General features: G+C 37.9%; 2 protein-coding genes, 1 long non-coding RNA gene and 2 pseudogenes across 3 annotated transcripts; 2 read left to right on the top strand and 3 right to left on the bottom strand.

The window, feature by feature from the left end:
- LOC142548327 (calcium-transporting ATPase 4, plasma membrane-type-like) overlaps positions 1–2,795 on the bottom strand; it is a 4,795-nt pseudogene extending 2,000 nt beyond the window's left edge.
- A 9,197-nt stretch (positions 2,796–11,992) lies between these two features.
- On the bottom strand, positions 11,993–41,330 carry LOC142548392 (calcium-transporting ATPase 1, plasma membrane-type-like). The gene is made up of 3 exons (XM_075656683.1): positions 41,035–41,330; positions 12,754–12,808; positions 11,993–12,652 (listed from the first exon to the last, which is right to left on the bottom strand). Exons 1-3 carry the CDS (start codon positions 41,209–41,211, stop codon positions 12,531–12,533), a joined length of 354 nt encoding a protein of 117 aa, XP_075512798.1. The 5' UTR covers positions 41,212–41,330; the 3' UTR covers positions 11,993–12,530.
- Positions 41,331–51,305: 9,975 nt separating this feature from the next.
- Positions 51,306–56,540, top strand: LOC142548325 (zeatin O-glucosyltransferase-like; annotated as a pseudogene).
- Positions 56,541–57,482: 942 nt separating this feature from the next.
- Positions 57,483–62,525, bottom strand: LOC142548391 (transcription initiation factor IIB-2-like). The gene is made up of 7 exons (XM_075656682.1): positions 62,084–62,525; positions 61,333–61,357; positions 59,370–59,499; positions 59,159–59,292; positions 58,920–59,008; positions 58,144–58,220; positions 57,483–57,789 (listed from the first exon to the last, which is right to left on the bottom strand). Exons 1-7 carry the CDS (start codon positions 62,428–62,430, stop codon positions 57,650–57,652), a joined length of 942 nt encoding a protein of 313 aa, XP_075512797.1. The 5' UTR covers positions 62,431–62,525; the 3' UTR covers positions 57,483–57,649.
- Positions 62,526–62,815: 290 nt separating this feature from the next.
- On the top strand, positions 62,816–64,741 carry LOC142547948 (uncharacterized). Its single transcript, XR_012820820.1, has 3 exons — positions 62,816–63,100; positions 63,816–64,526; positions 64,604–64,741. It is a non-coding gene; the product is annotated as an uncharacterized LOC142547948 (long non-coding RNA).
- The last annotated feature ends 7,348 nt before the right edge of the window (positions 64,742–72,089 follow it).

Raw genomic sequence — 72,089 nt, 5'->3', positions numbered from 1 at the left:
AAACAAAAAAGGGTGGGTGGTGGGTCGCTGCAAGTTAAAAAAAGTACCTGAGACACGCAGATACAAAATTGATCATGAGGGCAACAATATTAACAGTCAACTGGAATTGCACAAATTTCTGTATGTTGATGTACACGGATCGTCCCCATTTTGCAACGTTTACAATTGTAGCAAAATTATCATCCAATACAATCACATCTGTGCTTTCTTTTGCAACCTGTATATATTGTTATAAGATGCATCAGGAATTATTTTTGATTGAAAATACAAGCCAATCAAAAGAATTTTGTTCCAGTCCAACACTTCAATTCTTTGAAAGAAAGTAACATTTGAAGGCTGCAGATTGAAAATTTCATACACAAGTATTTTGTACACATAGAGACCATATGGACCCACCTCTGTTCCAGAAATGCCCATAGCAAGTCCAATGTCAGCCTCATGCAAAGCAGGGGCGTCATTTGTCCCGTCACCAGTAACTGCAACAACCTCTTTAAGAATGCTTCTGGAAGTTCTTACCAGAACATGCTTGTCCGTAGGTGATGACCGAGCCATTACCTATGTCAAGATCATAATAATTTAGGCAGCTTTGTGAGTTTCCACATTGTTCCAAAGGATTAAATATATGCATAAACATTGTACACCTTAAGTTTGGTATAGTCAGGCGCATCTCATCTGAAGTCTTGTTGCGAAAATCTGGTCCTTCAACAGAATCATCACCATCGGTGAGTATTCCACACTCTTTGGCAATTGCTTTAGCTGTATTAATATTATCTTAGGTAACCATGCGTACAGCAATTCCAGCTGCAAAACAAGTTCTCACTGCTTCTTTTACACCGGGCCGAACTGGATCCTTAATTCCCACTACTGCAATCAACGTATAGCCACAATCAGGGATCCTACTTGCCGTCGAGCCATCATCAATGTCCTTGAATGCTATGCAAAGTGTACGCAAAGCTTCACAAGAGAAATCATTGATGGCATTCCTAATATTGTTCATTTGTTCTGATGACAAAGGAACAGTTTCTCCATCTGCATTAATTCCATTGTCACACATTTTTAGAACAATTTCAGATGCACCTTTACAAAATGGTCAGACCTTGCCATCTGGAAGACCCACAAGCACGGACATCATTTTCTTCTCTGAATTAAAAGGTTCAACCTTCAACAATTGGCACAGCCGATGTTGCTCATCAAAATCACCACCCAAAAGCAATCCATATTCTAGTATTGCTGTTTCTGTTGGTGTACCTATAATGGAACTCTTCACATCTTTATTCTTGACCATCTCAGAACCTGTATTGTTGAATATTGCTTGCAAGAGAAAATTTAATACATTTTCTGATACATCTGAATCAAGTGCGTCCCTGCCTCCACTGTGGTCTACCACTTTTGCTCTTCCACAAATCCATATTTTACTCACAACCATATGGTTTGTGGTCAATGTACCTGTTTTGTCGGTGCAAAAGCAAGTAGCAGAACCCATAGTCTCACATGCAGATAAAAGCCTCACTAGAGCTTTGTCATTCATTAACTTCTTCATGGCAAACGCAAGACTTAGTATCACTGCCAGGGGTAATCCCTCTGGAACGGCAACAACAATTATAGTAACAGCAGTGGCAAAGTAATTCAAAAGCTGCAGAGCATCACGGGAAGACCATTTTGTAAATTCGTGGTTTAGTTTTTTTTTACCAAAAATCTGACAGTCAGAACTGTGAAAGTTAAAAGAGCAAATACCAGTCCGATTTTACCGATAATTGTAGCGACGCCATTTAGCTTCATGAAGTGGGGTCTCGTCTTCGCCCCCCTCACTTAGTGTTTCCATCAACTTTCCCCATTCGGTTCTCATACCAACAGTAGTCACCAACATCTTACCCGACCATTCTTGTACTTTTGATCCTGCCAAAAGAAAAGGTCTCTTTTCATGTATATTTATAGGCACGCTTTCCCCGGTCAAGCTTGATTGATCAATCAACAAGTTGTGTCCTGATATAAATATCCCATCTGCAAGAACCAGGTCTCCAATAGAAAGATGAACAATATCTCCAACAACCAAGTCGTATACGGAGATTTTTTGTCAAAATCCTTCTCTAATGACCTGGATAAAAATCTTCTTCTTTTCTTTGTCTAACTCCTTGAACTGTAATGATTGCTTGTAGTCACTGATTGCAGTAACAGTGACCACCAAGCATATGCTAAGTAAAATTCCAAAGCCATCATACATGCCTTTGGGCAACCTTCAGTGGCAACTCCCACTCCAATACAGACAACAACACAAACTATAAGGATGATAAGAGTTAAATCCTGTAGAGCCTCTCACACAAACATCAAAAAACTTTTAGAGGGCTTCTCGGTGTATCGATTGGGACCATAAACGTTTTTTCTAATATCAACATCATTCGAGTTGACTCCTTTATCCAGAGTAACCTTAAATCTCGAAGGAAAATATTATTTTCGAATCTAATTGATATATTTCTTGACTTAAATTATTTCCTTAACAACTTGGTTTCCTTGTTGCAGTAAATATTTAATATGATTTTGCCTTTCTTAGATAATGAGATAATCATTTAAATATATTCGGAGATATGATATTTGTGATAATAAGTTGAAGTAGGTTACCTTATGGAATGAAACTCCACATCTATAAATAAGAGACCAAGCCATCATTGAGTGGCTCCTTCCTCTCTCTCGGTCAATATTCACTCACGGGTGCACGTTCAGGAATTCAGAGAAAACCTTTTTTCAAGAGACGTGCTATGAAGAGTGTGATAGAGTGTTGCTGTGAATATTGAGAACATCTACGGACAACATCTGGGAATAAGTTGCCCGAAGATTGCTTCTCGTGGATCTACTGTTTGACAACACGTTTTTGGCTTTCTTGTTTTAGTTTTATTCTAGTTGTTTGTTTTTAGAAAGCATTTGTTTTCTCAACTTGTTGAGTAAATTGATTTTAGTGAGAATCACCAGTGATTGGTTTTTGTAAACGATTATTTTTCTAGTGATTAATTTTTGCCATAAGGCACCGCACAAGTATAAATACTCGTGCAAATTTAATCTCATCCATCTATTTATTTAAAGTCAATTTGTGTTCCAAAATATGATATTCCGCTGCATGTTGTCCGAGATGTTGTAACATCTGGCACAACATTTAATTCTGATAAAACACAAATTCACTATTTTTATTGATGTTCAGTATATTTACCCATAATTGTCAAACAAAATAATTCTTACAAGTGGTATCAGAGGCCTACTCTTGATATACTAAGTGGTGATTCTGTTTTTTTTTTGTTTTGTTTGACAGAAAATAAATCAAATGGACACATCACTTGCAAGCGCAGCACTTCGACCACCAGTCCTAGACGGTACCAATTACAGCCTATGGAAGGTCAAAATTAGATACTACATAAAATCCATAGATGAACGGGCATGACAGCGTGTCATCAATGGATGGACTTCACCAAGCATGATAGACCGAGATGGTGACAGCTTGCCAAAACCTGAAACTGAATGGACTACTGATGCAGTGCAAAGTTCGAACTACAATTCAAAGGCTTTGAATGCTATCTTTACGTCTGTTGACGTGAATATGTTCAGTTTGATCACAAACTGTACTTCTGCTAAAAGTGCATGGGATATCCTCCAAAGGCACTGTGAAGGTTCTGAAAGTGTGCGACGAACCAGATTGAGGATGCTCACTTCCAAATTTGAGATGATGAGGAAGGAAGAATCCGAAAATATACTAGACTATGATCGTCGCCTACGAGAAATGGCTAATGAGGCGTTCAGCCTTGGAGACCCTATCTCAAATGAACGTTTAGTTAGCAAGGTTCTTCGCTCCCTGCCCGAAAGGTTCAACATAAAAATCTGCGCAATAGATGAGGCTAAGGACACTTCTCAGATGCCTTTGGAAGATCTTATTAGTTCACTTCGTACCTTCGAAATGAACTTGGACATGCAAAAGAAGGACAAGGGGAAGACAATTGCATTACAAAACTCGAATGACTCATACAATGAACTCCTTCTAATTTCCCAAGAAGTCAATGATTCTGATCTTTGCGAAGACTCTATCTCCTTTATCACAAAGAAATTCAGTGATTACTTGAAAATCCGAGACAAGAAGAAGGATGCAAAACCATCGAAATCTCCAAGTCTCCCACTCCTTGAAAGACCACAAAGATTTCATGCCAAGCAACAATTTCAACCAAGGAATGATGGCAATGGACAATCTAATGCAAGGAAGTATGATTCGGTGCAGTGTAGAGAGTGCCAAGGTTTCGGTCACTATGCCAATGAATGTGCCAACAGATTACGCAAGATCAAAGGATACAATGTTTCCTTAAGCGATGAAGAATCTGATGAGGAGGAGAAATCCAATGATGAAGATAACCACACCTCCTTGAATGCACTGTTGACAGAAAGACACTGCCTGCAGGTGAATCCTTTAGGTGTTGCCCTAGGTGTTGCCACACCTGGACGCAACATCTGCAAAAAATCAATCTGTTTGAAATCTATAGCTTCTGGAAATTCAAGTGGAGATGATGAATTAGAAGATGATGAAGAAATCACTCTTGAGAGTGTTCAAAAACTTTATGAAGAGCTATTTGAAGATTGGACCAAAAAAACAAGTTGAACTCAAGTCTTATGAAGGAGAACATTGATCTAAAAGCCGTAGTTGTCAAGCTTGAGGTAATTTTGAGTAAAAAGGATTTGGAACTTGGTAAGACCAAAGAAGAACTTCAAAAGGCAACCGAAACCTTGTACAAATTTAATTCAAGCACATCCAAGCTTGATTTCATACTTTTGATGAGAAGAGATGACAAAAAGGGCTTAGGTTTCAAAGACAGCGTATTTGAGATTGGTGAATCTTCAAAATCTACGGTGTTTGTGAAAGAAAAAACTGAAACATGCACACCATCACAAACTACATCTTCAACCAAAAGCTCTCCACCGAAAAGACAACCTGCTGCATCTATTCCTAGGAAAAGAAAACGAAGGTACGTATGCCATTACTGCTTTAAGCTTGGTCATATCAGGCCCTACTGTTTTAAACTCAGGGATGATCGCATGAATCAAAAGTCAAGTCGGATGTTGCCCCGAATGTTGCCCAACACTTCCCGCAACACCTCCCACCATCGACCTACAGTAAGACAAATTTGGGTACCAAAGGTAAAAACTCACTGTAATGTTGTCTATACTTCGTTGAAAACAAACACTGCAGGTCATTGGTACTTTGATAGTGGAAGCTCACGCCACATGACAGGTTCAAGAGAACATCTCATTGATTATGTTGAACAAAATTGTGGGAGAGTAACCTATGGAGGGGGAGCTAAAGGAAAGATTGTGGGAAAGGGCACATTGAATGTTGAAGGACTACCCAAGCTCCACAATGTGCTTCATGTTGAAGGATTAAATTCAAATTTGATAAGCATAAGTCAATTGTGTGATGATAATTTGCTTGTTAAGTTTGATAAACATACTTGTGAAGTTTTTGATGAAACTAATTTGTGCATTATGACAGGTACAAGGTCTTCGGATAATTGCTATCAAATAAGTGAAGAATCTTCATGCAAACATGTGCAAATCACCGAACTTGACCTTTGGCATCAAAAACTCGGACATGCAAATTTCAAAACCCTGAAGAACTTGAGTAAGTACGATGCAGTAAGAGGTATGCCTAATCTTTCATCTGGAATACCATACGTATGTGGAGACTGTCAAAAAGGAAAACAGACTCGCGTGTCGCACCCAGTGTTGCCAACATCTGGGACAACATGCTGTCTGGAATTGCTACACATGGACCTTATGGGTCCTATGGAAGTGGAAAGCTTTGGAGGTAAGAGGTATTCTTTTGTTTGTGTTGATGATTTCTCACGATACTCATGGGTAAGTTTCATTAGGGAGAAATCGGACACTTTTGATGTGTTTAAACAATTAGTCACAAGAATCACAAACTTCCATAATTTAAAGGTGAGAAGGATCAGAACTGATCATGGTAAGGAATTTGAAAACTCATTATTCTCATCATTTTGTGACAAGAAGGGGATTTCACATGAATTTTCAGCACCAAAAACACCACAACGAAATGGCATTGCCGAACAAAAGAACATGACTTTGCAAGAAATGGCAAGGGTGATGCTAGCTTCAAAGAATATCTCGAAGCGTTTTTGGGCAGAAGCCCTTAATACAGCATGCCATATTTCGAATAGGGTCTATTTGAGAAGTGGTTCAACCATGACTTCTTATGAGATCATCATGGGAAAGAAGCCTAATCTTAAATATTTTCATGTTTTTGGCTGTGTTTGTTACACTTTGAATGACAGGGATCAACTTGCAAAGTTTGATTCAAAGAGTGATAAGTGTTTGTTTTTGGGTTATGCCACTAGTAGTCGAGCTTATCGCATGTTTAATTTAAGAACTAGGACTATTGTGGAATCCATTAATGTTGTTTTTGATGATTGCGCAGATCTCAAAAAGAAAACTTCTGAAGATGACGTTGAAGACCTTCTGGACAATCCAATTTCACTGGAAAATGCAGATGTTGCCCCAGATGTTGCAACATCTAGCACAACACATGAAACTGAGGTCACTGAATCTGAAGAAAAGCATAGTGATGATGAGGCAGTAGATGATGGACTGTGTATTCCAAACAAAATCCAAAAGAACCATCCATCATCTCAAATCATCGGAGGAATGTGTGAGGATATCCAAACCAGGAAGAAAGATAAAGTTGACTACCGAAAAATGGTTGGACTAGTGTGCATGAGTACCATATACTCACAGGTTAGATTTTCATGCTTTGTATCCCAAATTGAACCTAAAAATGTCGACGAAGCTTTAAAATATGAGTTTTGGATCAACGCTATGCATGATGAACTTGAAGAGTTTGTTCGAAATGATGTTTGGGATTTAGTTCCCCCTCCTGACCATGGCAATATAATTGGAACAAAGTGGGTTTTTAAAAATAAAACTGATGAGTCAGGAAACATTATTCGAAACAAAGCAAGGTTGGTTGCTCAAGGGTACATACAGGTTGAAGGGGTTGATTTCGATGAGACCTTTGCTCCTGTTTCCCGCATTGAGTCAATCCGAATTTTGCTAGCCATTGCATGCTACATGAAAATAAAACTTTTTCAAATGGATGTCAAAAGTGCCTTTTTGAATGGTTTCTTGAGTGAGGAAGTACATGTTAGACAGCCTAAAGGATTTGAAGATCCACACAATCTGAATCATGTGTACAAGTTGAAAAAGGCTCTCTATGGCTTGAAGCAAGCACCACGTGCTTGGTATGGCAGACTGACTGATTACCTACTTGACATTGGATTTAAACGAGGTGAGGTAGATAAAACGCTCTTTATTCAAAAATCCAAAGGTGAGATTCTTATATGTCAAATCTATGTCGATGATATCATTTTTGGCTCCTCATCCCAAAAGCATGCTAATGACTTTGTTGAATGCATGTCTACTACATTTGAAATGAGCATGGTTGGTGAATTACACTTCTTTCTTGGTATGCAAATCAAACAAATGCATGATGACATCTTCTTGTGCCAAAGTAAGTATGCTAAGAATCTAGTTAAGAAATTTGCAAATGAAAACACCAAGCACACGAAGACACCTATGGGCTCAAATGAAAAATTATCTAAAGATGTTGCGGCCGAAGATGTTGACAACACTCTTTACCACAGCATCATAGGAAGCCTTCTGTACTTGACTGCTAGCCACCTAGACTTAATGTTTAGTATTTGCCTGTGGGCTAGATACCAATCTAATCCTAAGATTTCTCACTTAAGAGCCGTAAAACGTATCTTACGATACATAGCCGGAACCATTGACTTAGGATTATGGTATACACACGAAACCAACTCAAATCTAGTAGGGTTCTCAGACGCTGATTGGGCTGGGGATTTAGACGATAGAAAAAGTACATCGGGTGGCTGTTTTTATCTTGGAAATAACTTGATCTCATGGCACAGTAGAAAACAGAATTGTGTATCACTTTCAACCGCTGAATCCGAATATGTAGCAGCTGGAAGTGGTTGCACTCAACTTTTGTGGATGAACCAAATGATAACAGACTATGGACTTAAGAGTGAACCCTTAGTGATGTACCGTGACAATTCTAGTGCAATAAACATTTCAAAAAACCCAGTACAACACTCTCGAACCAAACACATTGACATTCGTCATCATTTTATTCGAGATCTAGTGGAGAAAGGATTGATTCGGATGTAATTTGTTGATACAAATAACCAATTGGCCGATATATTCACAAAAGCATTAGACTTCGAGAGGTTCTCCAACCTTAGGAAATCTCTCAGCATGTGTTCTGTCTGATCATACGTGGATGTTGTCTCAGATGTTATAACATCTCAGACAACATCTAACATGCATGTGCATTTATAGGATTTAGACATACTGCATTTTCATGCATTCTGTGATATGATGTGTTGGAATGATGTTGCTTAATCTTCTGTTACACTTACAATTCCTTACTCTATCTTAATTGACACACTTGGATATGGTTAAAAATCCGATTAAATCACAAAGTAGTTGAAAGATGATCGTGTACTCTATGACATTGTCCCATACGAAAAGTGACTTGAAAAGATTGAGTAAAAAGTAAAATCAATCATGAATATGCTCTGCATCAGAAGAAAAGATGGAAAAAGCTACCTAAAAGAGTCCCATGAAGACTGTACTTTTAGTGTGGGAGCTACCTCTTCTGAATTCAATACAGAAAGGAAAATAGAAGAAAATGGAAAAAGCTACCTAGAGGAGTCCAAAAGAAGACCGTTCTTCTAGTGTGTGAGCTACCACTTCTATGGTTAGAAAAAAAATAAATAAATCTCCAAATGTGCAGAAAAATCAAAATTATTTTCTGGAATTGGACATGTTGTCAGAAGATGATGCCAACATTTGTGACAACACCTTATCTGTAAACATATCTTATACTTGTTTCATGTTTCTATTTCTGTTACACTTTGTTATTAGGCATAAATAGGTCATGCATAAACATATCATCGTGAATATAGATGTGTCAAATGGCCATGAGTATTTTAACAAAGTAAAATCCGGTGAAAATTTAGACTTTGCGACAATCTTTAATTTATGTGTGCATTGATGTCCAGTGGGGCTAAAGGTCGATGTGGAGTTATTTCTGGATATTTTTGAACAGTTATTTTGTTGAATTGCCTCAGTAATTTGTTTTTAAACTCCTAAACAAAGCCGTTAGTTTCTTACCGTTGGAGAAATTCTGTGGAGTGAATTATATTTACCGTTTGGGTTCATTTGATTGTTTGATTTTGTTACCTGTTGCACTGATTATTCATACTTATCTCATATACTTACACCGCCTAATCCATCATTATCTGCTTAATTATCTCTCGAATCTTCGTACCATCTTCGCACAATTTCCTTCTGCAAAACTTTTCCCCCAAAAATTTTCGATTCTTCTCTTTGCGTGAAACTTATCTCGTAAAAATGGCAGGAAAGGGCTTTGATCCACACGATATCCGAAGCGAAATGGGCCATACAGAGGATGTTTTCTCATCTCCCTCAACACCTGCTACAATCACCTTCTGTCCAGAACCTGCAGATCATTCATGCTGCTCTTATGCCAGAGCCTCTGGAAGTTATTGCTCCCGGCGAACCTGGGAATGCTTTTGATGTCGATAATCCACCGATAATCCAGGTGTTTGATCCTCCGCGCCAGCAAGTGCGTCGCTCCAAAAGACAGGCAGGGTATAACCCTGATTTGACCACCTCCAAACGATTTCGTCGAAAGGGTGAAGGGACGAGCCGACCTTCACTTGCTGACCTTGAGCACACCTCAGGTGATGACTCTGCTGATGAAGATTTTGAACTTGTGGCCCGTAAGAAGAGGATTCCTCCGTCCTCAGCCAGCAGTGCTTCCTCCGGTGACTCCACTCCTTCTGCTATGGACGCCTCGCCTCCTCCTCCACCAATGTCCTCACCACCTCGTGATGAGGAAATTACGTTGGCCCAATTTTTGGCAAACCTCAAAGGCCAACAAGCTGCTCGATCATCTGGCCCACATGTTTCTGAAGACTCCAGTGCCTCCGCTCATACTGTACCAGTAGATTCTCCTGCTCCTACGGTTGTTGCTTCAGATGACGAGACCTCCTCGGACAACATCGACCTCGATGATTACGATGTGTCCAGAAGTTTCAACAACATGTTTTATACCGAGGAGGCGTTTTCAAACTGGTTTCTTTACGCAAACCGGGATCTTATTGAAGAACGAAATGCTGATATGGAGGCCTTCTCTCGCAACAATCTAATCGAGTTCCTCCAATCCCGTGGATTGCTATCTACTGTCTCTTCTGCGCGTCCCTATTGTCGTAAGGTGGTTCTTGAATTTTACGCGAACCTTTCATCCAGTGTCAGAGATCCACGATCACCTAAATTTGGACTAGTCTTTGTACGGAACAAGGTGTACAACATTGAGCCACAGATCATCAATGAGTATTGTGGCACACCGTTTATTGCTGTAGGTCCTCCACCGGACCTTAATGATGTGATTTCCACCCTGACTGGTGGACTAATTCGCCAGTTCCCTGCCCATTCCCGAAAAGATCTCGGCTGCCACTCTTACATCTCTCTACTCCGTACTTCACAAGATCGCTATTCACAACTAGACTCCAACCACCAACACCACGGTGGTCACTAAGTCTCAGGCACTTACTCTTTTTGCCATTGGAACCTCCAGCCTGAACTTTGGGCGTCTGGTATTTTATACTATCATGCAATATGCACATGGCGGCATGAAGTCATCCAAGCTTCCATTTTCATCTCTCATTTATGGTATTTTGGAGTCACAAGGATTCATTAAAGACATCACCGAACATTTCACACATGCTGGTGAGTTACTGAAGATTGCCTCTGCTCTCCTCAAAGGAAATAGAAAGATTGACCTTCCCTGGATCAATTCTACCACAGTACCTCCCACTTCTGAGCCTCCTACAAAGTCACCCGCTCATCGACCAACAGCTGGTTATGTCAAGATTGCTGTTGCTGGAGTTCAGGCTCACCTGGATCATGCTCTTAAAAAGATCACCCAGGCTAAGGCAGACTTGGCATATTATGAGAATCTGGCTGCTGACCTCTGACTTATCTTGGAGTTAGGTACCTTTCCCGGCCAAAAAGGGGGAGATGATCATTATCAAACCGCCGCTGGCCCATCTGGGTCCAAGGATTATGACAGTGATGATGATTGGATCTGATGAGGATGATTGGTTGATTGGTTCTGGTTCTAGTCGTTTTAAGTGTTTAGCCATTTTAGAGAATGTGGTTGTTTTTTTAAGGTGGTTGTTCTGTTTTACTAATGGTTCTGACTCTGCGTTGTTGAAATGGTGCTGATGTTATGTTAAGTGTTGCCAACATCTCTAACAACATTCTTTACATCTTTAGTGTGTTCAGGGGAAGAGGAATTCTTGAAATCAGGGGGAGCTGATTTAAACTAAAACTGAGAGGAATGCTTTAAACTCAGGGGAAGTTAATTTGAGCCAATCCAGGATAAATGGGTTTGATCTCATTTTGTCCAAGAAAGGCAAAAAGAGGGAGATTGAAGGGAAATATTATTTTCGAATCTAATTGATATATTTCTTGACTTAAATTATTTCCTTATTAACTTGGTTTCCTTGTTGCCTCGACTAAGTAAATATTTAATATGATTTTGCCTTTCTTAGATAATGAGATAATCATTTAAATATATTCGGAGATATGGTATTTGTGATAATAAGTTGATGAGATATGGTAGTAGTATTTAAAAAGAGTTTATTCCTAACAAAACTCTTATATTTCTTTGTGAAGTAGGTTACCTTATGGAATGAAACTCCACATCTATAAATAAGAGACCAAGCCATCATTGAGTGGCTCCTTCCTCTCTCTCGGTCAATACTCACTCACGAGTGCACGTTCAGGAATTCAGAGAAAACCTTTTTTCAAGAGACGTGCTGTGAAGAGTGTGATAGAGTGTTGTTGTGAATGTTGAGAACATCTACGGACAACATCTGGGAATAAGTTGCCCAAAGATTGCTTCTCGTGGATCTACTGTTTGGCAACACGTTTTTTGCTTTCTTGTTTTAGTTTTATTCTGGTTGTTTGTTTTTAGAAAGCATTTGTTTTCTCAACTTGTTGAGGAAATTGATTTTAGTGAGAATCACTAGTGATTGATTTTTGTAAACGATTATTTTTCTAGTGATTAATTTTTGCCATAAGGCACCGCACAAGTATTTATACTTGTGCAAATTTAATCTCATCCATTTATTTATTTAAAGTCAATTTGTGTTCCAAAATATGATATTCCGCTGCATGTTGTCCGAGATGTTGTAACATCTGGCACAACATTTAATTCTGATAAAACACAAATTCACTATTTTTATTACTGTTCATATATTTACCCATAATTGTCAAACAAAATAATTCTTACAAATCTATTTGCGAGTCCTTCTACTCCTTTAAGTTTTCTTAAGGTCTTGATATCATAGGAAGCAACAATAGTTGCAATCTTATCACCCAGCAAGCATATCTTCTTCTGTTAGTCCATTTTGAATTTCTACCCCTGTATCTTGTTCTGGGGACTCACTTGAGTTTTTACCATCTTCTGCTATAAATCTTTTACCAAGTACACTTCCTGCACAAGGAAAGGATAAGTGATGGTGACAAAACAAGACCGTGAATCAAAAGAAACTTTTGCGAGCTATATTTGAGATGAAGAATCTAGTAGAATTATACCGTCAATAAACCTGAGGGCCGCACTATAAACCACAAAACAAACCCGTATATTGTCCTGACAATGAATTAAGGAAAATGAGCACTATTTGACACAAAATTATTTGGGCTCAAGTATTGGGAGCTTTAGTACTGTTTGAGAACTGCAGACAATACTACAAAATAATGGTCCTGACAATGAATCATTTTGGAATAAATATTGACAACCATAATTCTACCTTTCCTCAACAGTTTTCACATGTAAAAAAAGGGGTAGCCATCGAACAGTGAAGACCAAAAAAACCCTTGGAACAAGCATGGATTATCTTTTTATGAACCATACATCATTCGGAAACAAATATTGCCAACCACAAGTCTACGTTTTTCAACACACGTAAAAATCAGCACTTTGAGCTTACAAATGGCACAATCAGCAATTTAAGAAGAGTAACAAACAAGATATCCTGAAAAATTCGTCTCATTAACCTTTCATCTAAATCCAAATGGCAATACAGGTCGTCTGCCATATAAAAATTGTTGCACAATATATCGAACGATAAAATACAGAAACTTTCGTAAAAACCAGTGAACTAAATGGTGAAGAAAACACAGTAGAGCAAAGCTTAAAGTAAACCAAACCGAGGCCTGTACGAAGTACAATGTCCTTAAAATAGATTTGTCCCCTCCTGTATATGCTTCCAGGATCGTCTTGGACGTCTGTTTCCCAGGATACAACGGAACAACCAGCGGTGATTTAGCACGAGGCACTACAACGGCGAACTGAAAACGTACCTTCACTTTATCACCGAAATTTAACGGAGGCCAAATGGAAAGCTAATGATATGAAATGCAAGAGAAAGTTTGAAAGAGATAAGATTTTCATATATATGAAAGAGGAAAAGAACACACTATTTATAAGCCCCAAAATGCACACCAAGAGTTATGCAAAATTAATTAACACAATTAATCTTCCATTAAATCAATAATATGTAGAGCCAAAAGTCTTCAATTAACTCAAGAATGTGGAAAGTCAAAAGACATTTCTATAATTATGAGCCACAATTAACTCAAGAATGTGGAGAGCCAAAAGACATTCCCACATTCATAAGACATAATTTTTAATCAAATTGGAAATTTGATTCAAATTTCCAACAATCTCCCATATGAATGAAATTTGATACAAATCTTGGTGACAAAGTTCTATAGTTGAATCCTATATAGGACAGATAGGTGTTACCCTTTGAACATTCCCATATGAAAATATTTGCTTTACTAGCTGACCAGTAGACATGATGTCCTTGAACTGTTCTGCTGTTTATGTAAATTAAGATATACTTCACACAAGACTCTCCCTTATACTATTCAGCTCTCATGATTGTGTTCGTTTTGGCCATGAACACACGTCTGGTTCTGCAAGAGGGTCTAGAATTGAGCCTTACAATTCCTTCGAAGCGGCCCCACTTTTCTCTCAAATAGGTGATTCTATATTCTTCTCATCAGAATAATTAAAAATCATAAGCTTATCCTCAATATTCACTGTTTTATAATAGGAATGAGCTAGAGATAACCCCCACAGTGATATACCAAATCAGTGCGATTAGGTTGTCCCATTGAACCTAATTCTTGGGATCTCCAGTCAGAGTAGGTTGGGTTTTCCTTCACACCAATTTATTCTATAGGTTTGAGCCCCATTCCCCTTGACATTTTCGCAACTAACTCTCTGTTTAATCCCTTGGTTAGTGGATCCGCTGTATTATCCTTTGACTTTATATAGTCAACAGTGATAACTCCAGTTGAGAGTAGTTATCTAATGATATTGTGTCTACGACGTATATGCATAGACTTACCCTTATACATTTTATTTTGTACCCTTCCAATCGCAGATTGGCTATCACAATGTATGCACATAGCTGGCACTGGTTTTTCCCATCCTGAAACATCTTATAAGAAGTGACACAGCCATTCAGCCTCTTCAGCACACTTGTCAAGAGCTATAAACTCAGATTCCATCGTGGATCTTGCTATTACAGTTTGTTTAGAAGATTTCTACGCAATTGCTGCACCTCTTAAAGTGAATACAAATCCACTTGTAGATTTTGAGTCTTTCATATCAGATATCCAATTTGCATCACTGTATCCTTCAATAACAGCAGGATATCTGATATAGTGCAGTCCATGTTCACGAGTGTACCTTAAGTATCTTAGCAATCTGATAATTGCTTTTCAGTGTTCAACTCCTGGATTACTCGTGAATCTACTCAATTTGCTTACTGCATAAGCTATGTCTGGTCTTGTAAAACTCATTAAGTACATCAGACTTCCAATGACTCGAGAGTATTCTAATTGAGACATACTCTCATATCGATTCTTTGATAGATGCTAACTGGTATCTATCGAGGTTTTAGCCAATGCAGAGTCATCATTACTGAATTTCTCAAGTATTTTGTTAACATAATGTGACTGACTTAGAATTAGCCCTTCTGATGTTCTATGAATTTTAATTCCAAGGATTACATCGGCAAAGCCAAATCTTTCATGTCAAATCTTGAGTTCAATGACTTCTTGGCGGATTTGATCATCTTATCATTACCAATAATAAGTATGTCATCTACGTATAGACATAAAATGACATATCCATTTTCAGTGTTTTTTATGTATACACATTTGTCACATTCACTGAATTTAATTCCATTTTCCATCATGGCTTTATCAAAATTTTCGTGTCATTGCTTTGGTGCTTGTTTTAAAATTTTCTCGTCTAAATCTCCATTTAGAAAAACTGTCTTTACTCTATTTAGTGTACTTCAAGATTTCGGAAGGCGGCAATTGCGAGTATCACACAAATAGAGGTTATTCTCGATACAATAGAATATATGTCAAAGTAATCAAGCCCTCCACGATGATGGTAAACTTTGATTACCAATCTGACTTTATACTTATTTATGGTTCCATCTGATTTCATTTTCCTTTTGAAAAGCCATTTACAGCCTACTGGTTTGCTTCCCGGAGGAAGATTTACTAATTTCCACGTATGATTTTGTAAAATGGATTCCATCCGGAATTGATAGCCTCTTTCCATAAAGGTCCCTCAAATGAACTCGTTGCTTCCTTGAAGCTTTGAGGTTCACTTTACATCATGAAATCCGGACCAAAGGATTGCTCAATCTTAGTTCTCTTGCTACGTCTAGGTTCAATATCTTGGTTAAGCTCTTGTTCTTTTTCAATTGTCTCATATAATCTTTTGGATGAACTTGGTTCTTCCTTAGATTTGTATGAAAACATGTGTTCAAAGAACGAAGCATTTCTTGATTCCATTATCTTATTCTTATGAATATCAGATATTTGAGATTCATGTACAAGAAAACGATACGCGCCACTGTTTTGAGCATATCCAATGAAAATGCAATCAACAGTTTTTGGTCCTATCTTTACTTTCTTTGGAGTGGATACTGCTACCTTGGCAAGACATCCCCACACTTGCAAGTATTGGTAGGAATGACTTCTACCTTTCCATAATTCATATGGACTTTATCTTGCTTCTTTCGGGGCACCTTATTTAAAAGGTAATTTGTTGTTAGAACAACTTCCCCCCACATGTTCTGTGGTAAACCATAACTTAATAACAACACATTCATCATCTCTTTCAAGGTGCAATTCTTTCTCTCTGCAATGCCATTTTGCTGAGGAGAATAAGGTGCCATTCTTTCGTGTTTGATACCATGTTGATCACAAAACTCAGTAAATGATGATTCATATTCATCTACACGATCACTTCTTAACACCTTAATTTTCTTGCTAAGTTGATTTTCAACTTCACTTTTATAGTGGATAACTTTTTCAATTGCTTTATCTTTACTTTTAAGAAGATACACATAACAAAACTTTGTGCTATCTTCAACAAAAGTAATGAAATATTTATTTCTACAACGTGTTTGCACACCTCTTAAATCACATATATCACTGTGAATTAGATCAAGTGGTTCACTATTTCTTTTTGTTGGAAGGAGAAAAATTTCTTCTTTTCGAGATTTGGCCATGCTTGACAACATTTGCCTTAACAACAGTTGGAGAAAACAATCGTCTTTTAGAATTCTTGTTGTCTTCCTCAATATGAAGTCGAACAATGAGCTCTTCAACCTTCATATCCTTTCGCTTGTGTTTTAAATAGTTTTCGAAATCCTTTCAAGCTGGTGGTAGCTTCTCAACAATAGCAGCCACTTGGAAAGATTCGCTCAAAGCCATCCCCTCACTGTGAATCTCGTGAAAAATCACTTGGTGATGCAACCCGGGCGAAAAGGGGACGAGTCGGGTCGGGTATTCTGCCAGATTTGCTATCAAGATGTTGAAAGGAATACGAGCTGGACGTTTAAACTGAACTTCTTTCCTCCCTGAGTGATTTGAAAGATCTGTGAACAAGAAAAGAACCGCGTGAATGGGCGCCGGAGGGGTGTCCGGCGTGACCACTCCGATGCTTAAGTCAGTGAGGAGCTCAAGCCAGAAAACCAATGTAACCAAATGATGGTTGTGAGATTGGTGTGGGAGAGGGGTAGTAAATGCACCATAAATGAGGGCATTCAATGTGTGAATTAATATCTGAATAGAGAATAAATGCAAGTAAAGAACCTGGTATTTATAGTAGAGGATGCAATCATGACCTCGTTTTTTTTGTTAAGCATTAATTATAGTAGGGCGGCTGATTATACCCTATTGTTCTGACATGTCAAATCTCATACTAATCACATCCAGCCCACCTGATTTTGTCAACCATTTATATTAATGTCAGAGATAGGTCGGCTGTACACACCCTAATATGTCGGCGCAATTAAATGCGGTGCTCGTATCGAAGTGGTCTGGGTAAACTGCTTCTCGGGATTTCTTACGAAGGACTGGGCATACAACGTCCCGGGGAGATTATGTTCCGGGTGCTCCTATGGCCCGGCCTCTTGACTGCCATATCCATACACTCTCCCTGTCACGTCACACTCTCCACGTCCCGAGCGGTTCGAGATCTGGGCTTCGGGATATCTTACCATCTTACTGACCTGAATTATGCGTAACCCGGGAAAAAACCATCCTCCTGAGCCGGGCACTTTCCATGGACAGGATCCATGGCCCAGGATGTCTTGGGCACTATCCATGACCTGTGACATCCCGGGGTATCATCACTTCCTCCTTAAATAGTCGGGCTAGAGTCATACTCGCTGTCCCGATCAGTCTGATGTGCCCGGTTACGAGCAACATGTTGCTATCTGATTTTCCCGAGACGATAAGGATGACATCACCCTATCGATGCTGACGTAAGCCCTAGCATTAAAGTCTGTAAGAAACTTTTCGTATTCCGAGAAGATAAATCATCATGACGCCTCGAGCTCCGCGCTTGTCTTTTCATATATCCCGCGCGATTTCCCATGTCAACCCTATCCGTCCGATTCGTTTAGATCAATGGTGCAGATTGACCCTTACCCTTATATATAGTAGCTAACTTGTTTTTGAAAAATCATTTGCAAATTCGAACTTGTAGCGAAGCTCTGCCGAATTCTTCTCTTGAGCTTTTCCGTTGTGTGAATCTTACTCCGGCGATTTTTTCGTTCATCAGCTACCAGCAATCATTTTTTTCGCTTTTCTTCCTAGTAAGTTTCTTCTCCCTTATTTTCTACTTCCCTAGTCATGTCAAACTCCACTTCATCCACATCTGGTAAGAATGTCAGGGGTCGGTCGGAGGATAATTCCCCGACCCCTTCTGCAACTTCTGTCCACGTCCCGATAGGTATCCCTATTACCTGTTCCGAGTTCTCACAAAACCAAAAGCTTCTTCTTCCCGTCGTGCCAGCACCCAAGGTAAGGGGAAGGATAAAGTTTCAGGGCCCTTGTGGTTCTCAACAGTAACCTCCACTCTTCGTCCCGGGGCGTCTGCTGAGATCAGGTCTCTAGGATCAATCCCTTCTTTATACAAAATCAAAATACCCGGGCCAAGTGACCACCCGGACACCCCACCCTCAGGCTATCACACTTTTTTTGTTGAACAACTTAAAAGTGGGCTTCGATTCCTCATCCACCATTTCTTTGAAGGGGTTGCTCGATTCTTCTATCTCCCTATTAATCATCTTCACCCTAACGCCTTTAGGCTTATGGCGGCCACTTTCGTTTTGTTCCGCATGAAAGCCATTCCCATCAACTCTTCTATTTTTCATTATTTTTACTCCTGCCGGTTTAATGACGGGGTCTTTTCTTTTATTGCCCGGATGCATTACCGGTTCTTGATTGACATCCCTTCTTCTTCGAAGGGGTGGAAAACAAAATTTTTCTTTTTACAACTCCCAACTCTCCCGACCTGTTCAACAGGCTTTCTGTCCATGATGCCCCCTCAACCTGAACTTCCTTCCGACTTCAAACTCCTCCCTAATTTCACCCATGCCTGGGATGCTTTGGAAGAGCAGCCCTTCCTATCCTCGGTGTTGATCGGGGGAGATAATTTGGTTCACTATGGTATCGGGTCCCGACCTGATGATCTTGTAGACCAGGTTATAAATGCGTTTGGTCAGGCTGAGTCACAGACTGGTAACTTACTATCTTTAGATCTTTCATTTTTTGTGTGTTAATTTTCTAACTGTCAAATCTTTGATGCAGCCGAAAAGGAAATGATTAAAGCCAGTCTTCTCGAGGCAACTGCCCGAAAGAAGAAAGAGCAAAAGAAAGCCTGGGCGGATAAAAGAGCTCGAGAGGCTCAAGAACAAGAGGAGTGAAGAGCCCGGGTAGAGGCTGAGGCCCGGGAAGATGAGGAACGCCGGGTCGAGGCAGAGGCTAAGGCTCGGGAGGAGACGGCCCTTACCCGGGAGGATACCACTTCCCTGCATGCTGAGGAGGACTCGGCACCTCTCAATCATCGAAAGAGGAAGGCTACGATAGAGCCGGTTATCGAGGTGGTGGTTGTGGAGGATGAGACTGAGGAGATTGTCCGGCCTCCTCCTCTTGGTGGGTCATCTTCTGGTCCGCAGGGCGAGAGATCTTGGGTCCTTCCCAATATCTTTGGGGATGACGTCAGCTCGGATCTAGTCAAGATGATCCGGGGTCTTTTACGCCCGGATGAGGTGGGGCATCTCCAAGGACTCCATCCGAACGAGATGTTGTGTGAAGGAGTAGCCCGGTCCTTCTCTGTAAGTTCTTCTGTTTACTTTTATCGTTTAATCATGTACCCATTTTACTTACCTCTTTCATATTTTCAGGGCTTGCAAATGCTCATGTCGGCCTTTGAGCGGGTGGCTCAGGCTGCCAAAAGGGCCAATACACAGGCCACCGCTGCCCAGGAAACACATGCCAAACTCCAAGAGGAGGTAAGTCGGCTGAACGAGCTCCACGATCATGTCCTAGCCCGGGAGAGGGCTAGCTGGAAACAACAGGTGGACTTGGCTCAGGCCGAGATGATTAAGGCCCGGGCAGAGGGGCATGCGGCCAAGGAAGAGGCAGAATCTTCTCGGGTCCGGGCTGAGTAAGCAATTGTGGCCTTGGAGCAGGTGAAGACCTCCCAGGAAGAAGATCGGGCAAAATTCTTGAAGTCCCGAGAATTCAAGAAAATGGTGGCTGACAAGGCCTTTCCTTATTTTGACTTGGGCTTCAACAAATGCCTGGAGCAATTTCAGGAGGCAGGGCTTGTTCCTCCCGACCAAGAGGACTTCCCTGACTTGGTTAAAGCTGCAGCTTCTCTCTCGGAAGAATAAGAGGAGGAGAAGCAAGATAAACAAGAGGGGGCACAAAATCCCGAGTAGACTAGGACCCTTCCATCCTGTATTTTTTATTTTTATTTATTTTTCATTCCCGGGCTTCCGGGCACCTTGTAAATATTTTTCCGGTATTAATGAAGTATGTTCTGTTAACTTTTCTTGCATTTGAAAACTGCCTTAAGATATTTACACGTATTGCGGGTGACTCGAACTCTTTGATATTCTCGTGAATTTTAACCCACCTTCACCAAGTACATTCATAATCGGGGCATAAGCCCTTGTAGATGATTTTGATAAATAATCAAGGTGCAGGTCCTTTGGCCAGGGTACATGTCCCTGGACTTAAGAGATTACCGGGGTGCGGGTCCCCATGCCAGGGTACGGGCCCCTGGACTTAAGAGACAACCGGGGTGCGGATCCCCGGGCCAGGGTACGGGTCTCTGAACTTAAGAGATTACCGAGGTGCGGAACCCCGGGCCAGGGTACGGGTCCCTGGACTTAAGAGACAACCGGGATACGGATCCCTGGGCCAGGGTACGGGTCCCTGGATTTAAGAGACAACCGGGATGGGGATCCCCGGCCAGGGTACGGGTCTCTGGAATTAAGAGATAACCGGGATGCGGGTCCCCGGGCCAGGGTACGGGCCCCTGGACTTAAGAGAAAACCAGGGTACGGATCCTTGAGCTAGGGTACGGGTCCCTGGACTTAAGAGATTACCGGGGTGCGGTTCCCCGGGTCAGGGTACGGGCCCCTGGACTTAAGAGATAACCGGGGTGCAGGTCCCCGGGCCAGGGTACGGGCCCCTGGACTTAAGAGACAACGGGGTGCGGATCCCCGAGCCAGGGTACGGGTCCCTGGACTTAAGAGATTACCGGGGTGCGGGTCCCCGGGCCAGGGTACGGGTCCCCGGGCCAGGGTACGGGTCCCTGGACTTAAGAGACAACCGGGGTGCGGATCCCCGGGCCAGGGTACGGGTCCCTGGACTTTATAGACACTTCCTTGAATAATTTCTTTATTTGATGTAGAAACAATAGATACAAAAGCTTTTTTAAACATAATATTTCTTCAAATGAAAAGCATTCCAGGGTCTTTTAAGAGTGTGTCCCTGAGAATCTTCGAGATAATAAGCTGCCCCCGAGCTGACTCTTCGAACTATTCTGAAGGGTCCTTCCCACCGTGCTTCTAATTTCCCAACATCACCCATTGGTTTGGCCTTTTTCATTACCAGGTCCCCAACCTGAAAATCTCGTGATCGAGCATGCTTGTTATAGGATTTCATTACCCGGCTGCGATAAGCTTCCATTTGAATGGCTGCCCGATCTCTCATTTCTTCAACTAGATCAAGTTCAATGGCCTGGGACTGATCATTGTTGCTCGGATAAGATTCTATCCGAGTAGAGGATTGCCCAATCTCCACAGGTAGGACTGCTTCTGAACCATAGACTAGGCTGTAGGGAGTTTCCCGAGTAGATGTTCGTGGTGTAGTTCGATATGCCCATAATACACTTGGTAATTCCTCCATCCAATCTTTACATTTCCCGTGAAGTCGGGCCTTCAATGCTTGTACAATGATTCTATTGGTCACTTCAGTTTGGCCATTGTCTTGGGGGTAGGCCACTGAGGTGAAGGATTGAACGATCTTCATTTCTTGACGTCATGAGGTGATTTTCTTTCCCTGGAATTGCCTCCCATTATCTGAAATCAATTTTCTTGGGATGCCAAATCTGCAAACAATATTTTTCCAGAGAAATTTCATCACCTCTTCCTCAGTTATTTTGGCCAAAGGCTCCGCTTCTACCCATTTGGAAAAGTAATCCACAGCCACAAGAAGGAATTTTTTCTGGGCCCGGGCTATGGGGAAGGGCCCCACGATATCTAGCCCCCATTGATCAAAAGGACATGATGTTGAGATTGGTTGCATGTTAGCAGCTGGGTGATGATGAAAATTAGAATTGTGTTGGCAACCCTTGCATTTTTGAACCACTCGGGCAGCATCTTGATTCATTTGGGGCCACCAAAATCCGGCCAAAATAGCTTTCCGACACATGGCAGTCCCACCGAGGTGTTCACCACAACACCCCTCGTGTATTTCTCGGAGGACATACTCTACCTCATTCTCTGATAAGCATTTAAGCAAAGGGCCTTGATATGATCGCCTGTATAAAACATCACGCAAAAAGACGAACCTGTGTGCTTGTTTTTTGATTTTTGCAGCCCGGGCCCGATCTTCTGGGAGCTTGCCATGGACTATATATTCAATGAGAGGGGTCATCCACGAACTCTATCGAGTCATCAACGGAGAGCACTAACCGGGTAAAACAGAGAACTTCCCGGGTGCTTATATCTGACATGGAAGCAGCCAGTTTGGCTAAGGTATCAGCTTCTGCATTTTCCTCCCTGGGAATTTGCTCAATGCTCCAGTCGGTTAGAGACGCTGCCCGGGACGTGATGAGCCCCAGATACTTAAGCATTTTTTCATTCTTGGCCTCATATGCTCCCTTGATTTGCTGGGTGACCAACTGAGAGTCAGAATAAATAATGACCCGGGAAGCACCGACTTCCCGGGCAGCCTGCAACCCTGCCAGGACGACTTCATACTCCGCTTCATTATTGGTGACCCTGGAGTCGATCCTCAGAGCCAGCTTGATCTTCTGTCCTGATGGGGCAATCAGGACCACCCCAACTCCACATCCTGAGATTCGATGCACCATCAACAAAGACTCTCCATACCTCTTCTTCTCCCGGTTGAATCATTTCTATTAAGAAGTCTGTTAATGCTTGGGCTTTAATAGCAACTCGAGGTTTATATTCAATGTCATACTCCCCGAGCTCTATAGTCCATTTAACCATTCTTCCCGAGACTTCGACGTGTGTCATGATCCTCCCGAGTGGAGAATTGGTGAGGACCACAATGGGATGTGAGAGAAAATAAGGCCTCAGCTTCCGGGCAGTCATCACCAGGGCCAGTGCTATTTTTTCCACTTCACTGTATTTTAATTCCGCTCCTCGAAGGGCATGACTGACATAGTATACTGGCTTCTGGTCGGCTCCTTCTTCCCTGACAAGCACAGAACTAACGGCGAACTCAGTGGCGGATAAATAGATCCATAATTTTTCCCCGGACTCGGGTTTTGCAAGAATAGGCAACTCAGCCAGATGCTTCTTCAAGTCTTGAAAAGCTTGCTCGCATTTGTCATCCCAGCCAAATTTTTGCGCTTATCTTAGAACTTAGAAGAATGGATAACTTTGATGAGCAGATCGAGAGATGAAGCGTGACAGGGTCGCGATCCTCTCGGTTAATTTTTGCACATCCCGGACAGATTGAGGGGAAGGCATGTCCATTATTAATTTGATTTTTTCGGGGTTGACTTCGATTCCCCGATCAGTTACCAAGAAACCCAAGAATTTTCCACTCTTGACCCCGAATACACATTTGGCCGGGTTGAGCTTTATTCGATACTGTTTCAAAGTAGTGAAGGTTTCGGCCAGATCATTAATGAAGTAAGAGACTTCCCGGGTCTTGATCAAGATATCGTCTACATATACTTCAATATTCCGACCTATCTGCTTTTGGAAGACATGACTCATCAAGCGTTGGTACGTGGCCCCGGCATTCTTCAATCCAAAGGGCATAACAACGTAGCAGAAGGTGCCCCCGGAAGTGATAAAACTGGCTTTATCTTGATCTTCAAGAGGGATTTGGCGGTACCCCTGATAAGCATCCAGAAAGCTTAATAATTCGCATCCGGAGGTTGAATCCACCAGCTGATCAATCCGGGGGAGTGGATAACAGTCTTTGGGGCAGGATTTATTCAGGTCCCTGAAATCTACACACATTCTCCATTTTCCAGTAGCTTTAGGAACAAGGACCACATTTGAGAGCCACGTAGGGAATTGGACTTCTCGAATGTGGCCGGCCTGCAACAGCTCTCCCACCTGCTCTTCAATGACTTTATCTTTTTCAGGGCCGAAGTGCCTCTTCTTTTGTTTTACAGGCCGGGGTCCCGGGTGAATATTTAATTTATGTTCAGCCACTTGGGGCGAGATCCCGGCTAGATCCTGTTGGGACCATGCGAAAACATTAATGCTAGATTTCAAACAGTTCAAGAGATTTACCCGGGTGGACGCGTTGATGTCTCGGGCCACCCGGATGTGTTTCCCGGGCTTAATCTCCACAGCCTCTTCTCTGCCTCAGCAACAAAATGTACATCCCCTTCTCTGGCCACTTCATCTTGACTTTCCTTCCCCTTCCCCTCCCTTCTCGCCTTCTTTCTGATCTATCCGGACAGTCTCCCCGTAGCATCTCCGAGAGGAAGGTTGGTCTCCCTTGACTTTCCCGACTTGTCCTCGTACTGGAAATTTAATCTTTTGATGATAAGTGGAGGCCACAACTCTCATCTCGTTCATAGCCGGCCGTCCCAGGATAATGTTGTACGAGGACGGGGCATCCACCACTGTAAAGATTGTCATCACAGTTTTCCTCAAGTCCCCTGTTCCTAGGGTCAATGGCAGGGTCATTTCCCCCTAAGGGTACACGGCATGCCCAGCAAAACCAAACAGGGCAGTCTCAACCGCCTCTAACTAATACTCGTGCAAATCCATTTGGACCAGTGCTTCTTTAAAGATGACATTGACAGAGCTGCCGTTGTCAACAAATACTCTTAATACATCATAATTAGCCACTCGGGCTTGGATAACAAGAACGTCATTGTGGGGTAGACTGACTCCCTTAAGATCTTCTGGGCCAAAGCTGATAACTGGCTCATTTCTCCCACTCCCATCAACCTCCTAAGCACTCCCTTCTGCTTCTTGCCTTCTGAGCCCGGTTGGAATCGCCATCTGTGGACCCTCCTGAAATCATTTTTATTAATCCTCGGCTCGGGGAAGGGTCCTTTCTCTTTGTTTGTCTACTCCTTTCTTCCCAGGAACTCGCTTCCTCCCTTCTACTTCCACTTGGGATGTCTGTTGACTTCTGGTGAATATTAGGTCCGGGGCGTCAAGACAACCAAGGTGGCTGTCTAGACTTATCTCGGGGGGGATGAGATGCTGGCATGGAACGCCTACTGGATTCTTTTCTTAGAGTTCGGCAATTCATTCGTGTTGTGAGAACACTCTTTGTGAAGGGTGTAGAAGCCTCTCTTCTCTGGTCTTGGTGCCCTCGCCATTGGACTGGGAAGCGGGGCTATGTCTGAACTGCATTCCTGAATTTATCGATCCTGGGCAATTCTCAGAGGGACATAGAGAAATGTCCCGGACCACTTTTCTTGTGAGCTCTCTCCTCGGGCTTCACAACCCGGTCTCCTCTGGCTCTTTTCAAGGCTTCTCTTTATTGGTTCTGTGCCTCTTCCACATTAATATATTTCTCTGCCCGGGACAAGAGATCTTCGAAGTTCCCGGGCAATTTCTTGGTCAGAGATCGGAAAAAATCTCCCTCCCACAATCCTTGCATAAAAGCTGTGACTTTCGTCTCTAGATCACACGCGGGAACCTCTAGAGCTACTCGATTAAATCGCTTGATGTAAGCTCTCAGAGTTTTGTCTTGGTCCTGCCTTACTTCAAAAAGGCTAAAGGCAGTTTTTTTGTATTTCTTGCTGCTGCTGAATTGATGCAAGAAAACTTTTTGAAAGTCCTCAAAACAATGAATGCTCTGCGGTGCCAGCCCTTCAAACCATCTTTGTGCAGAATCGACCAGGGTAGTTAAAAACACTTTACACTTGATCTGGTCTCCATAGCAATGCAACATGGCCATATTTTCAAAGCGAGCAAGATGCTCCTCGGGGTCAGAACTCCCATCATAATCTTTGATCTTGGCTGATTTGAACTGCCCGGGCAGTGGTTCTCGGACAATGATATCAGAGAATGGACAACCCTTACCACTTGAGCACTGCTCTTGGAAACAACTTGTCCCTTCCAACGCCCTCACCTTCTTCCTCAATTCCTCCAACTCCTCTGCCACAGTAGGAGATTTAGAACCTGAACTTGACTCCCTCTCCTCTTCCATTCCCTCTTCCTCTTACGGCTGCTCACGTTGCTGCTCGTGGTGACTGGAATGATGAGTAGTGGTCTTCTTTGCCATGGCTGTCTTGACAGCATCAGCTACAATTTTGGTCAACTCCTCGGGAGTTAAATGGATGGTGGGCTGGGGACCATTAGGTGGGGGGCCACCTGCACCAGAAAGACGAGTGTTGTTCTCTTTCTGGATCCGGGAAGTTTCTTGATTTGTTCTTCTACTAGGAGCCATATCAACGCCTTAAAACTCAAATTTCCCACAGACGGCGCCAATGATGCAACCCGGGCGAAAAGGAGCGAGTCGGGTCGGGTACTCTGCCGGATTTGCTATCAAGATGTTGAAGGAAATATGAGCTGGACGTTTAAACTGAACTTCTTTCCTCCCTGAGCGATTTGAAAGATCTGTGAACAAGAAAAGAACCACGTGAATGGGCACCGGAGGGGTGTCCGGCGTGACCACTCCGATGCTTAAGTCAGTGAGGAGCTCAAGCCAGAAAACCAATGTAACCAAATGATGGTTGTGAGATTGGTGTAGGAGAGGGGTAGTAAATGCACCATAAATGAGGGAATTCAATGTGTGAATTAATATCTGAATAAAGAATAAATGCAAGTAAAGAACCTGGTATTTATAGTAGAGGATGCAATGATGACCTCTTTTTTTTTGTTGAGCATTAATTATAGTATGGCGGCTGATTATACCCTATTGTTCTGACATGTCAAATCTCATACTAGTCACATCAAGCCCACCTGATTTTGTCAACCATTTATATTAATGTCAGAGATAGATCGGCTGTACACACCCTAATATGTCGGCGCAATTAAATGTGGTGCTCATATCGAAGTGATCTGGGTAAACTGCTTCTCGGGATTTCTTACGAAGGACCGGGATACTACGTTCCGGGGAGATTATGTCCTGGGTGCTCCTATGGCCCGGCCTCTTGACTGGCATATTCATACACTCTCCCTGTCACGTCACACTCTCCACGTCCCGAGCGGTTCGAGATCTGGGCTTCGGGATATCTTACCATCTTACTGACCTGAATTATGCGTAACCCGGGAAAAAACCATCCTCCTGAGCCGGGCACTTTCCATGGACAGGCTCCATGGCCCAGGACGTCCCGGGCACTATCCATGACCCGGGACATCCCGGGGTATCATCACTTGGAGATCTTGAACTTGGCTGATAACCGACTTTGAATCCATCATTTTAGAATCCAGATATCGGCCTACAAGAAATTTCTTGGGCCCGGCACAATCGGTTTTATACTTTCTGTCAAGGGATTCCTATAGCTCTTTAGCTATTTTCATTTCGCAAAACACATTGTAGACCGAATCGGCTAATCAATTCAGTACATAATTCCAGCATTGGAAATCAAAATAATTTCATTCCTCAGAGCACTGATGGATTCAACATCTCCTTCATTCTCTTTGAGTTTAGGAGTATCCTCTTATAGGAATCTGGCCAGGTTGAGCATTGTCAAGTAAAATAACATTTTCTGCTGCCACTTTTTGAATTCCACTCCAATGAACTTCTTTGTTTTTTGCCATGGCTAGTTGGCACATCAATAGCAGCAGTACATGGGGTAACATGAGGGATGAGTTGAGGCACCACAGTAGGGACAACATGAACAGTTTCCCTTAGTACGTTAGTTTCAGTATCTGTATTGAAAGAAACCACGTAATAAATATAACGTAATCTGTTTTAAGTTTGTTGCACGATATATCGAAAGATAAAGTACAATAAACTTTCGTAAAAACCAGTGAACTAAATGATTAAGAAAACACAGTAGAGCAAAGCTTAAAATAAACCAAACCAAGGCCTGTACAAAGCACAGTGTCTTTAAAACAGATTTGTCTCCTCCTGTATGTGCTTCGAGGATCGTCTTTGTAGAACCCGTAAGTTAGACTACGTATAAGCCATGCATAATTCTAGTGTTAAATATGATTTTATTGCATGAGAATTTAAATTATTTTTTCTTTAAAGTTAATTATTTTATGCAGTAGTTTAACTGTTATCTTATCAGTTAATTAAGTGAGGTCGGACTGGAGTTGGAGTTTTGAGATAAAATTTAATATTAAGAAAACATTCCCAGAATTTATTTTAGCTAACTAGCAAGTTAATTTAAGGTAAAAGAATGTTTAAGGAATTATTTAAGTAACTTGAGATAAGTAGGAAATAAGTTCATTTAGGTTCCATAATTAATGTGTTAATTCACTAAATTATTTAAAGAATAGATGAGGCTCTAAAGATTTAAAATACACTAACTAAGCAATATGTTTCCTCCACTTAATAGCATGATTCGGCCACCCCATAGGTGATTAAGCATTTCTTTGACAACTCACCACATTTGACCTTTTTCTTGTTATTTCTTGGTATGATAATCCTTTCACTTTTAATCACAATTAATTAATAATAAATCATTATCCTTGCCTTGTTTTTGCATGGTAGAATTGGTCATGCCTCCATTATCCCTCCAAATATCTTTTGAATATCAAACTACTTCCTCATCCAACAATTCAAAGGGAGCAAGACTTGGTCATGCCATTTGAATCCCTTTTATATTGCAACTCCCCTTCATCTCTCCTAACCATTATTCCCCCTCCTCACCACCGAAAATCAGAGGAAATTTCAGTGCAAAAATCGTGAGTAAACCATAGAGAAACTAGAGTGAAAGATCGAGTAGAAACAAGAAAAGAAGATCACTCCGTCTCCTCCGCGCCGCGTCGTCATATTCGTTCGTTTTCTTTTCAAAACGAAACCAAGGCATGTCTATATTTCTTTCACTCCTCAATCAAGCCATATTAATATTTTAAAGCATTATACTCATGATTTTTTTGAAGCAAAAACCGAAATACATAAGAAGCATTTTTCGAAAATTCATGTGCAGATTTTCTGATTTCTTTCATACTTCACGGGTTCTGTGTTTGTGTGGTTTCAGGCGGTTGGCTCATGTCCAGGCTCCCAAGGCTGCATCTAGACATGTACTAGGACATGTTAGGATCATATTGGTCCAATAGTTCAAGCCCATGCATGCTGGAAATCGGATATGACAGCAACTCCTTCCTAGTGTCACTTGTGGTTCGATTTTTTTGTCACCTTGATGTCAAGGGGAGAGTTTCCGATCTTGGCTGCCCTAAGGGCCTATATCCATGGTTAGAACACCTCCGTATCATGTCTAAGACGTGACCAAGTCACCCTTTCGAGGCTTGGTCCATGGTGGAATCGGTTTTCAAATAAAAGAAATAAGAACAGCCCCCTTCCCTTCGGCCCTTTTGAATTTTGCTTGTGTCCCTCGGTTTTTGGTGGTTTGGAGTGGACCATGGTTGGCCTCTGGCCCTTAGCCCTGGTTCACACCATACCCCATGATGTTTAGATCAAGCCATGGTCAACCATATGGCCACTGGTATGATGCATGACAGTAACAAGATAAAATTTCAGAAACATCACAGTACATATTTTGAGTTCTCGGTTGAAGCTTGGTGTTGTCCTAAGTGTTGGATTGGATTGTGATTGGCCTAGGGCCCTTAACCATGGTTCAAGCCACACCTTAGGATGTTGGGAAGAGGCTCTGGTTGGTGATTCAAGCCCCAATGACCAATAGTCTTGCAAACAAGGCGATGTAAGTACAGGTGCGGTTGCTGGAATTTCTGGACAGCAACTTGCTGCTTCGGTTCAGAGGCTCGTTCGAGTTCTTGGTTGGCGTTTAGCCTATGGCCTTGGACTGGACAGTGCCTCATCAAGTTAGGAAGGTCATGTTTTTGGCCGTTTGTGATTCGGTTAAGTTTAGAGGTTGTACGAGAAATTACGGTGCGATGTACCAAATTGACTCTCGAAAGAGTGTTTCATGTTTTGGCCTCCATTCACCAAAATTTCAGCTCTTACCATTTTAGGAGCATTATTTCATCATTTTAAGTGTATTTTAATCATGACTAAATGATGGCTCGGTGTTGGTTCGGGTTGGCACGGAGTCATGATTAAATACGAAGTCGTTGGGCGTAATTGTCTCGTTTTTTTTATCCAATTACAAAGTTTGGTCAAGAAAAATCATTTGCATATTATTCATGTTAAATTTAGGTCGCAGCGAGCCTGGAAACGGTCCAACCCATATGGTAAAAATAATACAGGATATTTAATTATGCCATTTAATTATATTACGTGCATAAAAATATAAAATATTCATTTTTTTGATATTTATGCGATATTGCTTGTGGCCATTTCACTATCATGAGATTATTGTATCACCCGGTGGTCACTTACCGGTTAAGTTCAGTTTCACCCAGTATACTGTGGCATTAGTTTGATCAGACGATTATTACATCACACGGCGGTCACTTACCGGTTCAGTTCAGTTCAGTTCAGGGGGCCATTTGCGTAAAACATAATCTCTACAGAAAATTATTACATGCTATTTTATGACCGGGCTCTGCGGAGCAAACATTTCACTTACAACTTTCAGTTCAGTTTTGCACGTATTATAATTATTCATGATACACTTTTCAGTTCAGTTCAGTTATACACGTATTGTAATTACTGAAGACATGATATTTTCACCTTGTATGCAATTTTATTATTACTACTTGTTATTTACGATATATGCATGCTGAGTCTTTAGACTCACTAGACTTGATTGTAGTAGGTACTGATGAGGACGGGATTGAGGGCGGGGACCAGTGAGCCAGCTCGGGTCGGTAGTAGTGGAATCCGAGGACCTCATTTTCAGCATTTACCATTTTTATGCTCAAACATTTTTATCAGTTGTTGAATTACTTTAACTTGTTATTTTGCAAACAATAATTTCTTCCGCTGCTATTTTGAACATTAAACTTGATTTATCAGTTTATTTTATGAATGAGTCATTTTGATTATTTTAAAAAGAAAATTTTATATTTTTCCGCAAATTTTCAAACATGAATTTTCGGGCCATTATAGCTGGTATCAGAGCAATGGTTCTGTAAAGGGTTGTACTACTACTGACCACGAGGAGCTCATGGAGACACGTCTCCGGTCTGTCAGTTTTACATTTACGCATTTTATTTAAAGCATGAATTATTCGGACGACATGTTTTCATGAAATATTTTACGTCCAGATTTTTATTGTTCAGTATTTAAATTTAAATAAATTATGGAATTATGCATGTTAGTTACGTATGGGTTATGTATGGAACAGTATGCCCCCTAGACGCATCCTCGAGCGCACTAGAGAAGATGAGCCTCGCCAGGAGGACGGCATGAACCAGAGGCAGGAGAGGGACTTACCACCTCCACCTCCACCTCCACCTGACATGAATGCCCAGATGCTAGCTGGGATGACTCAGTTCTTCGCACAGTTTGCGGGGAACAATGCTGTGGCAGCCAGGCCGACAGGGCTCGAGGCTACTTATGAGCGCTTCATGAAGATGAGGCCGAAGGAGTTTTCAGGGACGTCTGATCCCATGATTGCCGAGGGCTGGATCAAGTCCCTCGAGGTTATCTTCGAGTTCATGGAGCTTGGAGATGCAGACAGAGTTCGACGTGCCACCTATTTATTCGGAGGAGATGCCCGCTTTTGGTGGGAAGGAGCGTCGGTAGCCCTGAACTTGGCTACGCTGAGCTGGACACGCTTCACGGAGGTATTTTACTCCAAATATTTTACTGATGAGGTGCGTTCCACGTTGACCAGGGAGTTCATGACCCTGAGACAGGGAGATCTGACTGTTACGGAGTTCATCCGTAAGTTTGAGAGGGGTTGCCATTTCGTGCCCCTAATTGCGAATGATGCTGGAGCAAAGTTGAGACACTTTCTGGACGGACTACGGCCGATCTTGCGCCGTGATGTTAGGGTGGCTGGCCTTACTACTTATGATGTTGCCGTCTCCAGAGCTCTAGCTGCAGAGCAGGACCAGCGTGACATTGAGAGGGATCGCCAGGGGAAGCGACCGATTCCAGTACCACACCGCCCTCCTCCTCCTCAGCAACAACATCAGAACAAGAGGCCTTTTCACGGCCCGCCTAGAAACAGAGATCAGCAGCAGCAGCAGCAGCGGGGACGCCCAGCCCCGAGGACTTTTGAGCATCCAGTCTGTCCCAAGTGCTCACGCCGCCATCCTGGAGCATGTATGTATGGTTCCGGAAAGTGTTACAAGTGTGGTAGCCCAGACTACTTGCTGCCGCAGTGCCCTCAGAGGAATCTGCCTACCCAAGGCAGAGTTTTTGCTCTCCATGCTACGGAAACGAACCCGAAGACCATGCTTATGACAGGTACCTTTACGCTTTAAGTTTATATTTGGGACTTAATGTTTTGGGTTAAGATTTTGAACATAGAATTGCAGTAGGATTGCATGCTCTACTCAGTATTATTTTGGGAATTTAAGTTAGAAGAACTTTGACCTTTGCATGTCTATAAGTTTAGTTCTTGTAACTATTGGGTTCAACTTAGAGTTCCGATCTTTCAGGGAGAATATTTATATCTGGTTCCGCTACGAAGGCCTTGATAGATTCAGGGGCCACTCACTCATTTATTTCGGAGGTCTTTGCTAATTTCCTCAAGGTCAAGACCATTGGGCTAGATGTAGCCTATTCAGTAGTATTGCTACCAATGTGATCCGAGACTTAGATCTTGAGCTCCATGGCAACCTCATTTATGCGGATCTGATCGTGTTGCCGATGCCGGAGTTTGACATCATACTAGGGATGGATTGGCTATTGAGGAACAGAGTTTTGATCGACTTTCAGCGGAGATCTGTCTTAGTCCGACCGCCTGGGATGGCGCAGTTCTTATTTGAGCCTAGACAGGTACTTTCCCTTACCGCGCATTATTCCTTATGTCAAGGCTAAGAAGCTCATGCATAGAGGGTGTCGGGCGTTTTTAGCAACTTTTATATCTGTCCCCGAGGCACCCAATCAGTCAGCCGCAGATGTTCCTATTGTTAGAGATTTTCCAGACGTTTTTCCTGAGGACGTCTCTGGTATGCCACCCGAGCGAGAGGTGGAGTTTTCTATTGGGCTTATGCCAGGTACGACTCCGTTATCCAAAGCGCCGTACCGGCTAGCACCGACAGAGATGGCAGAGCTTAAGAAGTAAATTCAGGAACTTCTTTACAAGGAGTTCATTCGCCCGAGTTTTTCACCATGGGGTGCGTCAGTCTTATTTGTGAAGAAGAAGGATGGCTCTATGAGGCTTTGCATTGATTACCGGGAGTTGAACAGGGTTACAGTGAAGAACAAATACCCACTTCCGAGGATTGAGGATTTGTTTGACCAGTTGCAGGGAGCTTCGATATTCTCCAAGATAGATCTGTGTTCCGGTTATCACCAGTTGAGGGTGAAAGATGCTGACGCTTCCAAGACTGCTTTTAGGACTCGTTATGGCCACTACGAGTTCCTTGTGATGCCGTTCGGTCTGACGAATGCGCCAGCAATCTTCATGGATCTCATGAATCGCGTATTTCAGCCGTATCTTGACCAGTTTGTGATAGTATTCATAGACGACATTCTCGTCTACTCCAAGAATCAAGAAGATCACAGCAGACATCTGACCACAGTGTTGCAGACCTTGCAGAAGCATAAGTTATTCGCAAAGTTCAGTAAGTGTGAATTCTGGTTAGAGAAGGTGGCATTCTTAGACCATATTGTTTCTAGCAGCGGTATTGAGGTAGACCCAGCGAAGGTTGCAGCAGTCAGAGATTGGATTGTGCCGCAGAATGCATCAGAGATCCGTAGTTTTCTTGGGCTAGCAGGATATTATCGGAAGTTCATTAAGGGATTTTCCTCTATTGCCGTTCCACTCACATCATTGACCAAGAAGAATGCTAAATTTGTGTGGAGCGAGGAGTGTCAGAAGAGCTTCGATACTTTGAAGCAAGCTCTTATCTCAGCACCAGTTTTGGCCATACCGTTAGGGCCCGGAGATTTTGTGTTGTATACCGATGCTTCGAAGCTCGGTTTAGGCGCAGTGTTGATGCAGCATGAGAAGGTGATAGCATATGCTTCTCGACAGCGGAAAATCCATGAGAAGAATTACCCTACCCATGATCTAGAGTTGGCCGCCGTAGTTTTTTTCTTGAAGATTTGAAGGCATTATTTGTATAGAGAGAAGTGCCAGATCTTTACCGACCACAAGAGCCTCAAGTATTTCTTTACGCAGAAAGAGCTGAACATGCGTCAGAGGCGTTGGTTGGAGCTTGTGAAGGATTATGACTGTGACATTAGCTACCACCCGGGTAAAGCTAATGTAGTTGCGGATGCATTGAGCAGAAAAGTCGCAGTGATGGCTCATTTGACGATTCAGAGACCTCTTCAGCTTGAGATGCAGAGGTTTGATCTAGAGTCATATTCTCAAGGTATAGTTTCCCCGTCTATCTACCTTGACTATTCAGTCCTCTCTTCTAGACCGTATTCGCAGTGGTCAGTCAGCAGATGAGCAGTTAGCAAAGTGAAAGCAGAGAGATGAGGCCAAGGGCAGTGTTTTGTATACAGTGAGCGTCGGTATAGTGAGATACAGAGACAGGATGTGGATTCCTAGCAGTGATTCTCTCCGAGCAAATATTCTATCAGAGGCCCACATGTCGCCGTACTCTATTCACCCTGGGAGTACGAAGATGTACAGAGATCTGCAGTTATTGTTTTGGTGGCCAGGAATGAAGAAGGACATCAGACGTTTTGTATCCGAGTGTCTGACTTGTCAGTTAGTTAAGGCGGAGCATCAGAGACCAGCAGGTTTGCTCAAGCCTCTTCTTATTCCCGAGTGGAAGTGAGAGAATGTTACCATGGACTTCGTGACCGGTTTGCCGAAGTCAGTCAGAGGATCAAATGCCATCTGGGTGATTGTAGATCGTCTTACCAAATCAGCTCACTTCTTGCCTATTAAGACGACTTTCACCATGATTCAGTATGCAGAGTTGTATATCCGAGAGATAGTCCGACTGCATGGAATTCCCGTTTCTATCGTGTCTGACTGAGACCCCAGATTCACTTCGTCGTTTTGGAAGAGTTTGCATTCGACCATGGGTACGAAGTTGCTGTTCAGCACAGCTTTCCATCCGCAGACAGATGGGCAGTTAGAGCGAGTTATTCAGATCTTGGAGGATCTTCTCCGTGCTTGTGTTATTGACTTCTCAGGGAGTTGGGAGTCGAACTTGCCATTGGTACAGTTCACCTATAACAACAGTTTCCAGTCGTCTATAGGTATGGCACCGTATGAAGCACTGTATGGTCGCAAGTGCAGATCTCCTGTTCATTGGGATAAAGTAGGGGAGAGATCAGAGTTGGGTCCGGAGATTATTCAGCAGGATGCCGATGTAGTAGTCATGATCCGTGATAGGATGAGGACTGCCCAGAGTCGACAAAAGAGTTATGCGGACCAGAGGAGGAGAGATCTAGAGTTTGCCATTGGCGACCATGTCTTTGTGAAGATAGCACCTATGAAGGGTGTCATGCAATTTGGGAAGAAAGGGAAGCTCAGTCCGAGATTCATTGGACCATTTGAGATCCTCGACAGAGTTGGGACGTTAGCTTATCGTGTGGCTCTTCCGCCGAATCTGGTCGGAGTACACAATGTGTTCCACGTCTCTATGCTGAGGAAGTATATGACAAATCCTTCGCATGTCTTGAACTTTGAGCCGTTGCAGCTTACTCCGAACCTGTCTTATGAGGAGAGACCAGTACAGATCTTAGACAGACAGGAGAAGAAGCTTCGGAACAAGCTGGTTAAGCGAGTGAAAGTCAAATGGCTCAACCATTCAGAGGAGGAAGCTACGTGGGAGTCTGAGCCAGAGATGAGGAGTCGGTACCCCGAGTTATTCGGTAAGTTTTAATTTCGAGGACGAAATTTATTTTAAGGGGGGAGGGTTGTAGAACCCGTAAATTATACTACGTATAAGCCGTGCATAATTCTAGTGTTAAATATGATTTTATTGCATGAGAATTTAAATTCTTTTTTCTTTAAAGTTAATTATTTTATGCAGTAGTTTAACTCTTATCTTATCAGTTAATTAAGTGAGGCCGGACTGGAGTTGGAGTTTTGAGATAAAATTTAATATTAAGAAAACATTCCCAGAATTTATTTTAGCTAACTAGTAAGTTAATTTAAGGTAAAAGAATGTTTAAGGAATTATTTAAGTAACTTGAGGTAAGTAGGAAATAAGTTAATTTAGGTTTCATAATTAATGTGTTAATTCACTAAATTATTTAAAGGATAGATAATGCTCTAAAGATTTAAAAACACTAACTAAGCAATATTTCTCCTCCACTTAATAGCATGATTCGGCCACCCCATAGGTGATTAAGCATTTCTTTGACAACTCACCACCTTTGATCCTTTCCTTGTTATTTCTTAGTATGATAACCCTTTCACTTTTAATCACCATTAATTAATAATAAATCATTATCCTTGCCTTGTTTTAGCATGGTAGAATCGGTCATGCCTCCATTATCCCTCCAAATATCTTTTGAATATCAAACCACTTCCTCATCCAACAATTCAAAGGGAGCAAGACTTGGTCATGCCATTTGAATCCCTTTTATATTGCAACTCCCCTTCATCTCTCCTAACCATTATTCCCCCTCCTCACCACCGAAAATCAGAGGAAATTTCAGTGCAAAAATCGTGAGAAAACCATAGAGAAACTAGAGTGAAAAATCGAGTAGAAACAAGAAAAGAATATCACTCCGTCTCCTCCGCGCCGCGTCGTCATATTCGTTCGTTTTCTTTTCAAAACGAAACCAAGGCATGTCTATATTTCTTTCACTCCTCAATCAATCCATATTAATATTTTAAAGAATCATACTCATGATTTTTTTGAAGCAAAAACCGAAATACATAAGAAGCATTTTTCGAAAATTCATGTGCAGATTTTCTGATTTCTTTCATACTTCACGGGTTCTGTGTTTGTGTGGTTTCAGGTGGTTGGCTCATGTCCAGGCTCCCAAGGCTGCATCTAGACATGTACTAGGACATGTTAGGATCATATTGGTCCAATAGTTCAAGCCCATGCATGCTGGAAATCGGATATGACAGCAACTCCTTCCTAGTGTCACTTGTGGTTCGATTTTTTTGTCACCTTGATGTCAAGGGGAGAGTTTCCGATCTTGGCTGCCCTAAGGGCCTATAGCCATGGTTAGAACACCTCCGTATCATGTCTAAGACGTGACCAAGTCGCCCTTTCGAGGCTTGGTCCATGGTGGAATCGGTTTTCAAATAAAAGAAACAAGAACAACCCCCTCCTCTTCGGCCCTTTTGAATTCTGCTTGTGCCCCTCGGTTTTTTGTGGTTTGGAGTGGACCTTGGTTGACCTCTGGCCCTTAGCCCTGGTTCACACCATACCCCATGATGTCTAGATCAAGCCATGGTCAACCATATGGCCACTGGTATGATGCATAGGCAGTAACAAGATAAAATTTCAGAAACATCACAGTACATATTTTGAGTTCTCGGTTGAAGCTTGGTGTTGTCCTAGGTGTTGGATTGGATTGTGGTTGGCCTAGGGCCGTTAAATATGGTTCAAGCCACACCTTAGGATGTTGGGAAGAGGCTGTGGTCGGTGATTCAAGCCCCAATGACCAATAGTCTCGCAAACGAAGCGATGTAAGTACAGGTGCGGTTGCTGGAATTTCTGGACAGCAACTTGCTACTTCGGTTTAGAGGCTCGTCAGAGTTCTTGGTTGGCTTTTAGCCTATGGCCTTGGACTGGACAGTGCCTCATCGAGTTAGGAAGGTCATGTTTTTGGCCGTTTGTGATTCGGTTAAGTTTAGAGGTCGTACGAGAAATTACGGTGCGATGTGCCAAATTGACTCCCGAAAGAGCGTTTCATGTTTTGGCCTCCATTCACCAAAATTTCGGCTCTTACCATTTTAGGAGATTATTTCATCATTTTAAGTGTATTTTAATCATGACTAAATGATGGCTCGGTGTTGGTTCGGGTTGGCACGGAGTCATGATTAAATATGAAGCCGTTGGGCGTAATTGTCTCGTTTTTTTTATCCAATTACAAAGTTTGGTCAAGAAAAATCATTTGCATATTTTTCATGTTAAATTTAGGTTGCAGCGAGCCTGGGAACGGTCCAACCCATATGGTAAAAATAATACAGGATATTTAATTATGCTATTTAATTATATTACGTGCATAAAAATATAAAATATTCATTTTTTTGATATTTATGCGATATTGCTTGTGGCCATTTCACTATCATGGGATTATTGTATCACCCGGTGGTCACTTACCGGTTCAGTTCAGTTCCACCAAGTATAATGTGGCATTAGTTTGATCAGACGATTATTACATCACCCGGTAGTCACTTATCGGTTCAGTTCAGTTCAGTTCAGGGGGTCACTTGCGTAGAACATAATCTCTACAGAAAATCATTACATGCTATTTTATGACAGGGCTCTGCGGAGCAAACATTTCACTTACGACTTTCAGTTCAGTTTTGCATGTATTTATAATTATTCATGATACACTTTTCAGTTCAGTTCAGTTATACACGTATTGTAATTACTGAAGACGTGATATTTTCACCTTGTATGCAATTTTATTATTACTACTTGTTATTTACGATATATGCATGCTGAGTCTTTAGACTCACTAGACTTGATTGTTACTGATGAGGACGGGACTGAGGGCGGGGACCAGTGAGCTAGCTCGGGTCGGCAGTAGTGGAATCCGAGGACCTCATTTTCAGCATTTACCATTTTTATGCTCAAACATTTTTATCAGTTGTTGGATTACTTTAACTTGTTATTTTGCAAACAATAATTTCTTCCGCTGCTATTTTGAACATTAAACTTGATTTATCAGTTTATTTTATGAATGAGGCATTTTGATTATTTTAAAAAGAAAATTTTAAATTTTTCCGCAAATTTTCAAACACGAATTTTCGGGCCATTATAGTCTTGGACGTCTGTTTCCCAGGATACAACAGAAGAACCAGCAGTTACTTAGCATGAGACACTACTACTACGAACTGAAAACGTACCTCCGCTTTATCACCGAAATTTAACGGAGACCAAATGGAAAGCTAACAATATGAAATGCAAGAGAATGCTTGAAAGAGATAAGATTTTCATATATATGAAATGAGGAAATGAACACACTATTTATAAGCCCAAAAATTCTCATTAACTCAAGAATATGAAGAGCCAAAAAAGTCTTCAATTAACTCAAGAATGTGGAAAGTCAAAAAGACATTTATACAATTATGAGCCACAATTAGCTCAAGAATGTGAAGAGTCAAAAAATACTCTCACATTCATGAGACATAATTTTTATTCAAATTTCCAACAGAAATAACATTACTGTACGCCCTGATCTCCAGTAATGGCACTGAATCTCTCTATAATTATCACATCCTTACATTTTAAAATTGCATTGTGAAGACTATGGGACAACTGTCACAAGTGTGTCCCAACTCTCATCCTGTATAATTAATTGTTCTGTTAAAAATTATTTCTCGTCCCCGAAAATCAAATGGTAACTTGGACAGTTGGAGTCCAAGAGAGAGTCGATTGTGAAAGTGGTGGATCGGACGTTGACCCATGAGGTATTTCAGCAAAAGGTGATGCCCGGGTTTAAACGTAGTGATGATACCGGCCGGCGCCGGTCATGATCATCTTCTTCTAAGAGACGTGAATACGATAGATGACCATTTCCAGAAGAGGACCATTAAGGTTTCAATTATAATTTATGTCCATATTACGTAATGTTAGTTTAACATCATTTATTATTGTCAACAATGGTTTGGAGATTCGAAAAAAGATGATTCATTCCATCCTACATGTAAGGGCACTACCCCATGATAGAATCAAAGGCCAAAATTTAGCAACACATACATGGGGTCCACTAATTTTTTTAAAATCACATATGTGTGTGAATCTTGTCCATCCAAACCATGTGGGGGCACTGCCCCCACATGTAGCATCGAACGAACCAAAAAAGCCAGTGTCCCGCATTGAATTGCCAGGAAATTTCGTGGTCCACCTTTATTCGGAGCAACAAGTCAAAACATATCATTTATATTATATTATTAAAGTAGAAAAATTTTAAAATACTAATTTTTGATGTTATGATCTATTTTAATAATAATAATATATATATATATATATATATATATATATATATATATATTTTAATAAAGTGATAAAATTTGATGTAATTCATTGTAGTTCAGTGGATAATGTATTTAAAATCTAAGTATTAATAAATTATGAGTTCTATTCTCATTTGTATTTTTTTTTCTTTTTTTATTTATTTTTTTAATTAATATATATCAAAATAACAATGTAGTCTTTTGTTATTTTTTATAATTATTTTTTGATTTTTATTTAAATATAAATCAAATAAACGACTATTTTTCTAAGAAGATTTTGTGTGCTAACTCTAAGACAACCGCAGTAATCAGAAAAAGCCACATTTGTCAGTACTTACCGACATTGTGATTTTCACATGACTGACGTCTTTCTATTTTCGGACCATTAGAACCAAAGCCTCCAAGAAAACAAGTGAAAGAAGAAAAGGAATGGTGTTCATTTCATGACAGGGAAACAAGATTGGATTTAAGAACAAAGATCAATAGGAAATTTCAATCATTATCTATTTATTACGTACTCTGAGTTTTCGCATTTGCTCCTTAGCTTCTGACCGTTTCTCGAGATCGGCCGCATACCGGAAGCGACAGCGGCGGTTCTTCACCAGTTTCCTGACTGCCTTCCGCCACAGCCTCTGCGATTCCTCAGAGCGTTCTTTGCGCAGCAAATCGAACTCCTTAGGAATCAGTTTTTCCATAGCGTATTATTTCTTCTCCCATACTAGATCTGAGTGATTTTATAGAATTCATAACTAAAACAGTTAGTTTAAAAATAAATATATTAATGCATTGATTTATTATAGTACACACGCTAGTGACTGATTTCCATTTTTTTTTATCGAAATCATTAATTATTCAAAACTAAATCATATCAAATTACTAAACTCTTTGGTTTGACTAGAACTGATAACATGATACAAAGTATTTTAATAATTGAAAAATAATTGTAAATTAAATGTTTAATAAAGTCTATTACATATTGGTTTTTTCTTTAATCTTATCTTTAAAAGAAATCAATTTTTTTATACCCATAAAATTGATACATGTGGACATATCTAAGTGTACGATCTAACACAGTTAGGGAATGTGAATGATAAATAAGAGATCCGAATAAATGTAGATTTGATCAAATCTCATCGAGATAAAATAAGAGTCATAGCCGTCATCAAGAGTTCTAACAATCATAGTTAAGGAGTCATTTCATCTAATGTTTCCTATCTCAGATAAAATTTTACTCTAGAATCATACTCAAACAAGATAACTAATTCCACGTACATCTATAAATACAAGATATTAACTACGATTTTACTCACTTACATTCTCTTGCTCATTTAGGACTACTATATTTCGCTCTTAATTCTACTCTTTAAACTGACTTAAGCATCGGAATGGTCAAAACGGATAACTCTCCGGCGACCCTTAACCCTATTTTTTACTGTGCAAAACCCAGAGCACCGACCCGATCCACTCAACAATGAAGTTTGAAAGACCCGTCCATCAGATCGAATCCAAGACATTAATCGATCCAAATAAATGGTTCGGTTTTTATTCCCCCAAAGGCAATTATTATTCCGTTATAAAAATTTCAACCTAATATAATTATACCGAATTAAAGTGTGAGATCACTACAAGAAAATATGCCTTCAACAACACTCAAAATACAACGGTTTTATTGGAAAACCGTTGTATTTTTACTTTTAACAACGGTTTTAACAAAAATCGTTGTGGATTAGCGTGTTTTTTGGATAAACGACAACGAGTTTGTCCAAAAAAATTGCGACGGTTTAAGCAAAAACCGTCGCAAATTGTCTACAAATACTCCCATTTTCGGTCCATTTTCCTCAACACCGTCCACATCGACGATAAATTTTTCTCTCTTAGACGATTTTAGTTTTGATTTAGTGTAAGTTTTTTCGCTTCAATTCTTGGTAAATTTCTAAGTCTTAGTTAAGATCATGAATATTATTAACTTAGTCAGATTATAAGTTTTCTTGATAGATTTATTAAATTATAAAAGTAATTTTTTTATTTTATTTAAAAAATTAGCGACGTATTATGTCTAAATCGTCGCTAATTAGCGATGATGTTTCTCTAAACCATCGCTAATTAACGACGACTTAGTCAAAAACCGTCGCTAAATTAGCGACGGTATATCTTAAATCGTCGCTAATTAGCGACTGTTTAGTAAGAAGCCGTTGCTAATTTTGGCTAATTAGTTAGCTACGTTGATCGCACTTTCAACAACACTGTCAATTACAATGACTTTCTGACAGCTACGATAATATCCGTTGTCGTTTTGCGTTTTTGTTGTAGTGGATGCGAGTCAATTTTTCTATTTAATAAAAACCTCAAATTAATCATCAACTAGTATTTAACTCGTGCGATGTACGAGATGATATTATTAAAAATTATTGAAAAATGAATAGATATTTAAATTGAAAAAATAATATAATTATAAAAAATAAAAATAAAAAATATTTTTTCCCTAATTTTTAAAAAAATTCTTAAATACAACGCATGTCGATTAATTTTTTTGGCTATATCAAAATTTTAGATTGTGTTAGCCTAAGACAATGACATATTTCTTATCGTGTTTAGTGTATTGATGTCGACCACCAACCTTAATACATATTTAATTCTTTAATTTTCGAGAAGCTATATATTATTATTTTTTAACATGTGATAAAAAAATATTTTTAAATCACATTCAATAAAATTAATGAGAAATAAATTTTTAAAAATTCAGAAATTTCGTCTAAATCCACATTCACAAATAATTTTGTGACATGACATATATTTGACACATTTGAATGATAATAATAATTGTTTTATCAATATTTTTATCCAAATAAGTTGTGATTTTATCTAAAAAATCACTTCATAATATACACAACAACATATTATTCCGAAAGAAAAATGAAATATGTGATCATAAGCAAATTATGTATAAATCAGAAAAGTTATTTTATTAACATTTACTATGTGTATTCCAAAACAATGTCAATAAATTTTATAAGGTGTCTTCTAATAAGATGCATACTTTCTTTAGAATTGGTTTAACATTTCCATTACGAGACATTTTATACTATCATGTATCCGTGAACTTTGTAATATAGAAGAAAATTATCGTATTAGTAATATGTAATAATTAAAATTTTGTACAAATAGAAGAATAATTTTTTTTACTTCTCGATCATGAAAGACAGATTTCAAACTTAATGTCTCGTTGTTCTCGTTGTTTCAATACGTAGTAATTCATAACAACGAAAAAATCTAAATTTAAACGAACATTACATATTGGAATGATTCAACTCATATATGATGTTGAAAAGAGGAGTCATTTCATAATTCAATTTTGGAGTAGATAAATTTAGTAATATAAATAGAATAAAATTGGTTTATAATATTATATGCAATATTGCATTATTTATAATTTAAAATTCAAATAAGACATCTCAATGGACAAATCATATCACAAATTAAATTGATTGATATAATCAATGCAAAATTTTTAATGTAGTTTATGTTTTCAATAGAGTTTAGTTTTAATTTGAATAAAAAATAATAAAAGACATTTAATACATAAATTATATTTGAATTAATATAAAAATGAATTAAATTCAAATTTGAATTAAATGAATTGATATAATCAATGCAAACAAAAAATGAAACTATCATTTATTGCAGTACATATATTTCATATCATAAATTAAAAAAATAATTTTGTGAAATTTAACCAATAATATACTTTTATTTTTATTTGAACTAACTAAACATTGACTTGACTAAAAAATATGTTATTTGTGGAACCAAAATAAGGATCATTTCTATGGAAATGATGAGTGAAATTTCGGTATAATTACCTCAAAGGAAACCAATAACATGTGGACTGATTTATGGATAGTTGAACTAAAAATCGAGTCTCAAAAAATATTTGAATTTGAGCTGGTTTATTTATTCAACTAGAATCTCACTCGTACATTGTACAACTTATTATTTTATCAATTAATTATTAAAATTAGTAATGTATGAATATTTGAATAATCATTGATATTATGTAATGATCTTTGTGTGACAAAAAAGATATAACATATGAGTTCTCTGCACCAAAGACCCCTCAACAGAACAACATAGCAAAATGAAAGAATCGAACTTTGCAAGAGATGAATCTGGTCATGTTGAGTTCTAAAAATATTTCAAAATGTTTTTGGTCTAAATTCTTAACCGCTGCATGTCATATTTCAAATCGTGTTTATTTAAAGAGTGGTTCGACTATGATATCATATGAGTTCATAATGGGAAAAAGGCCAAACCTAAAATAATTTCATGTTTTTGGCTGTTTATGATATGTTTTAAATGACCGAGATCACCCAACCAAGTTTGATTCTAAGATCAATAAATGTTTGTTCCTTAGATATTCAACTAATAGTCGTGCATATCAAATGTTTAATCTAAGAACTAGGACGAATATATAATCAATTAATGTTGTGATTGCTGATCTTGCATAACTGGTAGGAAAGATGATTGAGGATGATCTAGATAATCTGCTGGAAACATCTTAGTCACTGTTCAACACAGATATTGTTTCTGATGTTGTCACACATAGGACAACAACATCCACTGTGACTGATTGAATTGGAGGATGATTATCAAAGAAATGAAACGTTCGATAATGATAATGGTGTGAACAATATTGAGAAAGACATTCCTAGTAAAATTTAGAAGGATCACCCTCATTTCAAATCATAGGAGCAGTGCAAGGAGACATGCATGATTTTCTTATACTGTCAGGTAAGACACTTATGTTTTGTTTCACACATTGAACCAGATAACAGTAATAAATCCTTAAAGGATAAATTTTATGCATGATGAACTTGAACAATTTGTCTGAAATGATATGTGAGATTTAGTTCCAATACCTGAACATGTTAATGTGATTGGAACTAAATGGATTTTTAAGAATAAAACTGTTGAATTAGGAAATGCTGTCAGAAATAAAGTTCGATTGGTTGCTCAAGGGTATACGCAGGTTGAGAGGGTTGATTTTGATGAAACCTTCACTACTGTAGCCCATATTGAGTCAGTCTGACTGTTGTTTGTCGGTTCATGTCATATGGGGATTAACTTTATCAAATGAATGTGAAAAGTGTATTTTCTAATGATATTTTGAATTAGTAAGCTTATGTGTGAGTCAATTGAAAGGATTTGAAGACACACACAAATTGGACAATGTCTACAAGCTAAAGAAGATATTGTATAGACTGAAGCAGACTCCACATGCATGGTATGGTAGGCTGACTGAATATATACTTAACATAAGCGTCAAACAAGGTGAGATCGATAAAACTCTTTTTATTCAAATGAAGAAGGATGATATACTCATATGTCAAATTTATGTGGACGATATAATATTTGGTTTTTCTATTCAAAAACATGTTGGTGATTTTGTTAAATGCATGTCTTCCACGTTTAAAATGAGTATGGTAGGAGAATTGAGTTTCTTTCTTAGACTTCAAATTAGGCAATTGCATTATGGAATTTTTATGTGTCAAAACAAGTATTCTAAGAATCCGGTGAAGAAATTTTCTAATGAACACATTAAGCATATGAAAACTCCCATGAAATCGAATGAAAATTGTGTAAGGACGATGTTGTCGAAATTGTTGACAACACCATGTACCACATCATCATTGGCAATCCCTTTTATTATCGTCCTAATATAATGTTCAGCGTCTGTCCATGTGCTAGATATCAAACTAATCCTAAGATCACATATTTAAAGCTGTAAAAATATTTTGAGATACATTGAGGGGACTGTAGATCTATGATTATGGTAAACAAAGAAAATTAACACCAATTTATTTGGGTTTTGTGATGATGATTGGGCCAGAGATTTAGATGATATGAAAACTACCACTGGTGGATGCTTTTACCTAGGCAATAAATTGGTGTCATGGTACAATAAGAAGCAAAATTATGTATCTCTTTCAACTGTTAAATCTAAATATGTCGTATCCGGTAGCTACTGTTCATAACTCTTGTGGATGAACCAAATGGCAAAGGACTACGATTTCCATAGTGAGACCTTGATTGTTTATTGTGACAACTTAAGTGCAATTGGCATTTCAAAAAATCTAGCACAATACTCTCGTTCAAAACACATTGACATTAAGTATCATTTTATTCAAGATTTGGTTGAGAATGGAATAATACGAATAAAATTTGTTGGAACTGATAAACAACTAGCAGATATTTTCAAAAATCATTAGATTTTGAGATATTTTCCAACATTAGGAAGTCTTTCAGTTTGTGTGCATGATAATCACTTACTGATGTTGTCTTGGATGCTGCAAGATCTGGGACAATACCCAACGTTCATATACATTTATATGATGTTAGACATATTGCATTAAATTATTCATCCTTCTTTGTGAAATTTTTATACTGTGATGGATATTTCTTGATGTGCTTTCTATATTCTCAGTTATATTTCAATCAACACACTTCGCCATCAGATTTGTTCTGCCTAAGTCACAAAGTAGTTGATCGATGTTCATGTAGTCCATGATCCTGTCCCATGTGAAAAGTAACTTGAGAAGATTGAAAAATATGATTTGATTCTGTATCAGAAAAAAAGGAAAAAGTTGTCTAAGAGAGTTCAACGAAGACTGTTCTTTTATTGTGGGATACACCTCTTTTGAATAAAAACAGAAATCATAATAGAAGAAAACGAAAAAACTATTCAGAGGAGTCCAATAAATACCGTTCTTCTAGTGTGAGAGCTATCACTTCTGAATAAAAAATAAAGTGTGAATGGACTCTGTGTGTGTAGGAAAATCAAAATATGTTTTGAAATTAGAAGAGTTAATGGAAGATGTTGTCAACAAAGCATATAAACACCTCACAATTTGATCATATGTCTAACATTTCTTTAATATATCATATTATAAGCATAATTATGACATGCATGTTAATGGTTATGTGATTTTATCCTGGTCAGTGAGTTATCAGATTTGAAGTTGTGCATTTAAATGAAACCTTAATCTTCATAATTTTGAATATCTTTGATTTAAATGTGGTTAATTTTAAATTTAATTTCATCGTTTAGCCCTATTACCATTGAGATGCAATGTGAAAATTTGGTTAGAAAATGAGCGGTTTTTTTAATTGGGTGAAACTTTATTATAGTTGGACATGAGATAAAAGTATTGATTAGCGGGTTATATGATTTCAGAATTATTACCGTTGGACGTAAGTGTATTTATTTATTCAACTTTCTATTCATTTTCTCTCTATGATTATTAACCTAATTTTTTCTCTGAAATATGTCTTTGTTCTCACCATCAGCATCGCAAATTTTCTCTGAATTTCTTGCGTTTATCCCATAAATGGCAGGCTAACAATATGATCTGAATGACATAAGGAATAAGATGGGTGCTGAAGAACCAGTACCTCTAGAGTCGATTGTTCCTGGCCAGCCGGGAAATTAAATCGATGTCGAGAACTTGCCTGATTTTGAAACACTCAATAGAGTTTTTCCTACCTCACCTACATGCATGGTACGACCCTGATTTGGTTCCATAAAAAAGATTCAGACAAAAAGGTGAATCTTCCTCAACTCCCTCTCTACTCGAACCGGATTCACCTCTAGTGATGATTCAGATGACAAATATATTGAGTTGGTCTCTCTACCAAAGAACATTGCAGGTTCGAAGGAAAGTGGTCTGAATGAGGACGAAGAAAACTCTGACTCTGAGGAAGGGGCTGTGGCTATTGAGAGACTGAGAAGTGCTGTTGATGAATAAAAACCACTTGCCCAATTTCTTTTCAAATTGAGAGAGAGAAAGCTCTAAAGAAAGTGCATAGTAAAATTGACAGACCTGATATAGAGATGCAACATGAATTTGATGAAAATAGGCCATAAAATTCTAATACCTCTAGCTCTGACTCTGATCTTTAGAACATACTCCAAAAAGTGATGATGAGGCAAGTGAAGACTTGGAAAATGCTGATGAGGATAACAATGGTGCTAAGGATGATGATGAAATTTTACTCAGAATTTTCAATTTCTCAATGGCCTATCTATGTCATTTGTAGGATGATTGACGAGAAAAATTGTGGATGTTTGCGCCTATGGAAGGCAAAATTTAACCTTGTTTTCAAGAATTGGGGACTTTTGTTGATAAATACCGCCAAAAACCTATTTTGAAGTCCTCTGCGAACCTCTCATCCAACGTGGTTGATGAAAGGTCTGTTAAACATTGGCGAGTGTATGTGCCGCAATGTGTACCTGTTTAATCTTATTTTGATTAATGAGTTATATAACACTCCGGCTGGTGAAAAAGAAGGTTTGCTCCTTGATATTCATGAAATAAATGTTGTCCTCACGGGAGGATTGATTCGAAGCTTTCCCGATCATAAGAAGAGATTGTCTCTTTTTATTTTGTGGTTCTCGAGACTGCCATCCGGAATTGGACTCGTTACTAGACCACGTGCACTTGTTTTGTTTTACATCATTAATGGGAGTACCTTCAAATTCGGAAAGCTTGCATTCAAGATTGTGTTTCAATTTGCTGACAGATTATTGAAATCAATAAAGTTGTCGTTTCCATCTTTAATCTATAGTATTTTGGAATCGAGATTTTATCCCCAGTTCACTTTAAGGAGAATAGGAAGTTGGACTTTCCATAGTCTGCTACTGGTGTTGACCTCGATATTGGGAACACGACATCTTCATCTATTGTGAACCCTGTTATTTTTATTGTTTTTTCTCACTCTGTTTTCAATGCTCAAATTGAGTTTGACTTGACGTAAATCTTCAATGTGAAAGAGCACATAACTCATTATAAAGCTCAAGTAGCCGAGTATCGCTTACTTCTAGAGATGGCAGTGCATTCTGGCAAAAAAAAAAGATTAGGAGATGTTGCAGCGAGTGCAAGTGTTGAAGCAGAATAAAAAATGGAAAAAGAAGCGGATGGTGGTGAAGAAGAAAATACAGATGAGCGCACCAACGGAGTTGGAAATTAAACTACTCCTTAGTTTTTTTTATGTTTATTTATTTCTCTGGTTTTTATCTTTTAGTAATTATGTCGACATGTTGTTAATGTTATAATCTTATTGAATAAATTGGTTAGTGCTTTGGTTTCACGTGTAGCAATACCTCTAAGAGCACTGCTCTAACAACATCTAATTTATTTGGTTGAATTCAGGAGGAGACACGTCTCTAACTTAAGGGGAGTTGCGTGCAAACTCAAGGGAGTTCTATTAATTAACAATTTTGTGTGTTCTGTCCAAAAAGGAAAAACGGAAGAGATTGAAATGAACATAATTTATTTCTTATTATATTTTCATTTTCAATAATATTGTGCATAATAAATTAGAGTGTTTTGTCTTTCTAGACTATTGAGATATTTGATAAACTCTATATATGATAGATTTATTGAAAATAGTTTATTTCCTACTGAAACTCTTGTTTTTATATGATTCTATTCAAAAAATAAACTCTAGATCAGAGGAAGCTTATAAATGATCAAAGATAGATGCTGGATCGATGGATGAATATAGACAACACAGGAGAGCAAGCACGGAAGTTGGTGATTTACTTCGAAGAGATCAAGTGCTCAAACCAAGACGTATTGTCGTGCTGTCGTGAAGTATTGAAGACAACCAGACACAACACGTTGTTACAATGTTGATTAGGCATAGTTTGGTACATGGGATAAGGGAGGGATTGATAAATAATCCTCCTCATCCCATGTTTGGTATCTTTTTAAAAAGCCCATGATAATATCATGTGCCCTTGATAAATAATTTTTTAGAATGATAAAATGTCCCTTCTATTAGGTGTGATAATTTTAATTTAATGATAAAATACAGTAAAAATGACTTAATTGCCCTCAATTCATAAATGATTATTATAAATCTATGCTAGTAGGTAGAAATTAAAATCAAATAAATATTTTTATTTATTTTTATATATTATATAATATGATAATTATATAAATGAATTCGAGATAATTATATAAATAATTTTTATAAATATCAATAAAAGTATTAGTATCACTCGATTAACTTTAAAAATTGATATTTGACTTGACTCACAAAATCAAGGGCTCAATTATAATATTATATAATATATAAAATTAGGTAAAAATAAATAAATCATGCAAGCACTATCGGCGCATGAACAGATAAAAAATATGAACTCAAGCAATAACTTTGAAATTATAAATTTATTATGATAATGTTAATTTTGTCATTACAATCTAATATATAAATTTAATCACTCTTATTAAAATCATACCAAACATTAAATATAATATTCTACATCTTATTTATCCTTAACTTATCTTTATATTATATATCACATGTTTATCCTATCATGTGTACCAAACTATGCCTTAGAGTATTGTTCATCAAACAAAATTTTGGCTTTATAAACATTGCATCCGTAGTTTTGGTTATTTGGTTTGATAAGTATTTTTGATACACTTTACTCTTTTAGTTTGTTAAGTGAGTTAATTTTTTTTATTCACCGGTATTGGTTTTGCAAATTGATAGGTTTTTCTAGTGAGTCTTTTGTCATGGGTCAACACAAAAGTATATACATTTGTGAATGATTAATCTGTCTTATTTTATTCATCAAAGTTTAATTGTATAATAAATTATATTATTCTGCTGCATGTTATATTCATGTGTTACAATACCGCACACAATACCTACATTTTACATTTGATTCACGTCTCCATCTCTTTAGTATTTTGATGTCAAACAAATTCTTTCCCTTCAATTCATGGTTACTAAATCTGAGCTCTTCAAAGAAAGGGCCGGGGACATACATAATACATGCAGATTGATTGATGTACATACATCGATCTTATATCTAGGCAAGAGATTTGTGGGAGTAAGAAACAACTGGCTATTAGACCATCCATTTCTCGAAAATCCATTGAAGGTGGACGCAGGCATAAGTGCTTGGATTGGCAGATAAACAAGCTCCAAGATCCGTGATATATGCATCTTTCGGAACAACTACCTCATTTTCTGACGAAGAAGCTATGGATTTTGAAATGGGGCTGGCTGGATCAGAGCAAACAAAAGTTCGTTGGGGTGCCCCGAGATGCGGACAGAGCTGATATCTTTGCGTACGAAGCTAGAAAGACAGGCCTGCCGAAAGGCTATGAAGAAAAAGTCAAAGAAAATGGACTGGTGTTGAGAGATTGGGTTCCTCAAATGGAGATTCTTGCGCATACGTCGATAGGTGGATTCATGAGTCATTGTGGATGGAATCTTGCTTCGAGAGTATTGTTGATTGAATGATTCAAATAATGATTGCTGATTTTTAGGAGCTTGTTTGTTTGTTAGTCTAGAGTTCTAGTATAGAACAAGTCAATAAGTTATGGTCCTTGTTTTTAGCATTTATTGTTATTCTAGTACTATTTAAATATGTGGTTGTATTTGACATTTTAATAAGAGAAGTGAATTGGCAAATTTCTCTGTCATTTGTATTGTCTCTCAATATTTTATTGTCAAAGTCTTTTTCCTCAATTGCCAACATTTGTGGTATCAGAGCCAATACTAAAGAAAAGTGAGTGAGAGACGAAGAAAAAAAGTAGGGGGAGAAAAGTAAAAGAAATCTACAGTAAAGCCATGTCTGTAAATGGTACAAACACTGTAGCTCAATCCCTTATTCCAATTTTTAAAGTAGTAAATTATCATTTTTGGAGCCTCAAAATGCAAAATCTCTTCAAATCTCAAGAGCTATGGGACCTAGTAGAGAATGGGTTTGAAGAAAAAAAATCAGGCGAGCCCGACCAACAGATGCGGGAAAATCGCAAGAAAGATTCCAAAGCCCTTTTCATGATTCAACAAGCTCTTGATGATGAAATATTCCCTAGAATTGCTGCAGCAACTACTTCTCGTGAGGCATGGCAGATCTTAAGGCAAGAGTATATGGGGGACAAAAAGGTAATAGTTGTAAAATTGCAAACTCTTCGTCGAGATTTTGAAACATTGGTTATGCAAGAAAAAGAATCTGTGCAAGATTATCTGTCTAGAGTATCTGGGATTGTTAATCAAATGAAATCATATGGTGAAAATATCAGTGATGAGATTGTTGTATGTAAAATCTTGAGAAGTTTAACATCAAAATTTGATCATGTTGTTGCTGCAATTGAAGAGTCAAAGGACCTGTCAATTTATACATTTGATGAATTAATGATTTCTCTGTTAGCCCATGAAGCTAGGCTCAACAGAACACATGAAAAGGTAGAGGAAAAAGCATTTCAAGTGAAAGGAGAGTCTTCTTACAAGGCAAAATCAGAAGATTCAGCAGGCGCTGGTAGAGGCAGAGGCAGAGGCAAAAGCAGAGGTAGAAGCATATGTAACTCCTATGGTCAAGATCGTGGTGACGGGAGAGGTAGAGGTCAATTTTTTAACTTCCGTCAACACAAGAGTACAATACAATGCCGATATTGCAAGTTGAATGGCCATAAGGAAGTTGACTGTTGGACAAAGCAGAGAGATGAGAAACACAACGTCAATTTCACCGAAAAAATGGAAAAAGAAAATCAGGAAAGTAAGTTGTTCATAGCTCATTCTCCCATCACTGATGCCATAAGTAGTGTTTGGTATATTGATAGTGGATGCTCAAATCATATGTCTAGTTCAAGATCCTTGTTTAAAGATCTTGATGAGACACATAAAAGTGTAGTTCGGCTCGGTGATAACAAGCAAGTCCAAGTTGAGGGAAAAGGCACAATCACTATCAAAACTGTCCAAGGTAATGCAAAACTCATCCATGATGTACAATTTGTGCCTAGTTTAGCTCATAATTTGTTAAGTGTTGGACAATTGATGACTAGTGGCTATTCAATTGCTTTTGATGGCGATGCATGTGCTATTCATGATAAGAAAACGGGTCAACTCTTGGCAGCTGTTTGTATGACACAAAACAGAATGTTTCCCCTTGATGTATCAAATTTTGAGAACAATGCTTTAGTTGTTTAAGGGAATAACGAGGCTAAACTATGGCATTTACGTTATGGGCATTTGAATGTGAATGGTCTGATAATTTTGAGTAGAAAAGGAATGGTAGTTGTCTTACCGAAAATAGGTGAACTTGATTTTTGTTAAGGATGTGTTTATGGGAAACAAAACAGGAGATCATTTCCAGTTGGAAAATCATGGAGAGCTTCAAATTGTCTTGAACTTGTGCATGCTGATTTGTGTGGGCCAATGAAGACTGAGTCAATTGGTGGAAGTAAGTATTTTTTGATGTTTACCGATGATTATAGCCGCATGAGTTGGATTTATTTCTTGAAATTCAAATCTGAAACTTTTGAGAATTTTAAGAAATTTAAGGCATTGGTGGAGAAGCAAAATGGAAACAACATAAAAGCACTACGAACCGATCGAGGCGGTGAATTCTTATCTAATGATTTTATTAATTTTTGCGATGAGAATGGTATTCGCAGAGAACTTACAGCACCATACTCATCGGAACAAAATGGCATTGCGGAACGAAAAAATCGAACGGTTGTGGAAATGGCTAGAAGCCTGCTTCAAGCAAAGGGGATTCCAGATGAGTTTTGGGGAGAAGCAGTTGCAACAACAGTATATCTTTTGAATATCTCTCCAACAAAGGCTGTTTTGAATCGGACACCTTATGAAACATGGAAGGGCAAGAAGCCTCGAGTAAGCCACTTAAAAGTCTTTGGTTGTATAGCATATGCTTTGGTTAATATTCGTTCTAAGCTTGATAAAAAATCTGAAAAATGTATTTTCATTGGATATAGTCTTCAATCCAAAGCTTATCGTCTGTATAATCCCATAAGTGGCAAAGTGATCATTAGCAGGAATGTTGTGTTCAATGAAGAAAGTAGCTGGAATTGGAATGTTTATAAAGAAGAAAATGTTCAAATTCTGACAGATATTGAAATTCGGAAAACAGAAACACCATCATTTGAAGAAAAACTACTTTCAAGTCCAAGTAATGACACTGGTATCACAAGTTCACCAAGTTCTCCATTACTTGGGTCCTCTAGTGAGACACCACCAAAGAAATTAAGATCTCTAAAAGAAATATATGATTCTTGTAGCTTTGCCTTATATGTCTCTGACCCAACTTGTTTTGAAGAAGCAGCAAAACAATATGATTGGCAGGTTGCTATGGCAGAAGAGATACAATCCATTGAGAAAAATGCAACGTGGGTGTTGGTTGATGTTCCAAAAGACAAAAATGTTATAGGACTCAAGTGGGTGTTCCGAACAAAGTATAATGCTGATGGAAGCATTCAAAAACATAAAGCTCGGCTTGTTGTCAAGAGATACTCACAACAACAAGGTATAGACTATGACAAGACTTTTTCTCCGGTTGCTCGATTCGAGACTGTAAGAATTTTTTTGGCTGTCGCTGCTCAATTGCAATTGCCTGTTTATCAATTCGATGTGAAATCTGCCTTTTTGAATGGTGTTTTGGAAGAGGAGGTTTTTGTGTCTCAACCTCGAGGATTTGTTATCAATGGCAGCGAAGACAAAGTCTATCGTTTAAGAAAAGCTCTCTACGGTTTAAAGCAAGCTACTCGCACTTGGTATGGTAAAATTGATTCTTTTTTCCATAATAACGGATTCACAAGAAGTGAGAATGAGCCCACACTTTATGTGAAGAGACAAGGAAATGGAGACTTTTTGGTAGTTTGTCTATATGTTGATGATATGATTTATATGGGTTCCTCAAAATTATTAATTTATGATTTTAAGTCTTGCATGATGAGAAATTTTGAGATGACAGATTTGGGCTTGCTACAATATTTTTTGGGGCTTGAGGTGAAGCAAGGTGAAGAAGGAATTTTTGTGTGTCAAAAGAAATATGCTGCAGATCTTTTGACAAAATTTAACATGAGCAATTGTGAGGTAGCAATTACACCAATGAATATTAATGAAAAGCTACAGCGTGAAGATGGAACAGAAAAAGCTAATCCAAACTTGTTTCGAAGTTTAGTTGGTGGTTTAAATTATTTGACGCATACTCGATCTGACATTGCTTTTCCAGTTAGTGTTGTATCCAGATTTATGCAAAGTCCTACAAAGCAACACTTTGGTGCAGGAAAAAGGATCCTTCGATACGTGGCTGGAACAGTTGACTTGGGTATCTGGTATGCTAAAGCGATGAGTTTCAAATTAAATGGGTTTACTGACAGCGACTGGGCAGGATGTTTGGATGATCGAAGGAGCACTTCGGGCAATGCCTTTAACCTTGGATCTGGAGCTGTGACTTGGAGTTCAAAGAAGCAAGAAACAATCGCTCTATCATCATCTGAAGCAGAGTATACAACAGCAAGTTCAGCAGCACGACAAGCCTTATGGCTTAGAAAACTACTTTCTGATTTGGGATTTGAGCAAAAGGAAGCTACAGAAATTTTTTGTGACATGTCTACGATTGCAATGAGTAAGAACCCAGCTTTCCATGGTAGAACCAAGCATATAGATGTACAACATCATTTCATTCGAGAGCTGGTAACCAATCAAAAGATTATGCTGAAGTTTTGTGGCACGAATGAGCAAACAGCTGATATATTCACAAAGTCACTTCCTCAAGCCAAGCATCAGTTTTTTATGTCACAACTAGGAGTTTGTAATTTTGAATCAAGGGGGAGTGTTGATTGAATGATTCAAATAATGATTGCTGATTTTTAGGAGCTTGTTTGTTTGTTAGTCTAGAGTTCTAGTATAGAACAAGCCAATAAGTTATGGTCCTTGTTTTTAGCATTTATTGTTATTCTAGTACTATTTAAATATGTGGTTGTATTTGACAGTCAAAGTCTTTTTCCTCAATTGCCAACAAGTATTGCTATGGGGGTGCCTGTTGCAGCATGGCCAACTCATTCGGATCAACCGCTTAATGCTATATTCTTGACAGAAGTTCTGAAGATAGGATTAACGGTGAGAAATGATAATCGCTTAATGTAATATTCTTGACAGAAGTTCTGAGAGAGGATTAACGGCGAGGAAATGGGAGGAAAGAAAGGAAATGGTTAAAGCTGAGAATCAAGAGATTAATGGCATCAGAAGAAGCTGGGGTCTCAAAATCGGACCCGGTCTGTGAACTCGATACGATTTGACCTGGAAAATTTTGGATTTGGGGTTTTCGAGTTTGGTTCAAATCAGGTTAGACCCGATATATGACTCGAAAAAATAATCGTGTTTGGGTTGACTCGAAAATTTTATTTTTTAAAAAAATATATATAATTAATAAATATTGCATACATTTTTATATATTTTAGATTTGAAAATATATTTATTATATATTTATATCATAAATTTTCATAATTTAATATTTATTTTATATATTTTTTTATTTTTTAAACAAATATTTATTTAATTTAATAAATATACTTTAATATTTTACTATTAAACTATGTTTTCCTGTCGCCATATCTAACTTCCTTCTTCAAACTTGTGGTTTTGATGTAATGCAAATAATTGAAATTTTAGGAATTATGCAGGCAATCCAATTGCTCAGCTATTAGATCTTGCCTCAAATGGTTCACAGTAGGGTCTTGAAATCCAACCACCACCACTCCAGTTCTTTAAACTTGTGATAAAATAGATTGCTGCATAAAAATTAGACATTAGATCGTATCAATATCAGACGCGCTCTCCATGTTCTAAATCACCAAATCAACCCATTTTAGTGCACAATCTTGAAAGCACATCAAAACAGCGGAACAAGACCACAAGATTGTTCACAAGATCATCTAACCAATCTTCCTCCAAAAATACCGCCCCATACTGTCCTTTATCTTTTCATGTTTTTGAGATTCAACCTCTCATCTCATGAATTCAAATATCAAGCATTAATACTTACATCCAACCTAGGAAGGTGTACTTGTAGTCCAACTTCTTTCAAGATAACGTTTTACCGGTGAAAGTTATCAGAGTTTGAACATAAGATTATCATTCCCCGATATTATCTAAGAAATTCCGCCATAAATTCTTTTCGATTTCAGTAGATTGAACATCACAAGGTAAATTTTTTGAAAATCGAGTAAAATGTACTTTGTTTGTGTCTTCCCAACTAGATAAACTTAAAAATACCCTACCCAATACAAATTATCACAATCAAGACCCACTCAGTTAGGCCTTAGGAATGGAAAGGTTCTTAACATCCCTTTCCTTTGCATACCACTCTGGTATTATCTTGGCTGCGTGGGGGTACAGATCCCTGTAAGAATTCTTTATCGTCCCTTCTGCAACGGTAGTAGCGATTGATATATCTGCAAAAACACCATTTCAAAATTCAATCAGCCAAAAACACACATAATATAACCTTTGATAGCTGAAAAACATCTAAAACTACCCAACATACACATAAATTAAATTAAATATGTTTAAAACCATGGGATTGAATGACCAGTCCATCCAGCACAAAATGGGAATAACAATCCTCCAAGAAATATTACATAACGGTTACAAACAAAACTTTTCACCATCGCACATGTAATAGCCCCTTTCAAGGGCCTCCAGCAGATAAATAAGAAAGTAAATAGAGAAGACAAGATAGCCGGATGGTTAGCAATGTACAACATCAATTTAAATGGAAGGAACAAAAAGACGGTAAATGCTTGAACCTCTCAAGGGTCTCTTTGAATCCGAGAGCTGGGTTATCATAAAAATGATTGCAGCAGCAATCGAAATAGGGCTTCTCCTGCAAGATAAGAAGCATACTGTTGGCATAGATCTTTTGAGTTATGAACAGGTAGCACAACTAAACTGAGCAGTTTCCTATCAATTGGGCAACACACATACAATCTTGTCGGGTATTTCATCAATGCATTTTCAAGCCATATCTTATATTTAGGTACAACAAAGGATGAATTGTGATCGTGCCTCCGGCAAAAACTAAAATTTTCTAACTTGCCAAGAGATAGCTACAAAATTAACATAAACAAACATGAGGCATTTGGACGGTTGAGAAAATTAAAAACACCGATGTCCTTTCCAAAAGTGAAAATAACGTGGTATCATGAATTGCGGATTAAGAGGACCATACACTGAATGTAACAAACATTTTGCATCATACTTCATCTTGAGTGAAGAACATTAACATTAGCACCAAATGGAGTGATCTTTACTTTATGATCTCCAACTAATTAAAGATATAATACATTTTGTCCATTAATCACTGTTTTAGAACACAAAACTGCAAAATACAAGTGACATGTTTACAAAAAGTTTTTGAGATGTAAAGTTATAAATACTTTGGTTTGGGGGATTCAAAGGTTTCAGGTTCATTGCAAGTGCACTCCCATGTAAGAGCAAGGCCAGGCGACTGCCTCGAATACAACATAAAACAAAACTATTTCCTGGAAAATATCTTTAAGGTTCCAAGAAGAGTAGAGTATGCCTTATATCATAGTCCCCAGACTTCTGGACAGTTTCTTGAACAGCTTTGACCTCTTCGTTACTCATACCAAGATTTGAACAAAAGCGTCTCTGCAACACCAGAAGGCGTGGGAAAGTGAGATAGCCCTCAAAACAAGAAGGATTTTTACAACAAGAAAGCACATAGGAAATGCATGGAATTGACAAGTATAGATCAAATTGGTCTAGTTGTGAACAAATTTAAATATGAGGAACCCTTACCAGATAGTCCCCTGCATGTATGGTGCCCATCTCCATGGATTCGCCCATCTCAACCTTTAGCTGCTTCACAATAAATTCTTTTGCTCTTCCAATTTCTTTCTTTGTAGCTCCTCCAGCAACCATTGAGCAAATTTCTGGTTGAGACTCAGATTCAGAGACCTTCACAAACTACATTAAAGTAAAATACAATTCACATGATCAAGGGGGACACCTTTTACTGTGCGTGGCTTGCCTTCTTGCCGACAAGCAATATAAATGCAGCCAGCCACTAAAGCCTCCAAGTTTCTTCCTCTTGTACACTTCTGATCCTCCAACCTTTTATATAGTTCGCTAGCCCGGTCCTTCAACGAAAAGCACAATACAGAAGGTGTGGAAGGGCTTGAAAATTTCAAATGTTGACCAAGCTAACTAGCCTATGAGGAACTGTTGGGAATGTGCGAAAAGCTAACTAGCCTATGAGGAACTGTTGGGAATGTGCGAAAACTTTTATGTGTCGCGATATCACAAAGTTAGCACCCAAATAAGGGGCTATTTCATTAGGAAATAATTTAAAAGCTGTAGAGCTAATCATTATCTGAATTGAGAAAGTCAGACAGGAACGGAAGTAACCCGTGACCTACACGTGGGTAGGACCAGAAGGTTAGTAGTCAGTAATCAATAAGTTATGGGTGAGCAATTGCAACCATTCTGGTCATTTTTTAAAATATTTTTTAAGCAAACAGCTTTTAAATCATGAATGAAGAAACTTTTTAGAAAATGTATTTTATGATGAACACTGAACAGTGATAAGAACTTTGATCAGTAGAGAGTTTAAAAAAAAATTAAGAGAATTTTTAATATTCGTTGTATTTTGAATTATTTTAGAATTATGAGTATTGTGGCTCCTATATAAACTGAAACAATTATGTGACAATAACTTTTCGAGCCCTAATCCTTGTTGTGAACTTGGGACGGTGGACCAACTCTATCTATATATGACTTTTTGGCAGGCGAGCTAAAATAAATACACAAGTGAGATCCATGGCGAATAAATGAGGATTTTCCATTACACACTCGCAACGGTTATAGATCAAGATGTATATTTATGTAATTACTTGTGAAATAACATGTTTGGTAATCATGACAATATAAGTATCATTGTTTCGTTCATCGGATTATTTCACAAAACAAAGATTATATTATGTATTTTTTTCATTTAATTTAATTCGATATCTGTGCCAATATATTGTAATATTTAAGTGTAGATAAGGCAAGAAATTAAGACTAATCAGGAGCTCTAAAAGAAAGTATTCAAGAATTCAGAAGGGCTAGACGTAATTTAACAGGCATGAATCAAATAAGCTAGGTGAAATTAGAAGTCGGAAGTTGATCAGAACTAAGAAAATTTATGATTGGTATCCAAAATTTAAGACAAGTTATTGGTTCCGAGACGTAATAAACTCAAATTTTATTTATATTTATTTGCCTATTGTGTCATTTTTCAGACATTATGTCCCAACCGTTTCCTCAATTGAGAGAGTTTTTATTTTAGTACATGAAATTTTTTCATTCATTAGTTCTCATAAAATAAGCTTAATTATACACTTAAAAGTATTTTTGGGAAAATTAGAATAAAGAAGTCCTGTTTAGATCATTGTTCACACACAAATAAAATTCTAAGAGAACCTTTTTATTAGCAATGGTCACGATGGGCGGTTCATTTTCGGTTCCAAAATTCTGGCTGGGACAGGGCGTCACATGGTGATAAAATTTAAAAAGAACTGCAGATATTTTTTTTTGATAGGAAACATAATATTATATGTAATGAAAGATTCTTAATACAATTATAGCGGGTGAGTGATCCGCAAGAACTGCAGATATTTTGACATGCCAAGCATTGAAAAAATCAGTATAACTACATAGATTGTCAGCCTTTGTCATTTGATAAATTTTCTCACCAGCAAACAAAGTTTTGACTAATGTCAGATATAAACTTGTTACAAACCATAAACAACATATTGTAGCAACTTTCCGTAATCTCCAGAAGAGATAAAAATAATAATAATAGCAACTTAAAAGGGAAATGAAAGCGACAAAAGAGATATGCATGAAGTATGACAAACAAATTCCAAATGAATGGAGAGTATATATTTTATGTAAAATTTGACGAAACAAAATTGAAGCAACAAGCATACCTTAATTGTTGTTACAAGACTCAACCTGGACAGAGGGAAAAAAATCTAGTGTTAAAAGTGTTCATCAGAAATTCTATCAATTTATCCCATGATTGATGTAAATAAACTAAATCCAAATTAACCATAAATGTAAATATCCTTAATTTTAAATAACAAAATCTCCAGCCCACTATCTATCACCCATACGGAAATCTAAAAATCATGTCGTCAATAGAGTTCAAGTTAATTTCAGAATACTCATAAATAAAAGACAATTGTTTATCTATCTAAAAATTTATCCGTTTTTCTAGCATGACACCTTTGATGTACGGCAGCAATTTAGCACCTGTGAGATCTTTGTCCCTATGATCTATGTGCATAAAACCACCATATCGCAAACCAAGACACCAACCACCAAGATTCTAACACACTAATACTGCGACCAGAAGCATAAAGTAAACCAGCTAATCCAAAAACACACAGGCCGCCAAACATGAACAGCTAAGAAGCAAGAAAAACAATTTCATCTGACACCATAAAAATTTCAATATACAACTAAAACCCTAAACGACTAATCCCCAAACAATTCTAACCAATGAGGGGAAAAAGGTGATAAAATCCAATTTTAAATCGCAGCCAATATCGACCTCCCGGGAACAAGATCGCATCAAAGCTCCATCTTCCTCTGAGTCCTAACCGATAAGTACCATCCAAACAACATAGTGGTAATTCACAAAACCATAAAATCTAAAGCAAAACAAAATAAACCCACCTATCAGCCATGCTAGAAATAGTCTTGAAGGCCAATACAATAGCCCGGTCTGGATCCCCACCCCGATTCTGCAAGCGGGCCAGAGATGAATCCGCATTGGAACCATTAGCACTCCGAGAAATAACTGTAGAAAGAGCAGCGTCAGCCAAGAAGGGGTTAACCGGTCCACCGACACGATTGGGATCGTGATCACCGGACTCGTCGGCGAAGGTGCGCCACTCGGATGACTCGTCGATGGAGCGAGATTCGAGTACAAGGCCGCATTCGGAGCAGACGGTGTCCCCTGCGGCGTGATCAAACACCACCTCTGTATTTCGCTTGCAGTCTGTACAGTAGGTGTCAGACATGGTTCGGGTCAACCGGAAAGATTTCTCGTCAAGCGGGGGCAAACGGAAAGAGACGGGGAGAAATGAAATGACGGAAGTAATATCTCAACTCAAAATTGTTTATTTTATTACAATCTATCTAATTTTGTTTGTTGATCCTATATAAAAGTATCAATAAAAAAATTTCTTTTGTATTTGACAATTTAAAATTCGATAAATTGAAGAAAAATGCATATGTCCTCCGATTTTGTTATGATTCAGTATCCTTCTGTTTTTTTTTTTTAGTACCTGATTAAATTCCAAATTACTTTTTAATACATTTTTTTGTGTTTTTACCCTTTTACCCTTTATTAATTAATAAAAATTAATAAGAAGCCCAAATTTTGCTGGTCCTGTTAATCTTTCTAATCGGGTACTCTCCTTCCCGCTTCCAACTCTTCTCATCTGTGCGAGAATTTGTTGGTTTTTCTTTCATTTTCCTACTCGCCATTTTAGTATTCGCAATTCTCCTTCATTATCCTTCGTTTGCACAATTTACCATAGTTTCCGCTGATGTATGTAACTGAATCTGGCCAAAAACCCGTCGCTCAAATCCGTACATCTGGGTAACGCAGCGTAGAAAAATCCCAGCCAATCCGAGTCCCTACCAGTGCAAACCAGACGTCGCAGCATCCATTGCTGTCTTATTTCCGTAAGCGTCGCAAAAACCAGATTTTGTGGGTGAAAGCAATTTCTGGGTCTTAGCAGCTGAGGTAAGGAAGAGAAATTAGGCGCTTTAATTTCGGATTTCTGTGGAACTACGACCCTATAAAAGTAATAAATGATGATTAAAGGATACACATTTCAATTGTCGTTTATTTGTGATTAAATTTGTATTTGTACTAGTTTTTTTTGCGTAAAATCAAGATTTTTTCTTCAATCTCATTTTGGATACACAAATGGATTTATGACGTATGTTCGTAATAGGATTGAAATTTGCGGAAAGAACCATAGGCCCCGTAAAAGACAGTTGAAAGAAGCTTGAATTTAAGGGAGAGAGTTGGTCAGTCAAACTGTATTTGCACGAATAAGGTTGAATGTGTTAGTCTAGAATATGGTTGGAATGATAGTTATGTGAGATTAGTGCGGCTTGTCAAAATGAGTTTGTTTTAGTTTATTTTGATAGAATGTTTTTTATTTGGTTTGACAGAAATGGATTGTTATTTGATATTAGTTTCTGCATGTAAGATCATTATCAATGTTTCGACATGTAAGATCATTATGTACTGTCGTGAAATATTTATTTGAGATTGGTTGTTCATGTTTGTAGCAACTTATTTGTCTAATTTCTTGAATTATTCGTGGCAATTTACCGTGACATTTATTGAGTTATTATTTGTGTGTAATATTTTTTTTATGTGGATTAGAATGACGAAGACTAAAAAGAAGAGTGAATCAAATACGGCTGATAATAATGCAGATATTGGTCCCTCTGTTAAAGAGGGTTACTCAAGGTGTTCGCCAACAAAGTTTTTAGCCGTGATGGAGCAATTGGTTCCTAGATTGGGTGAGTTACAATTGAAGAGGATAGAAGCTTCACCTCTAGCACCTTGGTTGAAGATCGAAAAGCTTTCTAGAAGCACATCGACAGTCTACTCAATGCTTAAACGCTTTGAAGTAGAGACATGCAGCTTTTGTTTTGGAAGCAATATCAAGGTGACATTCACTTCGAGCGAATTCTCTATCGTTATAGGGTTGGCGAGCTTTGGTCAACCCGTTAACCTGGATTTAAAGTTGGGTTCAAACTTCCTTGAGCGTCATTTCAAGGGAGTGAACTGTGTGCAGAGAAATGTCATAACAGAGAAGTTGTTTGATTTGGTCGGGAATGATCTTGAGATTGATGATTTTTTCAGATTTTTTATTTTGCTGCTTTTTAATTGTGTTATATTTCCTATTAGTAATTTTGGAACACCAAAGTTTATTTTCCCATACTTGGACAATTTGGAAACTTTTTTTGGATATGGTTGGGGAGATGCAGCCTTTAGGTTTTTGCGTGATGAAATTGAAGACCATCTTGGATTCTTTAAAGTGAAAAAAAGGATAAAAAGTATATGGGAGGTTGCATTGTTGGATTGATGGTATTATCTTTTTTATTTTCGAAGCTTATATATGTTATTGTTGGTTGTAGTAAATGTTATTCATTTTATTTGTGTAGGCTTGGGTGTATGAAAGAGTTCCTATGCTTGGTGAACCGCGTGTTTTACATTGCTTTCCTCGTTTATTCAAGTGGGTAGAGAGCAAGATTCCCGTGAATCCTATAGGGGCAGAGGCTGCTTTAATGGCTGTGAGATCGAACAAGGTTTGCGCAATTTAATCTATATCATCCTATAGTTTTGCGTACATGTTTAATAAAAATAAAAATTTGTCTTTACTGTTGTTGGATTGTGCCGATCAAACCGTTTGAGGAGGAAAAAAACTCGTTGATGATACAGAGAGGATTGTTGAGGTAAACATTTGTATTTGATGATAGTCTATTTTTTAATGGTATGCTATTTAATGAATTTCCATATTTAAAGAGCACTTATATTTTCAGGTTCAGTCTCGATACAATGATTCAGAATTGTCGGAGCATATAAAAAGGCTTGAAAATGAGATTAAAGTGTTGAAGGAAAAAAATGAAGTGGTTGAAGATGATACAACCCAATTTGTCTTCAAGGATGCGACACATATGTATGATGAAGGTCATACCGAGCAAGATGTGGATGGACATGTTGATGCTGCAGTTGAAAGTTTGAATGAAGTGGTTGAGAACAAAGTGAAAACTGAACACAGAAGACAACGTTAAATTGTGATGTTGGAAAAGGTGAAGTGATTGCGTTAAAATGTAGGCAACAAGGAAATGATTTGAATTGTGGTGTTTATGTTTGTCTATGGGGTGAATGTTTTGCTAGAGATAACCCGACATTTTGGAATGAAGAATGGAATACTTCAATGGAAGGATATAGAGCTCGGATTGCTTTGGCGATTTTGTCTGATGAACGAGGCTTGTTCAAAGGTTTAAAATGATTTTTCCATGAGGTGAATGATGAGTGATGAGGATAACAATGTTGGTTTTTGTAAGTTGGTGTTGTTCCTTGAATTAATCGACCTTTTGGAGCATTACATTTATGGTAGCCATTTTTTGTTTGCTGTTTTAACGTGATGGTAAGACTTATCGTGCGTTGATGGCATGGCAATGTTTTGTAAACCAACACTGAATGTGTTCAGAAGTATTAGGTAGTATTTGAGGTTTCAAATGAAGAAGACTACAATTTATGTTTTTGTAATTGCAAGTTGTAGATGTGTTAAGAAGTGATTATGTCGTAATCTTTAAACTGCTTTGTTCACTGATAGTTTCATATTTGTTGTGAGTTGTGGTTTCTTATCATTACAGATATTTCCTTGCAAATTTTTTCCAGGATTTTTAAGCTTCAGTACTCTTTTTCCTTTTATGATACCCAAATTTGTTGTTACTTAATATATTATAAATGGAAATATCATTTTTATGCAATCTCAAAATACTCCGTTAATGTAGGTGTTTCAATGGAACATTTGGAAAAAAAAAACAAATTCGTAACTACGCATACAACATTTTGAAGTACTTATTTTTACATGTTCGTTTCATTTAAATTTTCTTCTAAATTTGTTTTAAGAAATTTGACAATTAAGCATTGAATTTTTTGAAGTACTTAGTTTTATATTCGAAATACCTAATTTTAAATTTTAAATACTTTCTAGTACGCAATATAAGTTCACCAAGTCATAGCATTTCCATCCAAGATGCATTCGGATGACATGTACATTTCATTTAAATTATTTTTAAAAAAAAAAAACAAATTCGCAACTGAAATTTTATGAAGTACTTAGTTTTACTTTGTAAATACCTAATTTTACTTTCTAAATACTTGATTTGGTAAATAAAATACTCATAATGGATATTTAAATACTGGATATTCGAATATGGCTTTCCCTTGTAAATATCCTCACATTTGCATCCAAGATGCATTTGGATGACATTTACATTTCATTTAAATTTCTTTCTAAATTTGTTTACAAAAATTTGACAAGCATTGAACTTTTTGAAGTACTTAGTTTTATATTCGAAATACCTAATTTTAAATTTTAAATACTTGATTTTGTAAATTAATTACTCGGAATGAGTATTAAAATACTGGATATTCTAGTACGCAATATAAGTTCACCATGTCATAGCATTTCCATCCAAGATGCATTCGGATGACATGTACATTTCATTTAATTATTTTTTTTTTAAAAAAAACAAATTCGCAACTGAAATTTTATGAAGTACTTAGTTTTACTTTGTAAATACCTAATTTTACTTTCTAAATACTTGATTTGGTAAATAAAATACTCATAATAGATATTTAAATACTGGATATTCGAATATGGCTTTCCCTTGTAAATATCCTCACATTTGCATTCAAGATGCATTTGGATGACATTTACATTTCATTTAAATTTCTTTCTAAATTTGTTTACAAAAATTGACAAACATTGAACTTTTTGAAGTACTTATTTTTATATTCGAAATACCTAATTTTAAATTTGAAATACTTGATTTTGTAAATTAAATACTCAGAATGGGTATTAAAATACTGGATATTCTAGTACGCAATGTAAGTTCACCTAAGTCATAGCATTTCCATCCAAGATGCATTCGGATGACATTTAGATTTCATTTATTTTTATATATTTTTTTTAAAAAAAAACAAATTCGCAACTGAAATTTTATGAAGTACTTAGTTTTACTTTGTAAATACCTAATTTTACTTTCTAAATACTTGATTTGGTAAATAAAATACTCATAATGGATATTTAAATATTGGATATTCGAATATGACTTTCGCTTATAAATATCCTCATATTTGCATCCAAGATGCATTTGGATGACATGTCAACTTCATTTAAATTTTTTTGTAAAAAATTTGGCAACTAAGAAATGAACTTCTTTAAGTAATTAGTTTTACTTGCCAAATACTTAATATCATATTTAAAATACGTGATTTCACAAACTAAATACTCAGAATGGTTAATAAAATACTGGATATTCTAGTAGGCAATGTAAGTTCTCCAAATATTGGCCTTTCCTTCGAAGATATATTTGGATTATATATTCGTCTCACGTGTTTTAATTTTTTGTGAAAAAGAATTTCAAATTCGCTTCTTAGTTGCCAAACTTTTTTAAGTACTTAATTTTACTTGCCTAATACTTAATATCATAATTAAAATACGTGCTTTCACAAACTAAATACTTAGAATGGTTAATAAAATACTGGATATTCTAGTAGGCAACGTAAGTTCACCAAATGTTGGTCTTTCCTTCGAAGATGCATTTGGATGACATATTCGTCTCACGTGTTATAATTTTTTGTGAACAAGAATTTCAAATTCCCAACTAAGTATCAAACTTTTTAAGTTTCTCGTACATCAAAATAAGCACTTCGTCCACAAACACTCTGACATAACTTTCCTTTGAAATTCTTGTTCACAAAAAACTATAACACGTGAGACGAATATGTCATCCAAATGCATCTTCGAAGGAAAGACCAACATTTGGTGAACTTACGTTGCCTACTAGAATATCCAATATTTTATTAACCATTTTCAGTATTTAGTTTGGGAAATCACGTATTTTAAATATGATATTAAGTATTTGGCAAGTAAAACTAAGCACGTAAAAAAAGTTCGATGCTTAGTTGCCAAATTTATTTAAAAAAAGTTTGGAAAACAAAAAACTAAATGAAATTTACATGTCATCCAAATGCATCTTGGATGCAAATGTGAGGATGAAAGGCATATTCGAATTTCCAGTATTGTAATATCCATTCTGAGTATTTTCTTTACGAAATCAAGTATTTAAAAAGTAAAATTAGGTATTTAGAAAGTAAAATTAAGTACTTCAAAACGTTCAATTGCGAATTTGTTTTTTTTTTCAAAAAAAAAATTTGAATGAAATGAACATGTCATCCAAATACATCTTGGATACAAATGCGAGGACTTGATGAACTTACATTGTCTAAAAGAATATCCAGTATTTACATACTCATTCAGAGTATTTTATTTAAACAATCAAGTATTTAAAATTTAAATTTTGGTATTTGGCAAGTAAAACTAAGTACGTAAAAAAAGTTCGATGCTTAGTTGCCAAATTTATTTAAAAAAAGTTTGGAAAACAAAAAACTAAATGAAATTTACATGTCATCCAAATGCATCTTGGATGCAAATGTGAGGATGAAAGGCATATTCGAATTTCCAGTATTGTAATATCCATTCTGAGTATTTTCTTTACGAAATCAAGTAATTAAAAAGTAAAATTAGGTATTTAGAAAGTAAAACTAAGTACTTCAAAACGTTCAATTGCGATTTTTTTTTCAATAAAAAAAATTTGAATGAAATGAACATGTCATCCAGTATTTACATACTCAATCTCACCGAAGCTTAAATGAAATGAACTTGTCATTAACATTATTTACATGTTAATGAAATGAACATGTCATCCAGTAACTGAATATTTTGAGAATGCATACAAATGATATTTCCATTTATAATATATTAAGTGACAACAAATTTGGGTATCATATAAGGAAAAAGGGTACTGGAGCTTAAAAATCCTGGAAAAAATTTGCAAAGAAATATTTGTAATGATAAGAATTGCAATTACAAACACATAATCCGATGTTTTTTAACTTCATACAATTTTCCAATCTCACTGAAGAAATCCAGTATTTACATACTCAATCTCACTGAAGCAATTGAACAGATTCATTGTTGGTTTACAAAAAAATTGTCATGCCTTCAACGCACGATAACGTCTTACCATCATGTCAAAACAACAAAAAAAAATTGGATACCATAAACGTAATGGTCCAAAAGGTCGGTTAATTCAAGAAACAACACCAAATATATTCACAAAATGCCATCACATCTTATAGTTCTTTTGAACAACCTTCCCAGCAGCTTTCTTGTTCTAATACTTGCCTGCAATAAATTAAAATTATTAAGATAGCGATTAGGAATTTTAAAAATAAATTATATTAAAAAAACTTAAGATAATTGCAGTCAACGATATAGTATTAATGTCTATGTCAATCAAACCAATTATGCCACCGGTTCTTTGCAAGTTCGTCTATTATGCCCTCGCCCATGACATCTCCCACACGTTGTCACACGTCGTTCAACTTGAGAAGGTATCCGTTTAGTCCTCCTACGTCCTGGCTGGCTACGGGTTGTAGGAGCATAAATGGTAGGTCCATCATTCAGATAGCCCTCACTCATGTCATATGTTGGAATTGGAGTTATGATTCCTTTATAAGCTTGGCGGTACAAGTTGATCTTAAAATATCCATCACAGAATTGATAAACCGACAGAGACTTTGATTCTATGCACGAGCAACCATGCTTGCACGGTAGCCTATAGATCTGCCAATATCGACATGAACAACGACATGCATTCAAATCCACTGAATAACTTTTGTCCTCATCTATCACCTCAAACAGAACTCCACATGACTTGTGCACTTTTAAGGTTCGAGATTGACTACATGCAATTGACACATCCTTCTCCTTTCTTGGACTTAGTTCTCCGGTCATCTCCAATGTTTTTTCTCGTCTTTTGTGCATCGTGGTCATTATTTGAATTCGTATATTATCTATCATACCCTCAATAGGTAGATATCGCGCTGCTTTTACCCAATTGTTCCAGCTTTCAACAATATTATTATTAACGACACCCCATCGCTCACCCACAAACATAGAATTGGCTCAATTTTCTGGGGACACACTCACAAGAAACTCTTGGGCGAGTGGCATCGAATCGATTATGCTTTTGATATGTTGCGTGAACTCATGTCTTGATGGGGTGTACGCAGCTTTCTTCAAAACAGAAGACCGATGTTTCTTGTTATGGAGAGGATACCTCCGCAATACCTACAAAATTTAAATTTAAAAACATTCAAGATAATAATCAACTGAAATAAAAAAAAAGATGGCTAAAATTTTTAAAAATCAAAATAAGACAAACCTGCTTGACAAAGTTATCGACCAGATGTCTTAAACAATAATAATGGTTACTACCAGGGAACACAGACTGAATGGCTTTGACAAGTCCAGGATGTCGGTCTGAGAAAAAAGTGTAGCTACGGAATATCATTATGTATTGGGATGCCAAGACATGTTTTAACTGGTAGCAAAACTATTCCCAATTAGAATAGTTTTCTGCATCAACAACTGCATACGCAAGTGTAAAAATATCATCATTCGCATCCTTTGCCACAGTGCCTAATAAACATCCTTTGAACTTGTTCTTAATGTGAGTTCCATCCAAAAATATTAATGGCCGACAACCAATAACAAAACCAACAAGACATGCGTGAAAACAAATGAATAACCGTCTAAATTTGTTTGTCATCGAATCAATTTCACATTCAACAAAACTCCCAGGATTTGTTTCTTTAACAGCATGACAATACCATCGTAATTTATCAAACGACCCCTTATCAGTTCCATGAATATCATGCAGTGCCATCTCTTTACCCGCCCAAACTTTATGATACTCAAGTTCTACTCCATAATCTCTTTCAATGTCCTTCAGCATTGTACATGGACGATATGATGGCTCTCCCCTTAACTCCTCCTTCACAACATTAGCTACCCAGGATGAATCAGCTTTAGGGTGACCTCTACTCCGCAAATTATCATCCCCACAACTATGACTTAGGTTGCACTTTCTTATGCCGAATGAATTGTCCGCTTTATGTTTGGAGGCATAAATTTTCCACTGACAATTCTCTTTGCTGCAAATAACTAAGATCTTACCACTTTCGTTTCTCTTGTAAATAAAAGATCTTCTAGTGGCAACAACATAATTTTTAAGACAAATCATGAATTCGGCTGCATCTTTAAATTTTTGCCCAACACCACGTATGCAATGAATCCAAGCATCAATAGAATTGGTTAAAGTGCCAACGTCAAGATCGTCAACTCTCTCAGAACATACTTCATCACCAAAATCAAACCTAACCATTTTAATACAAATCAATAAAATACATGAAGAAACACATCAATATTCTTTTACATAATTTAAATTGAACTACAAAATATAACAAACCATTATCAAGTACTTCATAGTAGTAAAAAAAAAAAAAACAATAACTCATTTATCAACTTTGCAATTTCTGAAATTTGCAAACAAACAATAAAAAAATGCAAACAAAAAAATAAGGAAGTTACCTCGCAACATTTATGTTGACCGGGCTCTGATAATCTTTTTGAACTGCTATCAATTTGATTATATTTAATTTCAAACAACTGTGAAGGTTTATCATATTTCGGACATCATCATCTTCATTCAGGGTTACTGCAATCTGCTCATGGGGTGCCATGTATTGCAATATCGTTAATTCTGAATTAATAGTCGCATATTTTCGTCCTAAACTCTGGAATATCTCTAACAGAGTTGCGCCATTAGGAATTGAAATCAAATAAAGACCATTGACGTAGCGGCAACTTCCAAGAAACGAAAATATTGCGCTCCCGGAACCAACTTCCATCAATAAATCGATCGTGGAATATCTAAAATATTAAAATTTGATTCTAGCGATTTAGGCGTCAAATAAAATGGACATCCAAAAAAATTTTGTCCA

The sequence above is a fragment of the Primulina tabacum genome, chromosome 6, assembly GCF_025594145.1.
Source record: "Primulina tabacum isolate GXHZ01 chromosome 6, ASM2559414v2, whole genome shotgun sequence".
Taxonomy (NCBI): domain Eukaryota; kingdom Viridiplantae; phylum Streptophyta; class Magnoliopsida; order Lamiales; family Gesneriaceae; genus Primulina; species Primulina tabacum.
This window is presented reverse-complemented; position numbering and strand designations above follow the sequence as displayed.

Bases quoted from the DNA above. Each gene is read 5' to 3' on its own strand.
- LOC142548392 (XM_075656683.1), bottom strand. From the start codon at position 41,211: ATGGAAAAACTGATTCCTAAGGAGTTCGATTTGCTGCGCAAAGAACGC. The intron at 12,809-41,034 runs GTACGTAATAAA...ATTCATTGTCAG, and splicing joins AGCAAATGCGAAAACTCAGA to GACAATATACGGGTTTGTTT. The intron at 12,653-12,753 runs GTATAATTCTAC...TTCCTTGTGCAG, and splicing joins GGCCCTCAGGTTTATTGACG to GAAGTGTACTTGGTAAAAGA.
- LOC142548391 (XM_075656682.1), bottom strand. From the start codon at position 62,430: ATGTCTGACACCTACTGTACAGACTGCAAGCGAAATACAGAGGTGGTG. The intron at 61,358-62,083 runs GTGGGTTTATTT...CCCTCTGTCCAG, and splicing joins ATTTCTAGCATGGCTGATAG to GTTGAGTCTTGTAACAACAA. The intron at 59,293-59,369 runs GTGTCCCCCTTG...AGTCTCAACCAG, and splicing joins CAAGCCACGCACAGTAAAAG to AAATTTGCTCAATGGTTGCT.